We start from the raw sequence: 72,089 nt of genomic DNA on the forward strand, positions 1-72,089 counted from the left end.
GGACGTTTCGAAGTCTATGACACACTTAAAAACCCAAAAATATCGTTACTATTTCAATTTCAGTTGACAAAATATCTAATTATTGTAAACATGTCGTATGAATGCACTATATTTCATATCTGATTTAGGCTCATAATACACTACACTGAGAACTATGTAATATGTGTGGAGACAGCTAGCAATGCTTATGTCTTCACACTCTAGCGAGAAATATGTTGCTACACAGAGGAGCTGTCTCTGTATAGATAAATAAAACACGAATTTTATTACGCGATATGGAAGGCAATTTGATATGAGCTGATAAAAATAAAGTTACATAAAATTGAACAGCTGACTTTCAATTAATTGTTCAATTTTATTCACGTCATGTAAATTTTATGGACTACAATTATGTTAGGTTACTTGTGGGAGTGGGAAATACAGGTAGTGGGGTAGCTACGTTTCCAAAAAATTGCTAGCCAACCAATGTCAGCTATGTTTTATTTCTAGCGTTACTTCATGCTAAAAGCATTTTCCATAGCTCGACAAACAAATTACATATTTCTTGCTGTAGTGTGTTACGGACCTTAATCTAATTTGAATATAATTATATATTTGGGGGAGGGGCTGATAACTTAACTTTAAAAAATAAAATAAGAAATAAAATAGTATAAAAACTGAACCTGTGTGTGATTTCAAACAAGGTCAGTCTGGGACAAAGTAGAAGAAGCGAAAACATAACTATAAACTCTGCAATATCTGATCTGGTTCATCATTTCTGGGATGCAAGGTGGCAAATAGGGGAGCTCCAGATGGCTGGGCATTAGCAACCAATCAGGAATACTTGAGCATCTTCAGACTAAAGAAAAGCAATCACGAGATCTCTATGACTGTACAGTACCCTCTGAACATGTGTGGCAGATAGTCCACAAACTATTAGCACCTTGACAGGATGGTGGCAGTGAGGTACAGTGAGCGGGGTGTTAAGATGGAAGCATGTCTGATGGAATGAAGAGCAGATACAAGAATTCACTGAATATTCCTAAACTGGAACATTTAAGATGAGCCTTTAATTATATCTATCGCAGTTTTAATATAACTCATTCTGATTCTCAATGTTAATAAATGACTACTACCAAATTTATTAAAAATGTTATTTAAATATCAAAATACTGAAAGATATATCTTAATTGGTATTTAAAACTCATAATCATCTCCTTCATATACCTTCAGGATGTTGTTAAAATTAATAATATACAAACTTGTCTTAGAAAAGGTTCTCGGATTAAAAACATTGTGCACTGCATTATATCTAAATATAACAGAAATTGAAGTATACTTAAATATTTCAAAACCTAAAGTAAAATTAATTGTATGCCCAAATGAATTCCCCTACAACCTCGCTTTTAATTGAGAAGTTCCACATAATTTGCGGGAAAGAGGCCAAATGTCCCATCTGGACCAAGTCCCTGCCACCAGCCCTCGTCGATCTGATCTATGTGCGTAATAATATCTCCTGGGTCGAATGTGATCTCGGTCGCATCCGCTGTAACAAGAGACAAGTAACATTATATAATGATATGCAACTGAGTAAAAGCATATTAAAAGTGATAAGACTTGGTTTAGCTAAGGTAAAACAAAATATCATATACTGTATACGTGAACACTCCGCACCATTGAATAATCAGCGCACCCTAATTTTAAAAAGAAAAAAAATTGCTGTAATTTGTGTTTTATTTACAAGAAATTAATCCTACATAATGATGTACTCCAAAACTAAATAAAATATCAGTCTGTTTTAAGAAACGCGTCATAATCTTCACATGCTGTTGTAGAAGCATCTGGAACTCTACTTACAATAGTAAATTACGAAAAAAATATCTTGGATAACTGTTTGTGTCAGAGAGTTGAATCAACTTATGATTTCTGAACATGTATGAGGTTATATTGAAATTCCATTAGGAAAATGATAGAAAAAATTTATTTACGATATATTAAACTGAAGCCTTACCAGCCTGATAATCATATAGAGCACGTGCTTGTAATCCCAAATCACCATTGCTGTATCCTGTAACATCATCCTCCTCTTCTGCTGGCTGCAAATAGTTTCTGTCAACGTCATTCCCTGTACAAAAAAAAAAAAAAAAGGAGTACATTTGTTAGTTTCACAGAAATTGTGCAAGTAATTTTCATCATTCATTTCAACACATTTACGCAAGCATGCATTAAAAAGGAGAAGGCGATAAGTTTATATTTGAAGTGGCGTTGCAAACGTAACAGACATAAGGTACCAGTTACAGGAGTTACAATAAAATAATACAAAGATTCAAGTAGGAATATAAAATGCAGATGATTAAATAATGAAGCTATTTTCACACAATAGAACTGTCACTTCTGCATAAAATATTTTAACAGACACTTTATTTTCTCCTTCCCACACTACAATAATGGTCTTTTTGTGTCTTGGTTCTCTATACATTGTAGTGTACTAGCTTACAGTGTCTAACTTACTTTTTTTATTTCTTTTTTTTTTCAGAGTTCGCCATACTTGGATTCCATAGTTTTCATTATATAGAACGATCACAATTCAGGGCGACAACATTTACACATCCTGTAATTGCTAAATTTAGACAAATCTCTTTAGTGCTAGTTGAATCAACTTGAATTATTTTTACTATTATTTCATGCCGTACATGGAAGGCAAGGGAAGCATTGCTTCCCCTATTCATAAAGCGAAAAAGAAGAAATTTATTACATAAATTATATTTTAATAGTGAGAACTACAAATTCTCTGAACTCTCTAATCTTAAATTGTGACAAAATTCTTTATCTGAGCGTCTGTCCTGGTTGAGGCGGATTCGTTATTAATATTCTATAGAGAAGAAATTACTGGAAACCATTCACACTAATGAGGACTCATATGCCCAGGTCATGCTGCTAAAGAGAAGAGAATTGCTTTGGTATTCAAATTGCATTTAGGTGAGTTGGCTGCTATCAGTTTTGTACTATACATATAAAAATTTGTATTATTGCTTCCCTCACATATAATTGCACTGTATGCCACTGCATAATAAACGTCATGACCACTAGGGCTCCAAAATTTTTGTGTTGCAATTTATATTTACTCCTAAACATTTCTCTGCATTTAATTTGTTATCCACAAAAAACTATTCTGCCATACGCCTTAATAAATCCATTTCATCCTTTGTTCTTCATATATGTGCAATTTTAAAAGCCATATTCTGTATCCATATAAAAAAATCAGTTACAAGTCTGTTCTTTTCTTCAATGAAGTTGTATTTAGTACCTCACAGGTATTGGAGCTTCGAAAGTTTAGGTTATTAGTTTTAAAAATGATACATGAAATATTAAAACTCGCATATCATAATTATTTCGATTCACTCTACTTATTATAATATGTGATCGTATATTACTATTTCAGCATGGGATATTATCTACCTTTCAATGCAAATATTTGGTTTATTTTGTTGAATTGTTAATATCACAAAATTTCCCATTCCTTATGCCACACACCATTGTAAATGTTACATAAGTAGATTACTGCAGTTTAATATTAGATATTACTATTGATTAGCATGATTTATTTTCAATTTATGCAAAACTTAGCGCAAAACAAAAATGAATGTGATGAAGCTAAAATATAAAGAACAGAACTTCTTGGTTATTCTTTTGTTATTTCTGTTTAAATTGTTCTACCAGAACTAATTTCATTTCTTGTTTCTCTTTCGAATTTTTAAATTTTGGAACTATTATTTTTTCCATACCAGTATTAATTTTCAGATCATATTTCTTCCCAACTTCTGTTAAAAATTTTACAGCCTGACATACTTCTTCTGTCTACACTGATATTGAATTTGGTTACCGGTGAGTGAAAAATAAGCAAATAAAATTCGTGCTTTATACCCATATACTCACGTTCCCAACTTTTATCCTCTTCAGTTGCAACAGCTATCTGGTTATGATTGTCCACAGCCACAATGGGAGGGGTCTCTTCAATCTGCAAAAAAAAGTTGATTGGTATTACAAATCCAGCAGCAGAGAGAAAATTGTCACTATACAATTGGAATATTACTTACTCAGCAGAAGGAAGGAAATGCTTATTTTAAAGATAAGCAGTATCTTACGATTTTTACGAGTAAGTGTTCTGTTAATGTGTTAACATGAGAAGTGTCATGTAATGGTATAATTAGTTACATGTTAAATAAGAACAGTCTGAACAATGGAAAAACAGACGTAAAGAAGAATCGGTTTGGGCATATATGTTCAGAATTTTGCTCTTTGTTTGCTTTACAAAGTAATTTCTACGAAATAATATTATTACTCAGTGCCAGTGACATCTATAATATCACGACTCTTCTCCACAAAAGATGCATTCAAAGTCAAAATATGATATGGTAACATTGGAAACTGTAGGTTGGACGGTGCTCAGAAGCTTGTCAAAGCCAAACTACTTCCCATTTGAAAGATTATACAATTTTTTTCATAAGATAGGAGAAACTCAAACACAGAAACTACAGTATGATATACTAACCTGCTTTTCGATTTTAACTTCATTGCTTTTTTCAGTCTCTGAAGGTGTAGATGAAATTCTCATTTGATTTTCACCTAAAACAGATTAATAATAATAATAATAATAATAATAATAATAATAATAATAATAATAATAATAATAATAATAATAATAATAATAATTTATTTGATTTATTTATTTATTTAGAATATTAACGTGCAAAAACAACAGCACAAGGCCAATTACAGTTTTGCACGATACAAAACAGAACAAAACAACAAATGATGATGAGAATGAATAATAGAAAATGGCAATGAGATGAAATACAAACAATATAATGGTCTACATCAATCATTGATCAAATAATAATAGTAATAATAATAATAATAATAATAATAATAATAATAATAATGGTCGGCTTTCCACGCTGTTAACCAGAGTTCGAATTCTGGAAGATTACCTTATTTTTTTTTATTTTTTATTATTATTAATATTTGTGTGTGCTGAACAACAGCCAGAGGCCAATTATAGTTCAGCACAATACACAAACAGAAGATACAAAGGTGCAAAACAAAAATAAATAATATCTTAAATAACAAAAACATACATGAATACAATTGAGTACAAACAGTAAAAACTAATAATCAAAACGAAACTAAACCTTAAAAGGATCTAAATTGTGCCCATGCAAATTGGCATATTTTATGCATCTACAGACTGGAGAAAGTGATTTTGAATTTCGGTTATAAAAAATTTTTTGAAATCTTAAACCTTTTGTAGGAATACGAAGGCTGATATTGTTTATGATAGACTCACAATCAATATCATCCTTGATAACTTTGCAAAAAAATTGATAATCAAGATTTAGACGTCTAGCATAAAGGCTACAACAGTTAAAATATTTACAGGTAATATCATAGTTAAAGTCAGTGGAATTGGGTATATATCGAAAAGCACATATGGAAATAAATTTTCTTTGAATATTTTCCAATTTAACCGAATCGGTTGAAGTAATGGAATTCCAGGCTACAGATGCATATTCAAGTTTAGAGCGAACCAAAGTAAAGTATAGAATTAATAGTGACTCAGGAGTAGAAAAAGAATAGGTTATAGACCTTATTAAACCAAGCATTCTTATTGAATGATTATAAATATATTGAACATGATCGTGAAAGTATAATTTAGAATCGAGTAGTACACCAAGATCTTTTATAGAATTTTTCCTAATAATACTAATAATAATAATAATAATAATAATAATAATAATAATAAAATCCCTATTACAATAAGAAATAAATGTAAAGAGTTAAGTTATTGCAAGTACGAGGCAGCAGTCAACAGAGTTTGGCCAAAAATAAGGCAGAGGACAGATATTATTAGTCGCCACAGTGGTCTAGTGGCTAAAGTGCTGGACTTATAATCCTGTGGACCTGGGATTCGATTCCTGGTGTGCTCCTGATTTATAACTTGTGTTGGGCAAGTCTATGGTCCATGGTAACACAGAGGTTTTCTCCGGGAGCTCCGGTTCCCCTGTGGCAACCCAATAAATCTCCATCATTATCTCATATCATTGCAGGTGTAGCGTAGACAAGACTTCTGTGGCGCACCCTGGGCAACGACTCTATTGGTTAATTGGTCTACACAACAGGGTTCATATGGGTGAATGATTAAGTACCCACAACTATAAAAAAAAATAGATATGTATAAATAGCCTGCTCATTTTCTTCCTTGGAAATTAACTCGCAAATTTTTAGACACAAATGTAACAAATAGCAACAGGGGACATAAGAAAAGATATTAACAAAAAACAAAAGTAAAGAAAGGTACAAGAATGATAAAATGAGACAAGGACAGGAAGGCAAAAGAGTTTTTTTTTTACACCAATTATGCCATCAGGAAGAATATTCTCATATTCTATTTTATTAAGTAGATATAGATTTGAAAATGTTTACTTATCAATGATAAAATGTAGATTAAATTAGATCTTTATTAACCGATAGAATTACAAGCATTCATGGCATTCCATAATTAATGCAATCCCCGATTCAGATGTATTGTAGTCGTGGATTAGAGTTCCCAGCTGCTCTTGATTCAACAGGATTATATGAGAAATGTCTAATTTGTTCTATTTTTTTTTTTAGTTGGTTATTTAACGACGCTGTATCAACTACTAGGTTATTTAGCGTCGATGAGATTGGTGATAGCGAGATGATATTTGGCGAGATGAGGCCGAGGATTCGCCATAGATTACCTTGCATTCACATTAAGGTTGGGGAAAACCTCGGAAAAAACCCAACCAGGTAATCAGCCCAAGCGGGGATCGAACCCGCGCCCGAACGCAACTTCAGACCGGCAGGCAAGCGCCTTAACCGACTGAGCCACGCTGGTGGCTAATTTGTTCTATGTTCCATCCTATTTATCCCAGGACGCTACTTTGTCCTACTAGAATATGTTGTAGAATCAGCAGAAACAGAGCTGTCATTTGGTGAAAAGCACCCTGGGATAAAGAAAACTGGAAGTCCTCCTACCCATCTTTTCTCCTATTAGCCATTTACCTCGACTTTGTAATTTAAACGAAATTTACACACTAATTTTTCTGCAGCATATATCTTCAAAAATAGTAGAAGGAAAAAATAATTCACTATAATATGAGTATGACTTATCAAACAAAAACAATCTTTCGAAAGCATAATGACAAGCCTATGTAGTGGTCCTTCATAATGATGATGGTTTATAAATAATGAAAAGTTCCAGGTTCTATTTTGTGCTATGAAATTTGAAAATAATTAGTCTGTTACAATATGAAATTTTTATATACAATGACATGAAAGTTACAGTCCCATTTCCACATGGAGTTAATGCTGCCAAATTAGGTATTTACTCATTAACTTAAATTAGACATTGACAACAGCAGCGTTATTATATCTCGCTTGAATAATATGTTTTGGTGCACTATACTGCATATCAAATTTATTAAACATGCTCTTCTTGCACTTCTAACAGCATATCCCATCTAAGATTCGAAGAGATAATATATATGATGGGCATCTGCAATAATTTTTCCATAGGAATTGAGGGACAAGTAAAGTACATGACTATCAAATAGAATACATAATCATTATCATTGAAGATCGTGGTATCATCACCGTTAAGGCTTAATGCTACAAAGCCGGAAGGTCGCGAGTTCGATTCCCGATGGGGTGATGGATTTTTCCATTGGTCTAATCCTTCCAGCTAAAAATAACGTGATAAAGATACAAGATAGTGAAAAGGAGTTGTTTATGTTGATATTTGAACCAGGGAAATTTGACTGTAAATAATCCTTCCAGCTGCACTATGGCCTTGGAGTCTACTCAACATTACCAGAGGCATTTCCTTGGGGGTAAAGGTGGTGGGCACGTAGGATTGACACCCCTACTGCCAATAACTTTCCAATTGTCTGTATAGGTGGGAGCCTTAATCTCTCACCCCACCCTCCGGGCTGTCCTGGTCTGTCATGGGGTTGTCTTTTCCTTTTACCTATTATTATCATTACACCATAATATATTCACTATTGGCAAGAAAAAATGGAGTAAGCTAATTAAGGCTCATCATCATTGTATAACAACATGATCAGAAATATATTATCCTAAAAGAGATTAGTTACTTCGAAGTAAACTGTCTTCATTATCTAGTTTGCTTATAGTAATTCTCAAAACAAACCACAATTTTGAATGGTGTATAAAAATTCTCAAAAGCCAGTGATTTAATGTTCGCTCTTCCTTCATTTAATAGCTACCCTCTACTGACACAGTATGTCAGTTTTCGTCTGTTTCTCGTGCTATACTTACTTGTATTACGTTCCTCCCAGCTGTTGATGACCTGTTGGGAAGTCTCAGTAGATGAGGCTGGTGGCCACACAGGAAGAGAAGCTTTCCTGCTGGTTAATGTTGATGGAGGTGGAGACTGCTCCATGGAGGAAGACTGATAACTGTTTGTAATGAGAGATGAGCGACGAGGGTGGTGCATCTGTCCTGCTGACGTGTTCTGTTCAAACACTGCACGTGCATCAATTGTCCGCTTCGAAATTACTGCCTGTGCCTCCTGTATGAACGAGATATATTGGTCTCATGTAATCAGAGCACTTCACAATTCCTGATTGTACTTTTAACATTTTAGTCTGCAGGCCATGATTGTTTGGCCAAACACCTGCATAGAATTGGAATGTATCAGTCCCCTAACTGCCCATTATGCAACTCAAATCAAGAAATGGATTCGGAACTCCTCAAAATCTGTGCTTCAGTGGCTGACCATGATAATATCTTTGAAAAATATCGGAGTGCAAGAGGTCAAATGACTTTATTGTCAAATGCCTGGCATTAGAAAACAACAACAACAACATTTTAGTCTGCGAGGTCAAGGTGTTTGACTACAAACAGAAGCGATAGGGTGAACTTTTATTTTGTCTATTTAAGCGCTTTCTACCTATTTTAAGAATAAGCACCTATTTGCGCCTTATTTCTAATTTTAAAATGAACTGAAAGTTTATCGATTTATTTACTACTTCAAGTTATCTTAACCAACAATTTAATAGCCTTCAATTTATCCTTCACATGAAGGGTCCACGGAAAGAACAAGCTAAGTCACTTTTTGTTTTCATAAAGTGAACTATTTTTCTAGTAAATCAAAATGGCAAAAGTCTGCATTGTAATATGGTAACTTAAACTAAACGAGATGCAAACTAATGATGTCTTATCAGTGTATTAAAGTTAAGAAATGCTCTCCTGTAAAATTTACGAAAAGTGACTTAGCATGTTCTTTCCATGAATCCTTCGTGCAAGTTTAATATTGACTGTCCCCCCAGTTGTTAACACTTCATAGAAGTTATTTTATTATATAAACAGAATTACCAATACTAGTACATTTAAAAATCTTCTCTCACCCAAATACCATTAGTGAAAAGTGCAAATGTGTAGTCTTTAAATGCTGATTTACAAGAAATAAAACAAATCTGTCAAATAATGAATGGTGATACTACAGTTGTGGTAGACACACAGTCTAGCATATAGTCACGAAGCTCAATACGTAGTAAATATGCATCCATAGATAGTTGCTAACCACTAGGCTCGCTACTATCGTCTCATTACAGACAATGTGAAATAGTCCCTGCACAGTCTATTGTTCCTAGTACCCTCATAAACTCAAGCTTCGTGACTATATATACTAGATTGTGGTAGACAGAAGTCTGTATTCATGGCTTGCTTCATACACGCCAAAGTTACGTCAATTGATGTAGAACGAACTTTCTCTGTGACTATGCACTTTTAATACGTCATACTACTTTTGACCAATAAAATGGTACGAAAAGACGTCTTTCAACCAATCATGGCTTCTTATCGCACAATTTTATCACTTTCCTAGCATTTGTTTCTTTTTTTTTGCCAACATTTCAAACTGAAAATTCTTTATGATACCACAGTCTAGTATATACAGTCACGAAGCTTGAGTTGTGAGGGTACTAGTAACAATAGATTGTGCCGGTACTATTTCACATTGTCTGTGATGAGGCAGTAGTAGCGATCCTAGTGGTTAGCAACTATCTCTGGATGCATATTTCCTACGTATTGAGCTTCGTGACTGTATATACTAGACTGTGACGATACTGTAACACATGCTTAGTGATCGTCATTTGTTTACGGCATAGACAGTCAACTGAAAATGGCAGCTCTGTTCAAACGTTTTAGTGAAGCTAACATTAGTGAAATAGAATTTTTGCAAGTCAATTAATATTTTATTGTATTAGAGTACATTACTTCTTCTAATCGTGTAATAGTAAATTAAATCTCACTCGAGTTTTGATTTTCTCTAGATAAATCAAATCCTCTAGTGAGATTACTGTTGATAAAACTGTTCTATTCAATAGACATCGAGTTTAATATCAGAAATTGTTGGGTTACTTTTAAAACCGCGTAACTGCATTTGAGGAAATTATACAGGAAAGCAAAATAACTTCTTATTCTTTTCATACCCCAGTTAACAACTGTTACGCATTATTTTGTTATTTATAAAATAGAGAAACATTTGCAGACTAATGATGTGTTATCAGCAATTGCAATTTGAAAATATACACAGAGTTCGACATTCGATAAAAACTTGACTTGTGGGGGTTTAAAAGTAAGCCGACAAAATCTAAAAATGTAACATGGGATAATATGTACTGTAACTAATAACAAGGTGTTTTACATGAATATAATATAAATTAGCTGATAAAAATATTACGACTTTTTAAAATTTGCAGAATCTTTTTCATGCTTTTAATTGCCTTTTTAAATATACAGTGCCCTTTTCACATGCCTATTTTAAGTATTATACATAGGTAGGCCTACCTAAATATATGGACTCTATTGATCACATTTAGGATTGTAACATAACAAATGAATGGAAATAAAATAAAACTGACATATATTAGTTAATATAAAAAATAACTGAGTTATGAATTTGTAGTGAACAGCTATGGATAAACTGGTGCAAGACATGACACCTACACTGAATATAAAGATAAATATACTACGAAATAATATACAAATCTGAACAAATCTTACATGAAATTAATGAACATTATACATCTTGATTACACAACTTTTAACACTATACCGGTTATCACTTTGGAAAACGTATTATATATCTTTCACGTGTTAAATTTTTATGTTACCTTGTTAACATGTTTCGACCTGTTATTGGTCATCTTCAGAACTGGTCGTTGCTGGTCTTGGCGCCTTTTGTTTTGTTTCCTGTGAGGGTGTGTTTGTGTAGTGTGATGTGGAGTCAAAGAGTGTATGTGTTTTGAAATTTAATTGTGTGTTGAGAATTTCGTTTGGATGTGTTTTTGCACAATACGAAATATGCAGACACACAAAAACACATCCAAACGAAATTCTCAACACACAACTCAATTTCAGAACACACACTCGTTGACTCCACATTACACTACACAAACGCACCCCCATAGGAAACAAAACGAAAGGCACCAAGACCAGCAACGACCAGTTCTGAAGATAACCAATAACAGGTCGAAACATGTTAACAATGTAACATAAAAATTTAACACGTGAAAGATATATAATACGTTTTCCATAATGAACATTATTTACGTGCAAAAATGAAGAATAACTAACTTGACTGCGTTGTCTCCTAAGAACATCACTCCGGGTCCTGCGTTCTTCCTCTTCCTTTTCCCTATCCTCTATCTCGTCTCCTTTCTGACTCTCTTTCATCCTTTCTTCTGCATTTCGCTCGGCTTCTCGCAGCTGGCTAATACTCTTGGTTCTCTCTTTGATTCTTTCTTCTCTCAATGCAGCTTCTCTGAGCTTCAACACAGAATACATATAGCAGTGAAAGCAGTATATTAAAGACAGTTTCTTTATGCAGAGTGATCTACGAGTTTTTCAACCCATATAACAAATTATGCATTTCACAATGTTGCAACCTTTCATAGTCACTGCACTTACACTGGTTTCATATACATTCAAGTGAACGTGAATTCTTCGTATAGAACTTTTTTTAGATAGTCCTAAAGATGAAAGTCCAATGTGAATTTTCAGAAAAAAAAAATCTTCACAAACAGGGTTTCATAAAACACTGTTACAAAAGGATTAAATTGACAAACTCAAATATATTGATTATATTATACAACTGAACGATTATTACATTAAACAAAAAATTATTCTTTAAGATACACTGTTAGGACATTCAAGGCTCCTTAAACCTTAATGACGATTAAGTAAAGTCATTCCCATTACAGGATGTGGAGACTCACAGAATAGCAGAAGGTTAAGACTTTCACTTATACAATCGGCACTATATGGCAGCAGGGATGTCAGTCCTACATACCCTCCGCTTTCATAACAAGAAAATACTTCTAGCACTCATTTCTATTAAGAGACTGAGTAAACGCCAGGACTATATTGCGGCTGGAAGGATTAGGTCAATGGAGAAAATTTAGACCCCATTAAGAACCGAAACTGAAACTTCGCAGCTTGCAACATTATGTCTTAACCGCGATGCTAGCATTCCCCTTAAGGAAAATATGAACAACTTAAATTACATTTTGAATCTTGCGTACACTACTTTTAACACTTGAATATAATTAATTGATTAACTAGTGGACTTACTCGTGTTAATTATGCAAGATTTGTGCGGCTTACAGCTGTTTCAGTGCTTCATGCACCATCCTCAGAGCCTACTAGATCACGGCGTCATCTCGAACTTCTCTGCCTGTTATGTGGATGTGTTTGATTGTTGAAAGGTGTTGAAGAGTGGAGTCAAATAGTGTGTGTGTGTGTGTGTCTGTGTCTGTGTATGTGTGTACTGAAATTGATCTGTGTGTTGAGAATTTGATCGGGGTGTAAGCCGCACAAATCTTACATAATTAACACGAGTAAGTCCACTAGTTAATCAATTAACTTAAATTACCCCCTACTTCTGAAAACTCTAGGTACAATTAAAAATCTCACTGACCTCTCTTTGTTTTCGCTCGTTTTCCAATTTCTTCTGCTCTTCCTCCTTTCGTTTCCGTTCTTCTGCTTGTCTCTGTTTCTCCTCTTGCTCCTCCTTCTCCCAGAACTTATCCCTCTCCTTGGAGTTAATTTCTTGTCGAGGAATCACACGTTTATATGTTGTGCCCTGTACAATTTCAGTTAGTTACTTCGGTATCATCATAAAGTCTTAGAAAGAAATGGGAAGTTCGCAGATTTACCTAACCCATACACACTGACCACAACCGGAGTAAATATTGATTCGCTTTGCATGTTTGTGTCTTGTCTTGTCACTGGCAGACATGCTTATACTATTGATATTATGTGTGCAATTCTATTTCAGATAAAAACGTAAATAAAATTTTTAAAATATGAAATGCACATTAAGAACGTAACATGAACTACTACTAATCTAATATTAACTGAATTATTATTGCACAGCATTAATTTCATATAAAATTTAATAGTGTTTCAATTATTGTTTAAAATAAATAAAGAACACTTTCCTGTGCATTTATAAATAAATAAATAAATGGATGGATGGATGAATAAGTAAATAGGTGAATGAATGAATGAATGAATGAATGAATGAATGAATGAATGAGTAAAAAATGAGTGAATAAGTAATAAATGAATGAATAAATAATTAAATGAATAACTAATAAATAAATGAATAAGTGGGTAATGGAATAAATAAATAAATAAATAAATAAACAAAGTGCAGTTAATTTTCATGGCATGCTGAAGTGACACATGTGACTGTTGACCATATTATTGTATCTGTGGTACAAAATGGCATACTTTGTTACTTCGTGTCAGCAGAAGTGACACATGTGACTGTTGATCATATTATTGAATTTGTGGTACGAAATGGCATACTTTATTACTTCGTGTCAGCAGAAGTGGCACATGTGACTGCTGATCAAAGAAAAAAAAGACTAGCAAAAGAAAACAAAATTAACTCAGAAAATGTACTAAAACCTTTCATTACTTTTAACAGTTCAATAAACAAGTCTGAATTACTAACACATAAAAAAGCAACAGAATGACCTTAAAAAGGTGACTAATGTATGCTAAAGTAAGGTTATGCTAGGCGCTTGAAATATATATGATAAACAATAAAGATTGTGCACTATCTTTACTCTACACCCACACAAAAACTGAAGGCTCATACTGTAAACCTGTTTGTGAGAGTAATGCAAATTGGAATAAACCTCAAACTTACTATTAGTATATTCATCTACTAAAAGTAAAAAGTTCGCCTAGTGAAATATTAAGTTAGTTTCTGGAAATTGTCGATTAAAAAATGCTGACTTACAACTGGACCCATTTCATTTCCTTGATCACCACGCTCCTTAAAACTGTATGCAGAACCTGTAGACTTGGCAACCTTTTCTATAATAAGCTGTGTATCAACTTCTTCCTCATTTCGGGCATTCAGAGTGACATGTGCTCCCTTGAAGAAGTTGGCAACATCTCGTAAATGGTTTGCACAAGTCCCTTTCCGAACAAGTGGGGCACCTTCACCTTGCTGTCAGAAGATGTAATGTGTCAATGAATATAAACTCATAGTTTAATATCAATAATATAAAAACTGATCAAGTATAGAATGTATAAATTAATTGGGACGATTGTATTTTTAAAGAAAATATTTTCTTTTACACAGTGATTTTGTTGGACCAGAATGCACCGAAACATCATTCTGGAAAATATGGAATATGAGGACGTCAAACTGAAACCTAGAACGAGTTTATTTGGTACCGGTAATTGAAAAATTGACAAGGAGAGTCCCTGTAAATTATTTTTTCGACTAAATTACTGCTTGTAGTTTATGAACAACTGCATAGTAAGTCAGTAGGCACCTGGAATATTGTTACCGGTATCTGTTGCTGTAGTGAATAGTTGCAAATACAATGAAAGCCAGCTAATTCAAACTTCACTAATTTGGATAGTTTTTTTTACACAAAGCACTTGATCAATATTCCATATAATGAAGGTACACGTGACTGCAAAGAATAAAAAAAATGTGATATATTCAAATTATCCAACATAAGATTCATTTAGATAGATCTACATTAATTGAATTTGCGGACTGTAATCCCAACTATCAGAAATTTTGTCTTACCTTAAAAGAAATGCGCCATGATATAAATAAAGAACAACACCACAAATAGATGAAGACAACGTTTATTTACCTCTTATTTAAATCACAGGCCGAAAATTCCAAAGCTAGTACTTCCTGTGCCATAATTAACTTGGACTAAAGAACTTCAAACTCATTCTTTTTTAATTTATTTATTGTATCCCACATATTTATGAAAGCTACTTACAATATGTACTTTCTATGAAGTAATTGACTTGAACTAAAGAACTTTAAACACATTCTTTTTTTGAATCAATGTTTTGTTTTTCATATACATTTGTAAAATAGAATGATTAAACACAAAGTTAGTAATTAAATAACTGTAGGCTACATCATAACTTTTTTCCATTGTAGAAATAATAATAATAATGTTTTATTTATTCTGGCAGAGTTAAGGCCGTGAGGCCTTCTCTTCCACTCAACCAGAGGATAAAAAGAAAATACATGATAATATAATGATAATACAAAAGAAAGTTATAGGTATAGTATACTAAGACAAAATCGAAACAGAAAAATATGCGTAAGTCAGAAGATTATCGAACTTAAATACTTACTTAAACTAGATGGCATATTAAGTTACATGATTACTTAATAAACTAATTACAATTGTGAATTATAATATATATCCTGAGACACTATGTGTTCTAAAATAAGAAGTTTCACTATGGATTTGAAAGTGTTTAAGGTCAGAAGCTCCTACCATTTGCAGGTAATGAATTCCAAGAATGGATAGTGTCTACAGAACGGATATAACCTTGTTCCAGTAAATTTTCTGTAAGTCGGACTTTCACTAATTAAGACTATATTTCCCACCAATTAGTCCGAATTAGTGAGGTTCTACTGTATGGCAAGATTGTGTCAATGTACTACCGGTACCAACATTAGAAGCAGAATTTCTAAATGGGAAGTTTACAACTTTACTGTAAAGCAATTTGATAAAGGATGTGAAGAAGTGAAAAATGTGTGGGGGGGGGGGAGGGGAATGAAGAAGTGGAAAGAAATATGCTCTAAATGAATTTTGTGTTGGAATGTGTCAAACAATCATGAAGAAGAAGAAGAAGAAGAAGAAGAAGAAGAAGAAGAAGAAGAAGAAGAAGAAGAAGAAGAATATAAAATTCAGTCGCTGTAAGGATCAACTTTAAATCCAGTTATTTTCTGCAAATGTGTGGTATATTTTGGATGTGCAATGGTAGCCATAGGTCATCTACTAACATTTATTAGTCTGTTCATAAACAACAAGTAACCAAATGGACATTTATCTTTTCATAAATGTAGTAAAGGAAAACATGCCTTTAATCTGCTGAAATATTGGAAATATGGTTGGATTGTAAATAGAGTGCAAGCGTTTAAACAAACAGGAAATGCAGCTTATGCAATTTGTAATTGCACACATTTTATTTAATTTACAAATTATTTGACAAGCAGTACTGAAATATTACAATAGAATAATAAGAAAACAATAGTGATGATGATACATACCCAGTTTATAAGGACACATTTTGGTAGGCTGGTTTTGGGGTCAATCACCTTACAAAATGCATACATTATCTTCCCACTATTCAAGTCCTCAGTCATCTCTTCAATTCCACCCGCTGCACAATAAAAAAATAATTAAAACTGAAATACATATATCAATTAATTATATTTTACTGAATCTTGTTGAGAATTGCACTCAAAAACTTTCCCAGAAGAATAGTATACTTCTGTAATGCACATCAGTGCCAAAAATTTTCAAGTTAAATAATTTATATCCTTCCAAGCCATAAAGAAAAGATCGAGTTTCTAAAAACTCAAAATCTATTAAAGATTACACTGGATCCTTTATAGAGGCTTCATTGTTAACATTTTTATCTTTTTATTTATTTATTGATTTTGTTGCTCTATTAGTAAATGTTTGGTGCTGGTGTGTAATGATTCTATAATGAAATATGGATCAATAATGAATTCAAATACTATTATAGTCACAATCATGCCATGGTATGAAAGAAAAATTACACAACCTCGAGCGGAAATCGAACCTGCGACTTAATATGGATTAATATTTTGGGGCAACTAAACTGAAGCAAAACATATTTTTGTTTTGCAAAATAATAGTGAAAGGTGTGTATTAAAGGATATCATGTAAAAATATTTTCCAAAATTTAGAAATCTTGACCTTATCTTGTAAGTAGGCCTACATTCTTTCCTAATTATGTTTTAAGTTAAAAATAAGATACATTTAGTACTAATCAAAAAATGCGTAATTTTATATACATATTGATTACACAACTTTTAACACTATTACATCACTTGAATACAATATATAACAAAACTTCTCCTTCACTGTTCTATATACACTTTTGTAATCAATGATTAACTTCACAACTTCTTTACTGTGTTAACTTTTTCAGAAATTACCTGGCTGACTAGTTTCGAAATGTCCAAAGCCCAGTTATCTTTTTACTTACGGTATTAATTTACACATTATTTGACAAGCACAAGAGCAATGCAGGACATACATAATATCAACAAGCTCTCGCTCAACACAGCCATCAAGCTCTTCAAAACAAAAATCAACCCCATAATTACATACGGTCTGGAGATCATCTGGGAAGATCTAAATAGAAGCAATCTTAACCAAATAGAAAAAGTCAAGGCAACATACCTGAAAAGGATACTCTGCATCTCCAAATTTTCCCCATCGCGCCTAGCTTATGAGCTCGCCAGAGAGACCTTTTACATAGAGGACCTGCGCCACCAACTGCTACTACCGGCAACAGAACAATATGTGACACTACGATCGGAGCTAAGAAGCAAGAAAAACCAGATCTGGGACGATTTCTACACCACACATGCGATGACATCACACGACTGGAAGAGGGCATCCTACGATCTCAGGCATGTGACCACACGCCTGGCAATACATGGCTTCCACTTCAAGCTATGCAAAACCAAAAGCTACCATGATCCAAACCCCATGTGTATATGTGATCTTTGCGAGTGTTTCTGTGACAGATACCATGTACTTATGTGCAAACAAAGGAAAGAATCACTGACACAATTCTGTAGTGAGTGAACGGCAAGACCAATGTGTCAGATTAAGTAATTTGTGCTACAGTGACATCTATGCACATTTGTGCGCAATTCTCTCTTTATTATTTATTATTAATTTTATTACTATACTAGTAAATGTTTGATGCTGATGCGTTTAAGTTAAATATAAGTTAAAGATAATTAGGCTTTAGACAATGAAGGATAACACTTCGAAACTAGTAGTCAGCCAGGTATTTCCTAAAAAGTTAACAAATTAATGAAGTTGTGAAGTTAATCAGTGAAAACTTCTCCATACTCATAACTTCTACTAAACTGATGAACTGTTTATGCTTGTAAATTTAATTAATTTAATCTGATTTTTTTTTAAATAACACTTCTGCCACATTTACAATCTGTCTACAATAGACAATAAGTAAATATTATAAAGGAATATGACATGAGTGGAGATGTTATCCCATGATAACACCCCAAAAGAGAAAAATAACAATGTTTTAAATAGTTGTAATAAAAATGAATGGAAGGTCAAGAGCATTGGTCCTTTTAAGTCTTCTTATTGTTTGACCATTATCCAGCAAATTTAATGCATGATGATTCGGATGTGTATTTTAATCGGTGCAGGTATTTTTTGCTGAACTTAGAGATCTCTTCTTTTACAGTTGAAATGTTTAGATCATGATGAATGACATCATTACGTACATACCATGGTGCAGTGACAATGGAACGTAAAGTTTTGGACTGATACCTCTGCAGTATTTCAATGTTTGAGTTGCTAGCAGTTCCCCACAGTTGGATTCCGTATGTCCAGATTGGTTTTAGTATGACTTTATAAACAAGAAGTTTATTTTCTAATGACAGTTTTGATTTAGGTCCCAATAACCAATAGATTTTTGATGTTTTAAAATTTAATTCTTTACGTTTAGTTCCAATATGTTTTTGCCATGTTAAGCGGTGATCTAAGTGCATACCTAAATATTTAACATTGTCTGCTTCAGGAAGTTCTTTGTTGTACAGTGTTACAGGAGGACAATCTGATTATTATGCATAATATATTTGTGTATACTCTTTTACTTGTTCAACATCTCAAAGCTACAATTCTCATTTAAGATCTCTGGAAATAAAATACCGTAAATGAAATGAAATGTAAAAGTCGACATCTAAGATTAGTAATGATTTCATTACCATTAAGAACAAGATGTCCTCAGGATAAAACTAAATACAAAGTCGGTTCTGTGTCAAATTTTCGTAAACATTACAGAAAATTGCCACTGTTCCCATTCAATGGTTCAGTCTTGAGAAGGGGATGGCTCTCTTGTAAATAAAATACGGCAATCCACTTCAGTTTCAAATGAACTCACATCATGAAACAGTGACTATAAACAAGTGTGAAATTCCCAACAGCTACTGTGAATTCAGCATTTTGCTTATGGATGATTCCAACTGTGGTAGAGTGATGAACATTTTTGAAGTAGTAGGCTACTCTCTTTCCGCCCCTCTAAGATTGTTCATAACTATGACAGAACTTAATCTTCTGCTCATTTTTTTAGTATGAATTACTTTGCATATCTATATATATAATTTTAACTGGTAATGGAAATTACGGGAAAACGGCTGAATGGATTTTAATAAATGGCCCCTCATTTTGAAGCTTGGAACCCAAAGTTTTTCGGAAAAATAGTAGTTTTCAGTGAAATGTCAATTTTCCTACATAATTTTCCTATTTTCCAAAATCCATCTGTCGTCAGTTTTGAGAACTAGCTAATTGCATTCAGGAGAAGAGAAGTGAGCATCAAGTCGGCCGTGTTGCATTTCAGAATAAAACAAAACACACACTACAGTAAACAACATTAGACGAAGGCCATGATCTGCAAGAATGCTGACATATTTAGAGCTCAAATTAAATTGGTTATTAAAAACTTAATTTACTAAAAATAATTTACAGGTTCGATTCTGTGGTGTGTAATTTTCTGGGTACAGCTGTGTATTGGATATTAAAAACTACAAAACTTGAGGTGGTTTGATGACATTATTACTATTAGAAATGAAATATTATTGTAGTTAATGCCATGATGTGACTATTTCCCATTAATTACTTATACATATTAATGCTATATTGATGATATGAAAGTGAAACGTTTTGGGGTTATATAAGTAGATGTAGAGAATAACTTAAATTAGATACTGATTTCTATATTTTACTGAGTGGCGGCTATATAGTATATATAGTATATGTTACTGAAAGCTATAAAACTTACGTAAGATAATAATATTATTAAAAATCAAATATTTTTATAGTTATTAATCAAGTGGGGTTGGGTCTTTTTCATATATTTAATGGCGGTGTGGTGTAGATATCAGGGGTGTATTTTGCGGGCTACCGGCGGTAGCCCAAGGAAATTACAAAAGAAAAAGTTTATAATATAACATAATGTAATAATTCTGTATTATTAGTTTTACCATAGTAATTAAAATTAAAGTAATTGTTAGATATATTTTGTGTAATAATAGGGTCAGCGGTAGCCCAAACCCTTTAACCAGTATACGCCACTGGTAGATATTTATATGCGTGGTTCTCTTCAGTATTGGCTCGAGATGGAATATCTTTCATTATTATGGAAGCAAATAACTTTCAGAATGCCTGGTATTCTTCATTGAAAATAAATCTGAAAAATGTTTATTTGAACGTCTAATGAACTTAGTTTGCAGCATTTGCTGCACAAGCAACTAGTTTTTCTTATAACAGTTTAATTTTCCATCGCATTATCGCAACCCATTCTTAATATTCTTCTTCTCTTCGACTCTTCATCTCATTTGATGACAAGACATCAATCTTTGGCGCTCAAATTCAGGACTATTCTTGAAGAGACTTTGAAGTTAAGAACCTTAATGCGCACTAACTCCTTTATATATATACCGGTACTGTAGTGCAAGACATTGTGGTAAGGAACATTAACTATAATCATAAAGAAGAGTAATGTGGTGAAAATATTTCTCTAGAATGTTGTAAAATGTGATATTGAGGATCAAAAGTAGCGTTGATATTTTGTCATTATTTTCGAGTTTGTTACAGAAATAAATATATAAATTGAATTTATTGTTTTCTTACTTCTGCCCGCGCATGTGCATGTATGTGTAATAATGTTTTTTTGTAATTGTTATTCAATTTTCACATTAAACAGTTATCTATACCGATATAGCTTGCGCAAGGAACGATTACCGAAAAGCAGTGATGGCGTTACTGTCTGTTTTGACGTGTGTATGTAGGCAGGCCAAGGGGGCGAGAAGTGCGGGCTAATGGAAGTACTGTCTCTTCCAAGAAGATGAACAAATGAGGACATTGCTATGGAAATAAAGAACGTAGCAAGAGAAAAATTCGAAGCTAATTAAACGCGCAACATATGTTACGAATGAAATAATATCGTGCAATACAAGACACGTATTCATATGCAAAAGAACAAACTAAAGTCGTAATGTAACTACCACAACGCAAGACTGATTCTATCGATGTCATTTCTCTTCCGACTGTACTCTTGAATATCATTCAAGCTATCTCGTGACCTTTCCTGTCGCCCGCTCTTCCTTATCGCATTGTTTGATTCGCATTCCTTCCGTTAGTATTCCCTGCTTGAGAGACCTATAATAAAAATGTCTCCAATAATTTGATTTCATTACATATCTACATGGTATGGTGCATTAAGGAATGCGACAAACTGATGTATCAGGGGTAATTCCTGGGAACAACATTAATGTATTTGGCGTCTTGAGACTTCCAAGAAGAAGAGGACATGCTTTCGAAAGCACATATTTTTGTGGTACGGTATTGCAACGTTTTCGACGGAAGCTGATGATGTAAAACCGAGCAAAGCCAAATTATATAACATTCAAAGGTTATTAGTTATTAACAACAAAAGATGTGATCTGTTACATCTCCATGTCACTGTGTAAACTCAGCAGTTTAGTGTGTAAAACTGAGATTGTAGACTTCGAGAGTTGTCTATTTACTATTTTTTTATTCATTGCGGTATTTCCTTTCTTGCTTCTTATTATGTTGCTATTCGTCAATGAAATTTATTTATGAATGTGTTCGTTTATTTAAAATAATATAAGGGAAGATGTATTGTTTCTTTCCTTAAAACAGTGTTCTTACCGTCCATGATACTTGCCTTAACAGTAGGCCTATACTTCCTCTGTATTTACATTTCTTTCTAGCTCATGGAACCTTCAACCACTTAATAGACAGTTTTCCTCTGCAGAGGAGAATATTTGTGTTACTATACAACGATTAGCTCCAAGTAGACTTTGTAAAAAAAGTGCCAAGATCTTCGCACATTAAAGATGATTTGAGATGCCTAGTTTCCACAATCTCGGATTCACGAAATGCGGTTTCTCATTTGATAAAAGCAAACATTTTGTTTCCAAGTTAAAATATCGTAAGTTTAAAGTCGCGAAATTTTGTATATACGCGAAATTGCCGCTTTTAGCATGAATTTATCCGAAATTAGTGTATTTTAAAAAATTTTTTACGATATTTAAATTTAAAGTACCCAAAGATTTATATTTATGTACAAAAATTTGAATTTAATATTCAAACCTATTTCAGTACAGAATTATTTTGTATCTAATCAAACTGGATTAAGAGTGATTTTATTTTTAAAAATAAAGCAAGAAATAGCCTGAATGTTTTGTGGTGCCTATCAGTTTATACATAGGATGGGAGACTGTAACACAAATTTCTCTACAGAACATGTAAGTGTCGATACATAATTGGAAGCATTGTTAAAATATATAAAGAACACCAACATTCACTTGATAAAACTGATCTCAAGTCTTTGTAGGAATATAGGCCGAGAGTAAGCAAACGTATTTTGCATGACGGAGTGTCAGAAAGTTTTATTTTTTAAATGTAAAATAACACTGAAATTAAGCAAATTTTTATACTGAAATTGAATATTATTTCATTCACCATAAAATAGGATTCTTAGTGATAACAGATTACCAGTTAATCAGTGAAAGGTGATTTCCAATACCAGTACGTGAATGATGATTAGACAGTATTGCTCGCAATAAGGCACGTCCATAAATAACAGTAATAAATGAAAATATAGAACAATATGTTAATAAAGTGTCTGTAAAAAAAAAAGAGTAAATTATAAGGGCCTCGAACTCAGGACCTCTGCATTACCAATCTCCCACCTTACCACAGAGCTAACATTGCCACCTGATGAAGGCAAGTTAAAATGTAATACATATTAGCTAAGAAGATTACAGACCGCAAATTTTCCCATTAATAATACGAAAGTGTTGTATAAATTATTAGCTTTGCCTTAGTTTGTTTTAAATTAATTTTCATCTCCAACTGTATCATCAAAATGAATGCTTCCACAAGCATGTCATCTCCTTATCAGCTTTCAGTTCTCATGATTTTAATATACTTATACTTTTTTGTCAGTAATATTAGTCTTGAATCTTTTTCCCGCAGAAAATATTTTTGACACATGCTGAGAGGTTGTGAGGAAAGGCAGTGAGAGAATCTGTCAAAATAATCTCTGGAATGAAAGATGTACGTTACTTTTGGGAAAATCATCTATCAGACCCTGAACAACAAATTTTCAAGTATGATAATTATAGGCTTTATACGCGTACGTGTATCACAAAGAAAAAGAGCCTGAGCTAAAGGAACTTTCCAAAATTTTCAGTTCATTGTTCAGGTAATCGTTTTTGTTAATAGGCTATCGTGAAAAATTTTTTTCCATGTTTCATGGCGATTTATTATTACAGTTCCTATATACGAAAGAAACAAAATCACATACGAACCACATATAAGACAAGCCTGCCATAAATCTCATGAAAATGCGGGATACTTTTACTCAGTTATCGCCTTTTTTTTCGTAAGGAAATTGAAGTTAAAAGTTAGTGCAAAACATTAAAAAAAGATTTAAATAAGGGAGTTAATCAAAACACTATTGCCCTAAACAATGTCTATTCTTGCTAATTTATTTACGTCACGTGACAGTAACTTTGCACTTATCTTTTTGTCTGACAGTAGCCTACTTTTCATAGACTTAGTTATTTCACGTTTGCTGATTTAGAAATCATACATTTATACAAATAAAAACAATAATTTCAATATTAACTTATGAAATTGATTTTCCTATTATGAAATAAAATTTGATTAAAATACGGGACTTCCGCGCGTCTCGACAAAAAGGGACTGTCCCGTTTTTTATTGGACGTATGATAAGCTTAATATAAGAACAAAATTCCATTAAAGTATTTTGAAAGGGGTGGAACTGCATTATCAGTTCTCAAATGTCTGCAACACACTGCCAACAGTGAGATTAGGCCTACTTTCATGTACGTAGGCTGTATAGAGAACAGGGAAGAAAGTAAAATTATGTTGTTGTTGTTTTCTAATGCCAGGCATTTGACAATAGTCATTTGACCTCTTGCACTCCAATATTTTTCAAAGATATTATCATGGTCAGCCACTGAAGTAAAATTATGTTGCATGCGTCATAAAACTATTGTATGGCCCACATTTAGGGCCTAACACAGCACACTTTATTCCTGATTTTTGTATGTGTATATTGATGTTACTCCTAACGACGATTTCAGTGTGATTTTAGATGTCAGTGAATGGTCACTAAATCACAAGAAACGAAAGTACGGTAGGCCTAATTGAAGTAAAGGTTTTGACGTACAACATTGCATCACAGCTCGGAAAATTAATCTCATACCCGTATTAATAAACTACAAGTAGAACTCTCCTTTCTCGTGACATTGGAATTGTCATTTATCAGTTAAGCTTCGTATGTCTTGATAATGTTGATTTAATGATTACTAAAGTAATCTTATTGATCTCATTTGCATTTCATATAAAGTCTACATTTCTTTAACAATCAAAATGAAATACATTGTAAATTCGGCAACATAATAAAAAGTGCCTTACCCCCTTTACTGACAACTTTCAGGTCATTGGTCTGGCCTTCATATCCAAATAACGCCCTGGAACAACATGATATAGTAATAATACATCGAAGATCAGCTGAATAGGCGTTATCTTACAAACTGCAATGGATATTTAATACACAATTAAATCTTTAATTGAATTTAAATATTACCAGTCTGTCAATGACTTATCGTCGACTACATCTTTCCAGGCTGCTTGTAGCGAATCCTTGTATTTCATAAGATTTATTGCCATATTTGCTTTATCATGCTACACAAGTATTATGGATATAAGATTTGTTAGTATTAGTTGTAATAAACAATCGCTTTATGCCATTTATCTCATAAACTACATAATACCACGGAAATAACTCAATACTTAGTGTGCCGGCAAGTAACAACCAGCCATTACACAAAAGCACAAAATTACATCGCTCAACAATGAAATCGATTTGTAGATTTCGACTATCGATAGTAATGTCGTCTGCTTGAAGCAAGCTGTCAGAATAAATGAAAAGAATGGCAATACTGTTGGCAACATTGGAATGTATAAATTGATAGGGGCGTTACACAGAAAATTAATAATTCTGGAAATTTGATTTATTGTCTCACGAAAAAAAATCAAGTGACATAAAGGCATTTAGCAAAATTTGTAATCATACACAATCTTGAAACACGTGATATTACTGAATTATATGATAAAAAAAGGTCAGGTTCGGCCGATCATATGTGTAATGAGTGAAAGTGAACTACAATAATAATAACAGATCGCGGAAGACAACCGATATCATCAGATCGCTATAAGTTACATTTGGTATTTCAAGTCTGTTAAAATTTACAGTAAAGTAGTTTTTAGATTATTAGATGTTATTTTAACGTTTAATTATTGCAGTGACACAAATTTACATTCGGTTTTTCTGTAAGAGTAATGTATACTGTATTTTCTACTCAGAACTTCAGTTTGTTATAAATAACTAAAAATGCGCTCAATGTGGATCCAAGTTATTTTATTGGTGATATACTTTGTGTTGGTGTTTTTAATATCCCGAATTTTGGATCTGGTATTGTGGTATCAGCATGGAATATCTTCAACTCAGATTGTAGATCCACTATTACTCAGTGTTCGACAATTAAAACACCTTCTGGAAAATAGAGGTGTAAGCTATGCAGGTTATGTTGAAAAGAAAGAGTTGGCACAGTTGGTTGAAGCTTCAGGTATGTATACACACATTTTAATGTATGCATACGTCATGTTGTCTATAGTATATGCATTTGATATTTTGTTCATGTTTACTTATGTATGCCTTTCAGCTGTAGTGGTTCAAGGCGAAGTTGAAGAACTGGGCCATGTACGTAGTGGGACAGAAGCAGAAAAATCTGCAAGGGAACGCCTTCCATCGCCACCACCTTCATCTCGTTTTACAGGTGGACCTCATTTCTACGAGGAAGTGGAAGATACGAAGGATAGTGTGTGGTTAGTTCAGGTTGTACCAGCCGGTGGACCACATGAAGAACCATTACTTGATGATTATAATTGGCGTATTGTATGCAGTCAAGTTGCACCTTTTGCCATTCGAACTGGTGTATTTGATTGCAAGCTTGATAGACGGTAAAATATAGGCCTAATTACTGTAATCTTATTTTCATTTACACAAATTGTTCTGTATAATTCGTTGCTAAAGACGGGACTTTTCTTGTTCTGTTACAGACTTTGTAGCAGCAAAGGCTGGCATTACCCACTTTTGTTGTTGGCTTTACCTAAAGGAACTAGAGCCAAAGATAGGGTTGTACTTAAAACTTTCACATCCACACGACCTCAGGTAAGCCCGATTTTCTTTGGAACCATAGTAAATTCGTAACATTTTTTCTTCCTGACATGTATCGTTTCAGCCTTTATTATAAAGCGTGCGTCAGAAAGAACGGATGGATTTCAAACTATCGATACGCAACGAGGAGAGAGATATAGTGAGGGGGACCACGACTGTTGGGTCAGCCATAGAATGCAGTTTCAGTTGAGAACATGGTGTTGGTCTGGTATACAACGTGCTTTCATCGTAGAGACATTTTTGAAAAATGAAGAGTCTGTGATCGCCACTCAGGACTCATTTCGACATCGGATGTCACGCTAGGATTCCAACTCGGAATACAATTTTGCGGTGGGTGGCTTCATTTCGTATCACAGGTTCAACATTAAAGAAGAAATCACCTGGACGAAATTCTATTGCACTGAGATTGTCCGAGGCTACGGTAAGATCTCGCGTCCTGCGACTTCTTTCTTTGGGACCATTTGAAGGCGTAAGTTTGCAAACATCGACCACATACACTGGACGAACTGAAGACAGCGATTCGTGAAGAAATCGTGGCAATTGCACCAGCTATGACTGTGAAAGTGATGGCGAACATCAGAAAACGCCTCGATGCCTGTATTGAAAGCCAAGGACATCATATGGATAATGTTGTTTTCCATAAATAAACTGCATGTATTGGTGAATATGTTGATAACAATAAATTTTTGATTTGATGAATCTTTACAATTTTCTTGCCATGTGAAATCCATCCGTTCTTTCTGACGCACCCTGTATATTACATAATTATTTGTCATGTAGAAGCAGTTAATTTTATATTTAAAGTAACAATATAACGTTTAATGTAGTATAGCTTTTTAATACAGTAACTTAAATTATTAAATTATTTTAATTCTTTCGTACTGTAAAGCTTAGTGAATGCTTTATGTGTACATAGTTTATAATATATATATTTGCAGGTCTGAAAGTTGATTAACATTTTATTGAAATCTTCAATTATTAGAAATAAATTCAAAATCTTAACTAAGCTTACTTGGATTCCATATACCGTACTATAACCTCACTTTGTTACAAAGGTACATTTTCACCAGGTGCTCAAATTAATTTTGTGCAATGATTAAAACTCATGCTTTCATATAACTATTTTATCATTAATCTTGGTTAAGGTAGAAGTATTTTTATGTTAGCGATTGTTAATTGTTTTTTCTTTCAGTTACTAAATTTTAGCTAACTTTAATATTACCATGTCATTTTTAGCAATAACTCTTCAACAAAATGACTTATAATTTCCAGAAATAGATTTTTTCTTTGCTAATTGTATGTGCTTATTGTGCACTATCTAAACTACTTCCAAAAGTAGGAAATATAAAAGAGTCTCTGTTAGCCCCTGCGAAGCATGACAACCTTTTTTTGCAATTACAATTGTCACATATGCCTAGCTCATATTATGACTTTCAGCTGTTTTGTTTGTGGTATACACTTGCTATATTGCTGACTGCAGATCTGTGCCCAATCTCCAAATTTACTGGTTTAGGTATTTTCCTTGTTATCTTCTTCGTGCTTAATTTCGTGATGTATGTGTGTACTATTTTTATGTACATGCCTGTCCTCACTCATTTCCAACACACGACAGAACCATTTCAATTGTTGTCTTTTTTTTTTCCTTCCACAGAATTGTCTTCCGCATTTTTACTTATTATTACTTCCTCATGTTATTATCTTATCATATTTAAATGTAGGAAATTTCTCGTTAGGAAATGGAATAACTTGTTACCACAGCAGTTTGTTTTATTTCCTCGTTTTACATAGGCCTAGGTATAAACTATGAAAAATGTATGTATATATAAGCTATTGCACTGGAAGGAATGGTGAACGGGAGAAGAGTTCTGGACAGAAGAAGATATCAGTTGATAGATGACATTAATATATATGGATCATATGCGGAGACAGAGGAAGGCAGAAAATAGGAAAGACTGAGAATGCTGGGTTTGCAGTGAAAGACCTACTCTTGGGCTGAAAATTATGAATGACTGAATATAATATGCTATATATATTTTTTTGGTGTTTTGATATGCCTACCAAAAAACGTATAATATGCAAAGCGAACCAAAAACTGAACAAACCAAACCTAACTTGTCACTGATCCAACGTTCAATTTGGCACAGAAGAAAATTGGATAATTACTCTTTTTTTACTAATGGCAGGTACTTGACTTTTCATCATTCACCTGTAACTTATTAAGCCAATTGTATAGACCAATTTATCGACAGAGTCATTGCCCAGGGTGCATCATGGCAGGTGGGGCCATGCTAAACCTGTGATGAGATGATGATGATGATGATGATGATGATGATGATTTGTTGGGATGCCATAGGGAAACCGGAACTCCCAGAGAAAATTCCTTTGTTACCTGGACCATGGACTTGCCCAACACAAATTATAAATTGGGGATCAAACCCGGGTCCACAGGTTTATAAATTCAGCATTCTAGTCCCCAGAGCACCGTGGCAGCTTAGAAACAGTATTGTAATGTTTGTAAAAATATATTATGGGATTTTCACGAAAATTCACGTTTTCAGCATCTCTCTTACTGACAAAGTCAGTATCATCTTCCAGCCCAGTAGTGTTGCCAGGTGTCCTGTATTTGAGGTCTGAAAAACTTGTCCCACATGGGACACCAATGTGGGACACCAAATGTCCCGCATTTACGGACATTATCTCATAGACAACCAATGATTTTTAATTTTTCTTTTATTCCTTTTCCTTACACACGCACGCACACAGTTTCCTGAACTGCGGTACTAGACAAGAATTAAATATTACATATGCCACGAAAAAGTTGAGATGTACAAGTATTAACTAAGCCGAGTGAAAACATTACAGAAATGATGCACAGGAAAATTAATAACTACTAATAGAAAATATTAACGAGTTTTTATTTGAAAAGGAAATACAAAATAGTTATTTACTCAAAATCTCTTCAGAGTTTATTCATGATTTTGTTCCTTATATGGGCTCATGTAATAAGTGGAATGATACTTATCTTAAAAACGTTTTTGTCAGAGAAATTGATTATTTACTTAATTATAGCTGTATTTGAAAATAGACAAACATTGTAGAGTAAGTGCCATGGTAGCTCAGTGATAAAGTGCTGGACTTAGGGATGTGATTTAAATTTCACTCTACCCTAGATTTATAACATGTGTTGGGCAAGCTTGTGATCCAGGCAACAAAGGGTTTTCTCTAGGTATTCCGGTTCCCTTGTGACATCCCAACAATTCACCATCATCATCATTCAGATATTCAAAGTTTAACTGTGATTGGTTAAATGTTTATGCTGTTAAACTTAATATCACAATTGCAGCCTTTAGTAGTTACAGAAACAGTTATTCATGCATACCACAAGGTAGATTAAGATAAGATGTGATTAAAATAAGAAGCATAATTCTTGTGATATTGTGGGATAGTCACATCTGACTTGAAATCCTTCAAATATGCTGTGAGTAACTATATTTACTTCCCTTCATAAATAATTAAAAATTCAGGAATATTTAATTTATTTATGAAGATTATTGAAAGTTGCTCTGTACTGTCACGCCATTTCAGTGACTGTAATACACTGTTGTTTAGAAAGATGGAAAGATTCAGAATTGCCTTATATTCTGGACTTTCTTTTATGTATTTTTCTTATAGGAAATATGAGAATCTCGTTATAAACCACTAAAACTTTTAAACTTTTATAATTTTTTAAAATAATTTATTTAATGGCTTTATATCAGTTGCGACGAAGTTACCTAATGTCGTCTGAATTGGTGGGATAAATCTGAGAATATGTCATGAATGTCTTGCAGTTGGGGAGACCTTGGAAGAAACTCAAACCAGCCCAAGGGGAATTTGAATTCATGAAAAGTATGTGAGTCACAATCCTGGAGATGCTACATTACTTCCACTAACGAGACAATATTAAACTACACTAACCAGATTAAAAACGAGCCACATAAGTTCTATGAAAAATATCAATGCAATGAAAACTTTCCTGACATGCAGGAACTGCAAACAGGAAGCCAGCCCCTAACATAATTTTTCTATTGCCTGAATTTGACTAAAGGTTCATTTGACTCTTCAACTCCTGGAAATAGAAAGCTGGAAGAAGCAGATTTTATTGAGCTGATGTAAATTGATGTATACTGAGTTAAGAAACAACAGTAGTAAACTTATAGTCACAGAATTTGAACTCGTATTGAAGAACCAACCAAATATACAGTGTGTTAATTGTACCTTTAATGTTATTGGTTGAACAGGGTCTGGCAGTGGCAGAACATCACATAAAATACACTGTAGCTATATAGGTAATGTTTGTTTTGCGATTCTGTTACACCGAAAAAGTATTGTGACATGTTTGTTTTTCTGAGACATGAGTGTTTTGCCAGATTCGGAGTGGGTAATATTCATGGCTCTAGGAGATTCTAAGTTCAGTCCTTCAAGATTGCTGTCTTAACTGGAAAGAATGGCTTGTTAAGAAACAAAGGTATACATAATTACCTGATTCAACATTGAGTGTGGGTTCGATATTCACTTGAACCGATTACCTGATTGAGCTTTTTTTGAAGTTTTCCCCAACTGTAAGACCAATGTCAGGTAATTGTATGGCGAATTCTCGGCCTATCTCGCCAAATACCATCTCGCTATCACCAATTCTAGCAATGTTAAGTACTGTTCTCCAACCAGGAGCTCAACCATGAAAGGAATGTGCTTACTATTGCGTCATCTATTGGAGCGAAGTAGATAGATAATATTATCGTTATAACGTCAGTTTAAAAGCCATGCGCTCTCCTGTGTATGTTATTTCCTATATGGCGGGATTAAAAGACCAGGAGATTAACAGTGATCTAATTTTGTAACTAGGGTAGTATAAATAAGTGTGTAACAATGTTATTGTTTGTGCTGTGAGAGCGAGCCAATAGAGATACAAGTACCCACGTGTGTGACCTTATGACATCTTATGACATCAACATTCATTCGCACCATTACCCCGCTCCGTTTCATTTCGCAAAGACTTTCTCGTGGTTGGAGCACAGTAATATAGTAGTTGATACGGTGTTGTTAAATAACTAACGAAAGAACATTATTACACAACATTAATATTTCTTTTATAAAGAAAATTAGCATTATAAAATCACTGTCCGTTTCTCATAACTTCAGAATCATTGGGCCAGTTTTGATAAAACTTTTTGAGGTGTGTACCTTTAGAGTTCACTTAACTATTATAATTCATTGTCTTCGACTAATCAGTTTGTTCACACTTTTAAGATTGTTGTGAAAATTTTAAAAATTCAACACAGCATCATAAATAGTCGCATGATGAAATGTCTAAATCACGTAAAATGATGACTCCATAATCTGAAAGAATGGGTAGGTTATTTATGTAATACTGTTGCGCTCACTGAGTTATGAATTGGTATATTTTATGTTTATTTTAAATTTACGTTTATTTTATTTTTTATTGCTGTAATTATTGTAAATTTTATTAATATAATTATTGTAATGTTATTATTGTATTTTATAATATATCACTGCCATTGGGTGTATATGCAGTTGTAGTGTTAATACATACATACATACATACATGCATAAAGATCGTATTTGTGTAAACAGTACCAGAAGCCCTTAAATGCATTCTGCCATATATTTTATTTACGTAGTCTCTTACACAATGAGAAGCAATGAAACATCGATGGAATATGTACTCTTTTACTCCACCATTACATATTTTTCATTTCACTCTGTACCGGTACCGCATGCAACGTGAAAATAGGCTCTGAGAAGTAGAAAGCAATGTAATTGTTCCTTGATTATCCTAATTGACATTATTAATGTGCAGTATTCATTCTGACTTTTACCAGCAGAAGTCGTTATCCTTCACTGACTCATTTCCTGAATTTTTGTTATATAAATAACACATTTGTACATCGACCTTTGCTTCATTGTAAACATGGACTTTATTCTTATCTTGTTTTTAAAATACAATTGGGTCATATGTCAAAAGACATTGGTGATTTGAATTTTGCTCCCATATTAATGTTTTTACAGTGTGCTAAAATAGCGTCTTTTAGTTTTGTTTCATTTATTTTTTAAAATTAAGATCTAAATTGTGAGATAGCCGGCTTTACATATGTATGTGTCTGGTAAAAAGTGAACCGTTTTTAATGTTGGTGCTGTTGAGAAATAATAATAATAATAATAATAATAATAATAATAATAATAATAATAATAATAATAATAATAATATTTGTCAGAAACCAATAGGCCTATACAAAGTCTGAATATGACATCAGATTAGATAATACAGTATATGCACGCACACATACACTCACACATGCACAAACAAATCAATATAGAGCCACTAAATGAGCTAATTAGTTTGTCACTAATATGACAACTCATTCTGCCCTTCGTGTTCCGTGGCACAAAGACAAATGCCAGAATAAGGCCTAAAACAGATGAGCCATAAACCTATTTCTTTCCTTCAAAATTGTACTCATTTTCATTAGAATTTTATTTTATAAATGAAACAGATGATGTCAGACTGAACCCTTCGGGGACTTGGGCCTAGCATTGTCGACAAATGGCCTCCAGCATGATGATTCCTCTACATGGCCGAAGATAAAGTAACATTTACAAAATGATAAACACAACATACTGTTAAATTTAAACAAAATATTAAATTGGCAACAAAAAATAAAGGGGATATTAATAATAATAAATTTAGCTTCCCTTACGAAAAGGTTGCCAGATTTGACAAAGCGTATTACATATAATTTGGAAACACACATAAAAGGTAAAATGATTTACATTTGAAATGGTTAGGGAATCAAATATACAAAACGTCAGAAAAATTTACACCTAAGTAGCATTTGTGCTCATTTACAGTTAAGAAAGGGAGGGGAAAAAATATCATCAGATAGGTTAGAATGATTTGAATGCCATATACTGCGAGAAAAATAATAGTACGGATTTGTTGGCATTGAGATCTAAACCAATCAACAGCCATCGGTTAAGATAACTTGAAATTTCCATTATCATGGCCATACAAATGATTTCTCAATATCTGAACCGATCCTTTGAGGGCACTAATGGCTATTTCCTTCACAATGCTGTGTGTTAGCCTCAGGTTTTTACATTTGTTGGCAAAGAAGGAGGGTATGATACCTCGTGCTCCCACCATCAGACCTATTACATCAGTGTGGGACAGGCTATATTTATCTTTATAGAACGGGATTGTTGGTTCATAGATCCGTTTCTTTTGACTAGAAGGGTCCAGGGGAAAAACCTGTTAAGTCACACTTCAATGTTGTTACAGGAGAACAAGTTAAAAGTTTCAAGGTCCATTAAATTCTATTGTCTCTGAGTTATCATTCTTCAAATATATCTGGCTTAATCAGGTTTTTAATCTGTACAATTAAATCACAGAAATCTGTACTACCTGAGGTATTACATGACATCCAAAACAGAAAGTTTTGGACTTAACAGGTTTTTCCCTGGACCATGTATGTTTGTGTGTGTGTGTGTGTTTCGTAGGCTATCTGTCTTTCAGTTAATTGAATTAAATGCTAATTTCTTTCTTGTCATTCCCTACTTTTTCTACTCTTGGTCTCTTCGACAACTCTCTCTTCTTGCTGTTCTTGAACAGATTCCAACTTGGACCAAATCATCTCTTCAGAAGATGCTCAGATTATTGTTAAAGTAATTGATGTTTTGTTTGGAGAAGCCAATTCCAAACATGTGCTATTTGCTCAGCTTCAATCCTACACATTTTCACAACTCCATCTTGTTGCTCCATTAGGAAGAGAAAATTAGACCCTTACTGTACATGTTTGTTTAAATTTTGTGCAATTGAAGGACTGTTATTGAAAGTAGTAGGTTGCCATGACTTGAAGTAATCCTTGCACTTGAAAGATTAAGCTACTTTCTTGTGTCTGTGTTTTGTGTATGTATGTGCGTGCACAAGTTACAATTATTGTAATTATGGAATAAAACTTGCTTGCTTGTGAAGAATATTTTGACTTTTTCAACTGTGTGTTGAGATTAGGTTTTTATGTAAATAATAGAATTTCTCAGGGTTAAATCATGCAATTATCACCTTTACTTTTTAACTTTGCTCTAGAATATGCCATTAGGAAAGTTCAGGATAACAGACAGGGTTTGGAATTGAACGGGTTACATCAGCTCATTGTCCATGCGGATGACGTGAATATGTTAGGAGAAAATCCACAAACAATTAGGGAAAACACGGAAATTTTACTTGAAGCAAGTAAAGCGATAGGTTTGGGAGTAAAGCCCAAAAAGGCAAAGTATATGATTATGTCTCGTGACCTGAATTTTGTACGAAATGGAACTATAAAAATTGGAGATTTATCCTTTGAAGAGGTGGAAAAATTCAAATATCTTGGAGCAACAGTAACAAATATAAATGACACTTGGGAGGAAATTAAACTCAGAATAAATATGGGAAATGCCTGTTATTATTCGGTTGAGAAGCTTTTATTATCTAGTCTGCTGTCAAAAAATCTGAAAGTTAGAATTTATAAAACAGTTATATTACCGGTTGTTCTGTATGGTTGTGAAACTTGGACTCTCACTCTGAGAGAGGAACATAGGTTAAGGGTGTTTGAGAATAAGGTGCTTAGGAAAATATTTGGGGCTAAGAGGGATGAAGTTACAGGAGAATGGAGAAAGTTACACAACGCAGAACTGCACACATTGTATTCTTCACCTGACATAATTTGGAACATTAAATCCAGACGTTTGCGATGGGCAGGGCATGTAGCACGTATGGGCGAATCCAGGAATGCATATAGATTGTTAGTCGGGAGACTGGAGGGAAAAAGACCTTTGGGGAGGCCGAGACGTAGATGGGAGGATAATATTAAAATGGATTTGAGGGAGGTGGGATATGATGATAGAGACCGGATTAATCTTGCACAGGATAGGGACCGATGCCAAGCTTATGTGAGGGCGGCAGTGAACCTACGGGTTCCTTAAAAGCCATTTGTGAGTAAGTAAGTAATTCATGCAAAACCTGAAAGAGTTACTAAACATTATGGATTCAGCAGAGTAGGCAACCGTTAAGGATCTGCAACTCAGAGATTAGGGCTTGAAAGCCATTTCAAAATGTTGAAGGAATCAAATTTCAACACGTGGTTGAAACTCCAAAATATTATTCACAACTCATCTCTTGCAAAGCCTGAAATCTCATAACCACTCACTTGTTAAAAAAAAGCTCTAAAACTTACTATGTACTGTATGACACAAGAGAAGTATTCAACATGTTTTTTCCATTGTACGAAATAAATCGTTTAATTTTAATTGATTGAAATTGAGTTATTTCTTTTTCAGCCAATTGTGGAGTGGGTACGAGATCAGCTGTCAGTCCATGTTAAACATATCCATGACATCGATGAGCTGAGTAAGGATTGGCTCCAGGAAGATAATGCCACGTCAGCCTCAGAGAAGAGCAGTCGGGATGTCAAAGTTCTGCTGTTAACACACTTGTTACATCCACCTCTATTCTTAGCTGCTCTCAGCATTAAGTTTACAGGTCGCATCAAGTTTGGAATGTTTTCTGTTAAAAAGGAAGATGCCGAATCTGTACAGAAGAAGCTTAAAGTACTTGATCATCGGATTCCCACGTACATAATCATAACACCAGAACAGAAGATTATTTATGGTCGGCGGAGATTTGAACATTTTAATTTTGGATCAATGAATTTATTCCTTCGGGCTGTACAACCAGAGATGAATGACGTATTTCTCTGCAGTTTGGTGCTTGTCAACATGCTTGTTAGCTTACAGATGTTCCAGGTAAGTAGAACCTAACGTTTTGTTATTCATAATCACCTTTGTTCACTTGTTTTATTTCTTACAAAGAGAGAGGATATGCGTTTAGGATCATCAGTTCTGATTATGCTGTTTGGAATTGAAGTTAACGAAGCATAGTACAGAGAGAGGCAGCAAAAAGTTACCGCACTATGCAGGGAACGTCAGGGTACAGATTGCCCGCAATTCATTGCTCAGCTCACTGGTAAGTGTAGCAGTGTGGGCGGGTGTTCAGTTTCATTATGGTAGGCCTGAATTATTAGTGAAGAGTTACCGAATGAATGAATGAAATTGACAACTGATGTAGATCTTACCTTTCGTCAAAGCAGCTGTTGAAAATGATGTCCAGCATTCTCGATACAAATGTTGCATTGTGTTAAAAAATTCCGAAACACTCGTTGTATCTCTGCCTCTGAAATTTCAGATATCGCTCGTCTGATTTAATTCACCAGGGCACATATCGTTCCGAGTTAATGGTATCATACAAAAATAGGGTCATTGATTCTGTTTGCAGTAATGCCACACCAAACATCGACTTTCTGATCATGAAGAGGAGTTTCATGCACTACATGAGGATTGTTAGTGTCCCAGTACCTTGAATTCTGAGAATTCACATACCCACTTAAATGGATATAAGCTTTGTCTGTCTTAATTAAAAGAGAAGGATCGACAGTACCATCATGGACGGATTGCAGCATCCACTGAAAGTGCCACCGGCATAACTCAGTGGGTAAGGTGCTTGCCTGCCGATCCGGAGTTGCATTCGGGCGCGGGTTCGATTCCCGCTTGGGCTAATTACCTGGTGGGGTTTTTTCTGAGGTTTTCCCCAACCATAAGCCAAATGTCAGGTAATCTATGGCGAATCCTTGGCCTGATCTCGCCAAATATCATCTCGCTATCACCAATCCCATCGATGCTAAATAACTTTCGTAGTTGTTACAGCGTCGTTAAATAACGAAGTAAAATAAAAAATAAAAAATCCTTCAACAGAAATTTATGCAGGCAGCTGGATTCCGTTGTGTTAACTGAAGAACCACTGACACTTTGTAAGAATGGAAGTGTAGCATTTTCAGTCCCCATAATGCCGATCTTTGTGAAATACCTCACTCCTGCGCCAATCGGCGTGAAGATTTCCTTGGGCTGGTTTCAATTCTTACTTGAATATCTGCAAACATCTCCTCTGTTAATATCCTCTTCTGTGGTTCTCTCTTTTTGTTTAAAACAGATTCTATTTCTCGTCATTTTCTGAATAACTTGGTTATGTATTGTCTTGAAGGCATTGCAGCATCACGGAATTGACATAGAAACTAGCGAACGGTACTGTCATACGATTTCTTTTTTTAGGAGATATGTCTCAACTAGAAATATCTGTTGTGCAATACTATACGTCACCATACTGATAGCAAACACAAATAACACAAATAATGTTCAATACCAAGTGTAGTAATGCAACATTACGTAACAACTCTCTATGCTTCCTGCTGTCCGCACACTCCATCCCTACCACTCGAGAATGAAACTGAATAAATAAATCCATGGTGCTTCAGCTCGTGAAAGGCCTAGACCGACCAGCCGGCTGCTGGCCTCACACCCACATGCCGAAGCAGAGATGGACGATCAGAATGGAGGTATCGTGTGGTTAGCACGATAACCCCCCCAGCTGTTATAGCTGGCTTTCGCAACCGGATTTCGCTACCTATCGTAGCTCCCCAAGTGCATTACGATGCTGGGTGGGCACCGGTCCCATACACTGGCCGAAATTTCATGAGAAAATTTCTTCCCCCATGAGGACTCGAACCAGCATGCATTCCGTAACGTGAGTCCTAGGCAGGATGCCTTAGACCACTATGCCACGGCGCGAGACTGAATGAAACTAAATGCTCTGTAGTAACTTTTTGCTGCGTCTCTCTGTAGAGCCAAATTATGCAATGCCCAAAGGTTGCCAAGTTATTCACAGCGAAAATTTTAGTAGCTTAGTGAGTAGACATGAAGTTCCAAGTTCGAATCCTAATTAATTTGTCCTTTTCTTTCCTTCTTTTGTTCTACATTTAGAATTGTAACAGTAATTAATGTATGCATGTGTTAATTTTGTGTTTAAATTTATAGACTGGGAGGTACTGCTTATTTCGTTAGTATACTGCCTTGCACCAATTGGTTCTTTTGTTTCTTTTTCTTCCTTACTTCTTTCCTTCTTTACTTGGTGCGAGGACATCAATTATCCAATCTCTTCCTATTTTTTCCTTGTCTTTAATTTTTTCTCTCTCCTCTGTCACCTCTAATTATAATGCGCATATCAAAAAGATAAATAATGTTATTTCACCTAAGAGCTATCATTAAACATTTCAAATTAAAAAATAATATCGTTTCCTTGTGAATAATGTCATATAATAAGCCCCCTGGATAGGTTACATTTCCCCCCAAGGTTCGTAGACCAACAATTGGTGACCACTGTATTAGGTCAAAGAACTATCTGACGGAGGTTACACTTTTTTAGTGAGAAATGCCCATGTTACATGTGAACATTAGTACATTTCATTTCAGGTTTCTGTGCGACTGTGGTGGAAGCATGTTGCCCGGTGCCTTTGGACAGCTGTGAGTTACAATTTCTGGCTTTTCTCAGTGTGGCTGTTAATACTAGCAACATACAGGTTCTCGTTTGTGAGTTACCTAGCTGACAAAGGACTTGTGTTAGTACGGTATGTCAGCCTAACAGAATTTGGTGCTCTTCTACGATCAGATTGGCAAATTTTAACGCAACATCCTTACCTGCTATTTTGCACCTTCTTTGCATATGGGTTTGTAGCAACATGGCTTCTGCGACGGCATTATACTGATGAAATGGGAACCGAGAGGGAATCAGATCATCCATGGTGGGAAGTCTTGCCTGTGGATTCTTACTGGATTAATTGCTTATTTCGTCCAATGGCCACTCTCACTAGACCTCTTCCCCCAAGTGAATTGGAATTAGAAGAAGGAATTGAAATGTTGATTGAACGTCTTGCTGTTCCAAATTTGTGGTTGCAACCTGTTATCCCAAATGAATATATAAAGGATTTGCCTGTTTGGAAATTTAGAGGCTGGGAACCTCCGACTTCAAAAACTGAGGGAAATCATCTTAACAAGACTGAAGATTCACCTAAAGTTGTCGAAAGAATGATGGACGGAGAAGATCCTTACGAAATTCCATGTGAGGACTGTGCAGTTCGTTGTTGCAGTTGTCCTTCTGAAAGGAAGAACTACAACCATCTTGAAACGAGCCCTTGTAGTCGAAAGAAGAGAGGCAGCTGTTTCGCAAAGCATTACCAGAGGAATGTCAAGCTGACACAAAGCGGCTGTTCTTCCGGTTTAAGTTGCACTAATGTTCCTGCAGACGTGTGCAGTGCGTTAGACAGATGTCACTCTTGTGAAGGTGGAAACAGACAACCTGACAGTAATGTTCAAATGAGGACTCCTTGTTCATTGTGTGTTAATAATGGAAGGCTTCCTGGTGACGTAACAGCATCGGATTCTGATACTTCAGTTTCTAGCAAATGGGATTTTGGGCACGTGAAGGATAATCTGTCACATTCCGAGGAGAGTGGAGATGAGATCAATTATCCACCAGCTGGGATGCTTCCAACAACAGAATGCGCCGTCTGTCTTGAAACATATCGACGAGGAGCGCTCCTGTGTGGCTTGCCGTGTGGTCACAACTATCACCAGTGTTGTATTATGGTATGGCTCGGTAGAGACAATCACCATTGTCCTGTTTGTCGGTGGCCAGCTTATAAATCTAAACACAGTTTCTCTCACCTACACAGAGAATAATGTACCATACTGTTCCTTCATTAGCCTTTCTTGGTTTTTAACACGGTTGCACAGGGCTGCATCTCACAGCTATTTAGGAGTTCAGTATACAGGTCGTATAAAAGAAACTACTTGTTTGTAGACTAAGTAGTTCGGGAGATATACACCACTGTGCCATATTTGAAAACGGTTCAAAGTATAAAAAAGAGCTCATAGCTCTGTTTAGCAACCTAACACTGCTATTTAAAGTTACTTTTTGAACTTGCCACAACTTTAATATGTAGAAGTACTGTAAAATATGTGTAAAAAGTATGCAAAAACCCTGTTACATTGTATATAGCGAATATAAATACTGCTTTATTGAAAAGAGGGGATATCTTCTGATCTTCTGGAAGTAGCTTATATTCACGTCCTATGAACTATTTTGTTACATCTTGCTACAAATGTAAGCTATTATTTTTCACATCCATTTATCAGTGTGTGTTTATTTCTCACTTTGAACAACCTCTAGGGTACTGTTCATTAAAAATGCTTATGTAATCCTTCTGATAAGTAAGATTTAAAACGGAGTTTCAACATTTTATTGAATAAGGTAGATTGGCAGCTGAATTCCATTTTCTATGCTTACTGTTTATTGTAACATAATTATGCGTGAAAATTATTAATATGAACAATGCTAATATCACTATAATGCTTTGGAAGGCAAAGAAAAAAGTTATAACCATGAAATTATTATCAGACAATATAAGATGATTAAATAATATATCTCGCACTATTACACATTGTACTGAACTGACAGAATTGAGTATCATAAACATGCAAGTGTGCTCTATGACGCAAAACATGAATCTGGTTCACATTATGACAGGTATGGAAATGTTTAACAGATAATTCAAAACCATACAAAGTTTATTTTTATTCAGTATATAAACAATAAATCTTTCAGTAAATATTCTGACATAAAAAAAAATGTTACATATATTATTATTTTTAGTAAAGAATTTTGTGCTGGAAATAATTAATGAAAATGAATAGGTTTTCCGGGAGCTTTACCTGAAAGACTAGATTTGCACAATAGGTTTTCCTTTTCGTTACAAGATCATTAGAACGTAATAATTGCAAGAGACAACTTTTATTGCTGGAACTACAATAGATATTTGCATCTTACTGAATGGAAGAGACAATAGTAAATTTTATCTATGTATATTATCAACTCTTGTCATCTCTGAATTTTTATGTTTATACAAAATTCATATTGATGACCACGAAACATTAAACTTATTCAGTTTGTTACACTACTTAATATCTCATAGTCAAAACGTAGTTCTCTTACCGGTACTTTAGGTTTGCATACTGTACATCTCTGTATTATTTTGTGCTTCTTTTTAATGCTCTCAGCCTATCTTCCTTAAAAATACTAAAACCTATATGAGAGCTTTTCTGATTCAGACCAATTTTCATCAAACAAATCTCTTCTTTCTTGAATAATATAGAAAAGTTTATTTTATTATCTTCTTATGAGGATCATTGAGATTTCCAGTGGCCTGTTAAGGAAACAAGCAATGAGAACAAAATATTTTATTCTATAAAAAGTACCTATAAGGCTATTTATCAATATAGTCACACCCTGAATTGAGACACTTATTTTTATTGAAGTACGAGCTTTTGTTTGCCTGTGCCAAAGAATTTTGCCGCCTGAGAGATCAAATAAAGATACTTTTGTTCAGTGAATACATGGACATTCTATGTTATTTACTGTCCCATTAAGACATTAAGATGTCTCATTTCACATTCAGATGTTGTTGGCAGATTCTGACTAAGTTACCACTTTGCTATTAATGCACCTATTGTCGGTTTTGGAACAGAATACTCGCCATTTTATGTTCTATTGTATCCTAAATTCTGAAATCCCACAAGCCCCTCTCTGAAGGAAAAAAGGTGGACTAGTCCAAGTTCGAACAAAATATCTAGGGGTGAAGATTCTGGAAATTGATTTTCACTAATATTTTGATAATAATGCATTAAAAGTAGCAAAAATGATAGATACTATGTTTACTTAAAAATAACTTTAAAATTGCAAAATATGCCTTATTCTAGAAAAATAGCAAAACATGCAAAAATAAATGGTCTATAAAAATGGTTTACTTTCATTCAAAATGTTACTATGAGTCACGTTTATTGTCAACACAGCATCGCTCTTGTATCATAGAAGATGCAAAGTTATTGAAATCCGGGCCCTAATAATGTGCAATTATGGAGTTCAGTATTTTTAGATAAAAGCTTTTGTAGTTTTGAATGTTGTTTTGTTGAAATTAATTTATCATGAAAGTTTCTCTAAAAGATTAATACAAGTGACTAAAACGCATGAAACTATTAGAAAACTGTTGAATTTTTAAGTATCAAACATAAATTTGTTAACTCAATGAGTTTAGTCATCAAGAAACTTTCCCTTCTACTACCGTTCAGAATTATAGTTTCACATAACTGTTTCGCAGACTGTAGGCCATGATCCACATGTCGTCTTTTACTTTTGATGATGATGATATAATAGCAAATAAATCAATAATAAATTATTTTTTTAAATAAATAATGAAGCAGAGTAGTGTAAATCTTTATGATTCTATCGAACGTGTATGTTAAAGACTTTATGCCACACTCAGTTGTCCTTGTAGACATGCATTTTAAGAAGAGATTTGTTGGTCTGCAACTTTGATTAGGAAGCTGCAAAATTCGGGAATGAAATTACAGTAAAACCTCGATAAGACGCGCCTACTTATTACGCTATCCCGTGTAATATGCCTTTTTTGTCCGGTCCCTGCACATTTCATATATAAAACGCCTTTATAAAATACCCCATTTGTTGCGCTCAAGTCCTGCATAATACGCTTTTTTTGTGGAATATTTTCGATGTAATTTTCAGCAATGTACTGTAACAGCAATGAAACATCCTTGTCGTTGAACTCACTGAAAAGAATTGGTATTCGACCCTTTACCTGCGCATTTAAACCTTCATACTTCATACTTTAGTATCCCCACCCTCTTGTTATGCTCTCTTATTCGACTCCTTACCTGTGCGCTTAAAGCCTACATACAGTTACAATACCCTACCCTCTTGCTAAGCCTCTCTCTCAAACAGCATTCCTCACTCAGTCGTAATAAAATTCTGGAAATTTTTGCTGGGCAGTTTGTTCTCTCTTAGTGGATTGAAGTGTCTGTGAATGTAATTGCAATGAGTGTTAAACGAAAAGCCCTTTCTGTGTCGGAAAAATTGGAAATCTTACGAAAGTATGATGAGAACAGTACTCTTACTCAGAAACAACTCTCTGATTCATTAGGAATCCCATCATCGACATTAAGGATGATAATAAAAAATCACGACTCAATCACTACAGCTGCGACATCGGGAGGATGTAATCGCAGAAACTGAAGTTCCTGGTAAACATGAGGACTTGGAGAACACACACATGGCAAACAACTATAAATGACTCTTTTTTCCGATAGAATTAAGTACAGTACATATTGTAAATGTCTTTGACGTACAGTACAGTAATTACATATTGGAGTGATACTGTATTATCTTCCATGAATCATGTATTTCAGTAAAGAAATATGCTAATAGATACTGTATATAAGTCAAAATTAGCATACCCGCCTAATACGCGGTCCCAGTTAATGCACGGTTTACACCCGGTCCCTTGAACAGTGTCTTATCAGGGTTTTACAGTATTCTGACAAAAAGATGTATGAACGAAGTTTGAATACTTTCTTGTCATTTTCATGTTAATGACATTAAAGTCTCACAACTAGTCGTCTACTGGAAGCGTTTTTTCAAGCATGCATCTTTAATTCTTTTAAAGTTCTGTCAGTACAGGCATACCCACATCTTGACTTAACTTAACCCTGGATATCGTTCTTCCCTGTAGTGATGTGCAACACTACCGGTACTATATTAGTTTCTTGACTTCATTTTAATAATTATTTATACATTTAAAAAGAACTAAAATATTTGTATTATTTAAAGAGGACATGTAACTTTATTTTACGAAAAAATTGACATTCTTGTCAAGCATAAACATGTGGCTGAGGGTTTTGAATTGTTTAGTATTGTCATACATTATCACCATTGTATCTTGATTTATGATATGAATAGATTATCAGTATATTGTACTTCATGAACAGATTACTGCTGATTTCCAATGATCAGCCATTTAGCAATGAAGCTGCCAGCCTTTTTGCAGTTCATTGTTTTTCAGCATGTCTTTACTGTTAGGTAGGGAATCATAGACAGTCAAAAGTGTTTATCCTTTATTTTACCCTGTTCTTAAAGAATATAAAAAGGAAGGATGCCATAGGTGTTCGAACGGAACAGATAAATGTATATAAACACATTCCATTTCATGACACAGAATGAAACTTCAGCATACCGGTATTAATGAATAATGAAGTTTGTAGATTGAAGATGATTATAGTGAGGAGAAAATAAAATTAAATATAAAACACATTTATCATATATTTTTGTTGATTTTTCTTAAGTTGAGATCAGGTTATGTTACTGTCTTCTCTGGAGATTTGATATTTTAAATGATTGGTTGATTGGCAAACTTACTCGTGTTAAATTACATAAGCAACTGTGGCTTACAGCTGTTTCGGTGCTTTCACACCATCCTCAGAGCCTACTAGATCTCGGCGTCATCTCGAACTTCGCTGCCTGTTGTGGGGGGTGCGTTTGCGTGTTGAAAAGTGGAGTCAAATAGTGTGTGTTCTGATCTAGTAGGCTCTGAGGATGGTGTGAAAGCACCGAAACAGCTGTAAGCCACAATTGTTTATGTAATTTAACAGAACACACACACTATTTGACTCCACATTTCAACACTTTTCAACATGCAAAACGCACCCCCACAACAGGCAGCGAAGTTCGAGATGACGCCGAGATCTAGTAGGCTCTGAGGATGGTGTGAAAGCACCGAAACAGCTGTAAGCCACAGTTGCTTATGTAATTTAACACGAGTAAGTTTGCCAATCAACCAATGATTTATATTTAAGTGTTAAAAGTAGTCTATGCAAGATTCAAGATGGGTGATATTTTAAGTTTTTTTTCCTTTGAGTAAGAATGAAGCAATTTTATTCATAGTTTTGACTGATCAATAGGTTGTAAACTGATTAGAGTGATATACAGTACTATCGAGATTCTACACTATCTCTGTGTGATTGATTTTCTCTTTCTATTGGCCATGTATTTTGATAAGGTCATAATTTCTGCGAGTAGTGGTAACTCTTTATTGTATTTATTTCGTACTACAACGTACATATCAAATTTCTTATTTAGCTATAACTGTTTTACAACTTTTCTTGCTGAATTTATTTTTTTAGATGTGAACTGAAACTCAATGGCCTTGTCAACTTAATCATTACTTCAACATCACTTGTTTAATAGCATACTTTAAATTTGACGTGCAGATGATAATAATTTCTTATCTATGATTTCAAGTGATTGTTATAAAACATAATTTTTTGTTAAAGTTAACCGTAAAATATTTTGATTTCTCTTTTTTTGGTGGGGAGGGAGTTAATTGATGCTTTGGTTCTTTTATCTTTGGTTGGTCGATTCTCTTGACTCAGCTTATGTGACTTTGACAAATCATTTATTTTATTTTTTAAAGCGTATTAAATAATGTTATTTCGCTTCAGATGATATACCTAAAAATTTATGAAATGTGAAAAATGAAAGGCAATTCAATTTTTTGTGGATATCTTGTAATTGTATGTACACGCCATGAAATGCTAGTTAATTTTGAAATAAGCTTTTAGCTGCTTTGTTGCTTTCTCTTACATAAGTTACATGATTGTCTATGTTTCACATATATTTCATTCATATCTGTCCAGATCTTTAACACGAATAGTTTGCTGTATTTCTAAATTTAAAAGATTGGTTAAACTGTTAATATTTAGTATAGTTACAGCTAGAAAATCTTAATATGATTAAAGACACAAATGCTATTGTATAAATTGTAACATTATTACATATGCATTTCTTACGTAAGTGTAATGTATTTCGTATTTTACTCTACTTATCAGTTAATGTATACTTGATATATAATAGAATTAAAATGTACCGAACTTGATTAATGTAATGTACTTTAACAAGACAAGGATTAGCGCAGAAATTATTTTTGAATACATTGTTTAAAGAAATTTTGTATAAGGTTATTAAAGGATAGGCCTAAAAAAATGTACAGATGTATATAAAAATTGTCTGCGGTATGAGATTGTATTAGTCGTCTTTTCTGAAGTCTGAGTATATTCTAATTTTCATTTTGACTGGTTGTAAGAAAGTTTTGAATTAATAATTCGAGCATATATTTTGTGAAAGAATAAAACATTAAATACATTAACTTAAACAAGTATGCAATGCCCTTCAATTTAAGATGTTTTTTGTACCATTTACATATCTCTAAATTAGTGCAGGAGGTCCTGATCCTTATGTCTATTGTAAGTTGCATAATTTTTGGTAATAAGCGATTGAAAGTTAAATTCCTAAGTGCTGTATATTGATGAAAAATACATACTGTCCTCAGAATATTAACATAGCAATATCATAGTCAATAACTTCACAGTTTAAGGGGGTATGTACACCTTTCGCTGGTATAAATTCAGTAAAATTAAACATTTAATTTCTAGATTCATTCATTCATAGAGTTGTGTCCAAGGGCAAGTCTTTCACTACAAACCCAACATTCTCCAACCTTTCCTATTTTCTGCCTTCCTCTTTGTCTCCGCATATTATCCATATATCTTAATGTCGTCTATCATCATCTGATATCTTCTTCTGCCTTTCACCATTCTTTCCAGTGTATCCTTCAGAAGGCAGTTTCTTCTCAACCAGTGACCCAACCAGTTCCTTCTCCTCTTCCTGATCAGTTTCATCATCATTCTCTCTTCACCCACTCTTTTCAACACAGCTTCTTCTTTCTTTCTTTTCTTTTTTTCTTTCTAGATATCCTGAATTAATTTTCAGCTGGAATTTGGTATAGTTATTCTGCTGGAAGTGTAGACAGTACTTCTAGAATATTAATAAATCATTTTAAAAATCCAAAAAACTTCTATTCTTAAGGGTAATTATATTTTTAAATTGAGGGGTGCAATTTGTGTAGGGAAAGTTGATATTGTACAGATCCAGGAACAAAAATTGGGACACCTAAATTTTATTTCTGGGTCTGTACAATTTTGAATATTTTTCAATGCGTTCTCCTCTGTTTTATTGGTTTTCTCCTCTGCCCTTATTGAATATATAAATAAGAAAATATTTTTTGTGAATTGTAAAATTTATTTTTCATTCTTTTTTTTACATAAACGTTATTGATGAAGAAAATAACTTGAAATTACAAAACAGTGCTAAAGGCAGGAGGGTTTGTTCTCGAGTATGAAATAACACATTTGCAAAATTCATAAATTTATCTAAAAAAATGTGGAAGTTGTGAGGGAAATGGAGTTGGAAAATTTAAATTAAGGAAAATGAACAAGAAACTTACTGAAGGCGAGAAGTTCTGTCCATATTTACAGTAAATGATCAAGTCAATTGACCGTTTCATGTTTTAGGTCATAACTCGAAAAGTATTAAAGATATTTAATTTTTTTTCATCATACTATTGAGGAAAGTCCAATGAAGAAAAAAAAAAACATCACTTTTTCGACTTTCGAAGGTGTATATGTCCCCTTAAGTCTCTTGTCGACATATTTCATCTTTAGAATTCCAAACATAGTAATATAGTAATGTGCAAAAGGTGTTAATATCTAAACATGCAAAAGATGTAATCTCTGCCGCTTTTGCACAGGATGTAGAGGCTTTATTTATTTTTTGTTTGGAAAAACTATTCCTTACGAAACGTGTGCAGATAACATTGATATGTGTCAGGCATGGTGAGGACCCCTGTGCTTTTAATTGCAGATTACGTAATCATATAATTTTCTGAATTGAAAGACATTATACAGCATAATTAACTGAAAGAAGCTCTCAAATTTTAATGCAACTCATATTAGTTTTATTAATTTAATATATATATTTTTTTGTATTCGTAATACTACCTTCATTTATGAAAATTGAATATAGACTTATTTGCTATCTTGTAATTTGAAAATATAAGTCCCCACGAGACTAAAATGGCATATATCCAATACTTACAAATGTCATATTATATAATTCTTAAGTATTTTTATTATATCTTGTGCGTACTATGAGTACCAGTTTAGATACTATTATTTGTGATAATATATACCTAAAGATTGAACTCGGAAATTTTTGTTCCATGAATTAATATTGTATTCATTTAAAGTGGTGTTGTAACATGGATCGTAAGTCTACAAAATGTTCCATACTTGTTAATGTACCATTATTTTCTATAACATATTGTTGAATTTTGTTATTGTTGAAAAAATTGTAATGCCACTATGTTAAAATTGTATATAATTCTATGCAGATTCCTTTGCCATGATTGTGTTTAATGTTAACCATATTTTTACAGAAAACTGAAATGCAGAGAATGACAAATTTTTCTTACACTGTGTTCATAATGTAAATTAGTTTCATGTGTACCTAAGTTAGCATGGAGCACATTATGCCATTGGTATCTGCTTCACCTTAGGGTCCAAAAATATTCCATATTAGAAACTGTGATTAAATAAAGGTGATTTCTTATTGAAATCTTGATACATTTAAAAAGAATTTCCCTTGCACGAATTTCTCATGAAATGTGGTGTGTTAAATTGAAAGCTACTGCATAGGATGCATTATTTCTCATGGGTGCTGGCAGAATAATAGGAACCTTAAATTTTTATTTAAATATATCAATACAGTAAAACCTCGATAAGATGCCCCCTCTTATTATGCTATCCCGTGTAATACGCTTTTTTTGCCCGGTCCCTACACATTTTATATATAACGCCTTTATAAAATACGTTTGTTGCGCTCAAGTCCCGCATAATACACTGTTTTTGTGGAATATTTTCGATGTAATTTTCAGCAATGTACTGTAACAGCAATGAAACATCTTGGTCATTGAACTCACTGGTGCCATTAACCTGAAAAGTATTGGTATTCGACCCTTTACCTGCGCATTTAAACCTTCATACTTCTTACCTTAGTACACCCACCTTCTTGTTACTCTCTCTTATTCGACTCCTTACCTGCGTGATTGAAGCCTACATATAGTTACCAGTGGCGGCTCGTGTGTATTGAATTAAGGGGGGCTGCATACAAAAATAAACCAAGCAACTTATTTTATTTAAAGATTAGTTCCATGTGCCTTGTCTTGTAGGTTGCAAACTTTTGAATCATCTTCTTATTAAAATCCGGTATGTCGTTTAACATAATCTTTACAATGGAAAACATAGCTAATGCGGTCACTTCTCTCATCGTATTTCTAATATAGGATTTTACTCTCTTCAAACACGAAAAGCAACGTTCTGGTTCGGAAGTTGTCATTGGTATGGTGATAGCTATGCATAATAGTTTCACAACTTCTGAAAATGAGGCTTGCAAGTTCTCAGATGGAAGAAACTGCAAGAGCTTGACTGCGTCACTGATATTTCTGAATTCTTGTCTCTGATACAACACAGTGAGTTCCGTTTTTAGCTTTTCTTTATCGAACATTGGAAAAAGCTTCACACATACATTTAAGTCATTTTCAGGGAATGAGCTTTTGTAGCATTCAAATTTTTCTTGGCACAGAAGAGAAGATAATATCAGATGATCTATGAACTGGAATCAGGTGTTAGCTTGTGTGATAATGAGGTTACACACTTCCTTGGCTGCCGCAACCCTTGTCTGAATCCCTTCGACCTTACGACGCTGTTTAGGGTTTTCATTTTCACAGATCTCGCTGCTCAACTGTGCACTGTTCCGTGCTTGCCTCATTTATTGTGATGTTGTTAGATGTTTCAGATTCCACTATGGTTTGAAAACATTCTAGCAATGGCTCCTTCTTCTCATGAACATTTACTGTTCTTATTTTAAAACTCTATCTTGTTGCCCCAGCTGATGGAATTGTCTTTGAAACACATTAATCTAAAACAGACTGTGAGGAGATCGAGAGAAGAAAGCTGGGATACTGGATAAACTAGCAAAAAATATGCGAGCCTTTGTATTTTGTTTAGCGGCTCTTTCCATTATGAGATTCAACCGATGGGCACTTAATTTCACATTTCTCCTGAATTGTTGAGGTACTGAACTGAATAGACTGTAAATATTGTACAGAATTAAACATTGTTGCTCTTGTTATACTCACAACATTAAAGAAAATGTATTTAAGACTGTGCGCTACTGACAAACTGCTGCGAATTTTGCAGCGCCTGGAAACTCTGGATTCGCGGCGAGGGGCAGCAGAGGGAGGGAAAAAACTAACGCGCAAAGCATCCGAGACGAGACTGGCAGCTCCAGGGGAGGAAGTGGCTTCATCCTATAGTCCTTGTCTGGTTTCGCTCTGGCACCAGGGGAGGAAGTGACTTCACTAACGATTGCTTGCATGTCAATGAGAGCGAAATTTTATAAAAAAAATTCGAGCTGCTAAATAGAGATTGTATAATAAATGTATTTCACGACATAAAAAGAGACAAGAGCCAAAAATGTCTGGGGGTGCTGCAGCTCCGCAGCCCCCCTTCGAAAGCCGCCCCTGACAGTTACAATACTCCACCCTCTTGATAACCCTCTCTCTCAAACATTCCTCACTTGGTCGTAATAAAATTCTGGAAATTTTTGCTGGGCAGTTTGTTGTCCTTCAGTATATTGAAGTGTCTGTGAATATAATGAGTGTTAAGCGAAAAGCATTTTCTGTGTCGGAAAAACTGGAAATCTTACGAAAGTATGATGAGAACAGTACTCTTAATCAGAAACAACTCTCTGATTCATTAGGAATCCCATCATTGATATTAAGAACGATAATAAAAAATCGCGGCTCAATCACTACAGCTGCGACATCGGGAGATTGTAATAGCAGGAAACTGAAGTGTGGTAAACATGAGGACTTGGAGAACATGCACACGGCAAACAACAATAAATGACTTTTTTTTTTCGAAAAAGTTAAGAACAATACATATTGTAAATGTCTTTGACGTACAGTACAGTAATTACATAAAGGAGTAATATTATGTTACCTTTCATGAATCATGTATTTCAATGAAGAAAAATGCTAATAGATACTGTATATAAGTCAAAATTAGTATACCCACCCAATACACGGTCCCGGTTAGTATGCGGTTTACACCCGGTCCCTTGAACAGCATTTTATCGGGGTTTTACTGTATTTAGTATTAAGCTGTGTTTTTTTAAATGAGACAACACAGCTGTATTTTAATGTAAGTTGGTTTTTATTCTTTTATCGAAAAGAGGCATTATTGCCATTTACTGATGCAAAAGAAGAAAATTAGGTTTTGAAAATTACAACCTCCAAATGACGTCCATTTTTTCTAATGAATTCCTGGACTTTGAAGTTCAGCACTACCCTGCCTACCATGTCCTGTGGTATTGCATATCCTTGGCCTTCCTGTTGATTTAAGTTTTGATGCTGAAGAAGTCGTGAAATTGTTTACCCACCATAAAAATGTGTTACGGCTGGGAACTTGCTCATGTTGACCCATACTGAAATGTTGTCGGAACCTATATTGTGTAAGAAGTACTAAATTATATGTTTTGAAAAAAAACATTTCCATGGCAAACACCCATGCATGCATTCCACAGATCCATTGCAACTGAAATGTCATTCATTCCCACCGCTGAGCGATTGTCTTAGGGTAAAAACATGTTGGAGTTGTTCATCTCGCCACGCATCTCGCCGTGTGGTGATTAGGAAACAAACCAACGATGTATAATGGGTAAAAACATGCTGGAGTAGTTCATCTCGCTATGCATCTCGCCGTTCAGCGGGAATCAAACTGATTTGATTTTCAAAATGCAGGTGCCTGAAACTAGCGTTTTGATTGGTCAGTTATCGCAACGGAACGTCATGATTCTCTCCAACCGTCCTCTCAATGTAAATGCAAAGTTGTGATACTGCTGGCCGTGTACATTGTTATTTATTAATAACAAATATTGCCGTGTAGATTTACAGCCATGGATAAGGAGGAATTAATAAGGAAATAAGTCGTACCAAAACTTGACAACTGTTAATGTAAATGAGATAAATAAAGACTTTCAGTGGCAGTAATTAGTTCATTTTCTGGTCATTTGTTGGGCAGTTTCTTTTCTTATTATTTTTTAATCTTGCAGTTCTTAATTGCTTATTATATTACAGTATGTTCATTTTTAAAGCCATTATTATTATTATTATTATTATTATTATTATTATTATTATAATTATTCATTTCGTTTTCAGAACAAACTTTTGTACAATATTTTGAAAGAATATGTGTTTATTATTGTGATTGACAGTGAAAGATTTTTGCTAATAATAAGTAATAAATTTTGATAATAGTAAATTATTATATACTGTATAATTATTAATTACCTGAGAGTCAATACCAACCTCTCTTCAGCACTGATTGCTTGTTTATGTATGTTAGTGTACACTTTTTGGATTTCAGGTTCTATTAGCATCAAGATGTAATTGAACGTTGACTGAGACATTCTTAAATATTCGTAAAATCTATCTGGAAATGCCTTAAGCTGCTGATATAATTGATAGAATTCACCAACTTTAGTGCGTTCCTTATTGATTGGATGCACGCTGTATTTTCTTCTTCTGTTGGAAAGTAACCACCACTTCATTGCAGTGCTATCACCGTCAGAATTTGTAAACATTTTTTTAAGTACTAATAGGTACGACTAATAAATTTATTAATTTACCAGGTTGTGTTCATAGAGAATCTCACATCTGTACTCATTGTCCTCGTAACGGCGAGAATCATGGTGAGGTGAATTCTGCTGAGGCGAGATGCACGGCGAGTGAATGGCGATGTGCGCTACTCGGAGAGGTGAAATGAACAACTCTCCAACATGTTTTTACACTTAGTCATAGTTACTGCCAACCTAAAAATGTCAGATTTCTTTGCCGGACCCTATATTTCAAAGTATGTCAATTTGTAATATCTTTGGTTCTGACTTATCCCGAGTTAGAAAGTTCACTTAAACTGTGAAAAAGTTGTAGGTCAGATGTCTTTCAATGCCAGTGTACCTAAAGTAATATTTTTGAAACTTAAAAATCCGAGGTCTACTTATGGCAACCCTAAATTAAGGGCAACTACCCTCATGAGTTTCTTTTACTTCCCTTATGGCTATTTTTAGCTCTATTTTATTTTGCTCATGGCTTATGTTCTTCTGGTTTATTTTGCTTGGCAAATATTTCTTATGAGCGTTTAGGTAGACGGTGTTTATTATTTAGAATTATTAAAAGGTGATTTTGAAATAGAAATTATTTCCTTTCTCATAATTTTTAATATATCGACATTACAAAATTATTAAAAATATATTTTTTTATTAATTATGAAACAAAATATAAAAAAGAAAGAAAAATAATAGTTAAAATTAAATTAGAATGTAATCCAATCACATTTCAGATATCTTTCAGAATTCATTTTGACTCCACAGTTTCTTGGAGTCCTTGAAACATGATATAAAAATGCATTGGGATTTCTGATGAACGCTGGTGACTTTGATATGCCTTTCTTTATAGCATCCGAAAAGACCTTTGTGACTTACCCTACTTTGAGTTCCTTAGGTAAGACTTCTCAGCCACAGAGAATGTGTTTTATTATGTCTATTCTCATCAGGTACAATTGACATATATCCTTGGTCTTGCCCATCTTTTTTAAGATGAATCTCAGAGCTATGACCCGTAAGACGTGTAACTATCCATAACTCCTACTAATAGTAAGGTACTTATTATGTTATTAGTCGTTCACTGCAGAAAATTATGAACTTTTCCACTTGTCTGTGTTCATAACATTTTAATACAAGGATTTTTTTTCTCTCTCAGGCTTTGACTTCATTTTTTGAAATGGCTCTGAGTGAGTCCACAAAAGGGTTCAGAGTCCATAAAAAGTGTCTGCACCCTCTTCAGCAAGGCAGTCAGTACACACATCACTTTTCACAAGCCAGTTCCATTTAAATGGTAGGAGAACTGAGCACTATTATGTGTACTGAATTTGATCAAACTGGTTTTATCCAGTGGCGTATACTGGTTAAAGGGTTTGGGCTACCACTGACCCTATTATTACACAAAATATATTTTAAAATCCCTATAATAAAATTCCTTATATATTTATGTGAATTCCAGACGTCTTGATTGGGACGAAAATACGTTGATGACTTCGTCCTTGAAATTACAGTTGGGCCACTTGCAAAGTTTCTGTAGAAATGACTTTTCAATGGATATTAGTGCCAAGCCGGATAAACGTTCTTGTGTATGAGTTGATCTACAGTAGGATTTTATTCTCTTCAACGCAGAAAATGTTCTTTCTACCGATGCTGACGTAGCTGGTATTGTCACAATTAATGTTGCCAATTTAAGGATTTCAGGAATAACTTGGTTCAGCTGGTTTTCATATATGGCAGATAATATTTCATGGATAGGTTTGTTCGAAAAATCAAAGACTTCTGCTGAATATATTACACTTAATTCATTTTTCAAACGTACTTGATCAAAGTGACTGTTATAGGACTGAAATAATTTGTTTAATGCCTCATTCGGGAAGGTTTCTCTATAAGCAGAAAATTTTTGAGAATCTAGAAGATGTGTGAACTGAAGCTTTCCATAATAAGAAAATCTGTCAGTAATTTCCATGTGCATACGATCTAGTATGCTATAGTACAGCTGCCTGTATTTCAATTCATCATCTCCTTTTCTTCGCTTTAATGGTGGTTCCATTGTATTGGCTGAAGAATTTTCATTTTCCATATTACTCCATATGGACGGAAACCCACTACGTCTGAACTCGGATATAGTATTTTTTTTTTTTTTTTTTTTAACTTTGATACCTCTTGCGAGTAGTATGCTATGTCTAGACTTTTTGTCTGAAGAATATTGTAGAGCACATCTGTATGTGCGACCACACTAGCATAGACTTCAAGAAGAAATATATTCTGAAACTGTGTGAAAAAATTCAAATATCCTTGAGCCTGCACATTTACAGCATCATCCCAGTTTTCTTCAGAGTCGTTACAAATGATATTTTTAAAGAAAGCAGTCAGTTTTTCTCTGTATTCCTTTACTGTATTTACAAGCCGAGATGTAAAATTCAATCTAGTTGGTGCTACTTTTGGGAGTTTCTTGTTCATAAATTCCTTGAGTTTTCTGATCTTTTAGGAGATGATGAGAAAAATGCAGCTAAACCCGACAGTGTTTTGAAAAAAATGCGGCATTCTGGAATGGATGAAGTAGTTTGTTGCAAAACTAAATTGAGAACATGGCTGTAACAATGGACAAATAGTGCTTGAGGATACTTTCCTTGAACTTTTGTTTTTAAGCCATTAATATTTCCCGCCATAACTGAAGCACCATCGTATGTCTGTGCAATTAACTTATTGCCGACATTGTATTCTGCTATAACGCCTTCCACATGCTGAAACAAAGCAGCAGCAGTTTTGTCTGAACTGACATTTGTGAATCCTATAAACCGTTCTTGAACATTGGCAGTACTGTCGACGTATCTTAAAACAGTGGACAATTGACTCTGATTAGAGCAGTAACTTGTTTCATCAACAACAATGGCCACAAAAGGTTTTATGTTCTTTATCATAACCCCACTAATAGCAAATATTAAGTCATTCTGAATTGCGAGAGAAGTACCACGAAATACTGTTGAACTCTCAAGATGATTGGCCAGTAAATGGTCAAATTCACTTAAGGAACTTATATATTCAATATAATTTCCTATATTGTCTGATTCCACACTCTCATTATGACCCCGAAAAGCCAATTCTTGTTTTCCTTGAAAGCAGACTGCGTTAATAAGATGCAGTAAAATCTCCCGATTTTTTTTCTCACAAGAGCATTGTGTTGGTTGATGTGTAGAGCTTTTTGCTTATCTAGCTGTAAATCAATTCTTGTCTTCCCAAAGTTTGCAAAGTTCATGCTACTACAAATATGAGCTTTTGATTTGTCGTATTCTAGGACTGCCGTTTGAAGGGAGTTCATATTAGAAAACCCCTCTTTGAACCACACATTAGTTTCGCGGCTAAATAACAAACATGGCCAGCAAAATAGTTTAGACAGTTTAGAAGTACCACACAACCAATTCCACTTACCATATGATGTTGAAGTGAAATGGCATGTGTACTCTCGCTGTTTTTCTTTTACGTCCATGGACAAATTTAACTCAGGAGTTGGTCTTTCCATTTTCACAATTTCAACTTTCTCGTTGTTATGTACGACGGTTAAAAGGCACTTTCAATAAACCTTCTATTACACAGTCATTTTCAACACAAACCTCTCCAGAAACTTGTTCTGCCATATTTTTCACAATATCACTTAATTGGGAAATTAAAAACTTAATAATTCACAATTAATATAACTCTTAGACACTAGAACAAATCACAGATTTAAAATAATGCACTGCAAGAACACAATCACATTCATGAGCTAGCGTACTAAGCGTAGTGCTGCTTCGCGCCTGCGAAGAAACCGATCACGAGAGCGGCAACTCGCCCAGCCTACATTGCACGATGGAAACAGAAGGGTGAGGGGGGGGGGGGACGGGCAGTTGTGCCACAGAACAGCGTGCGCGGTACGGTCACAGGCTACCTCACGTAGCAAGCGGTTTCTCCAGCGATGCCGCCTTCACAACTTGTTTCTTTTCGAGAGCAGAGAGCGCATATAAATGTAACAATTACTTTAATTTTAATTACTATGGTAAAACTAATAATACAAAATTATTTCATTATGTTATATTATAAACTTTTTCTTTTGCAATTTCCTTGGGCTACCGCCGGTAGCCCCGGTAGTCTGCAAAATACGCCCCTGGTTTTATCAATATTAAATGCTAGTTTACTTTCTCTAAACCATTAATTCATTATATTTAACACTGTATTAGAAGTGTGTATAAAGTGATTGTATTGTTTGCTTGAGATAATCACACTTTTTATCATCTGCAAATAAGATTACCTACATTAAGTATGATCACAAATGTTAAAGCATGAAAAAAAATCTAAACTCTCGGTAACTTTGCGACTATTTCGTACGGTAATTTCAATTTTTTGTTTCCTATTTGATAAAAAAATTTATACATCTTGATTACACAACTTTTAACACTATATCACTTTGGAAAACGTATTATATGACTTTCACGTGTTAAATTTTATGTTACCTTGTTAACATGTTTTGGCCTGCTATCGGCCATCATCAGAACTGGTTGTTGCTGATCTTGGCGCCTTTTGTTTTGTTTCCTGTGAGGGTGTGTTTGTGTAGTGTAATGTGGAGTAAATTTAAAAAGAGAGGGGGGCCTTTTCTACATTGAAGTAAAATGCAGATTTGTAGTCTATTTAAATTTTACCAGGTGCATTTCTATTTCTGCATCAGGTATGTGGGGGTCAGAAGCAAAGGGGTATAAGTGCACTTAAGTTATTTGTGAGAAAATGTTGTTGAAAGTACTTAAGATTTCGTAAATTCCGTGACATTTCTTATTTCAATTTTAGTGTGTGGTGTGGTTAAAAGGTGTATTCCTTTGCCACTAAAATTTTAAGGGTGCTATTTATAGACATTTCGCAGCACGCACTACGAGTGTGCTAAACTAGCCCCGGCCATCCACTGGTTACTTGTACATAATTCAAATCATATCATATCCCTAACACTGGTTTATGAATACGAAAAACGCTGATCATCCACCGGAAGCCCACGCTAAGAATGTCTATAAATACGGCCCTTAATGTTTTAACTTGCCCTGCACTTAACTCATGTTCTTAGAAATGTCACGTGTACCCCTTTACTTCTGACTCCCTATGTCTTTTACAAGGCGCATTTCTATTTCTATATCAGAAGTGACTGATGTTAGTAATTATAAAACTGCTTTTGTACAGTATAGCAGTTAGCAGGAAGAGATGTGCAGAAATGTAAAATAATGATTGAATAAGTCTACTCGAGGGAATTTTAAATTATTATTTTGCATGTATATTTAAATATCTGGATCCCTTATTTAAAAGTTATCTTCCTATAAGAGTGTGTGCAAATATGCTGAGTGAGAAAAGTTGAAACCTTTTTAAGCTCTTAACAAGATGTGATCATTGACACAGTCTCAAAGTAACAAGTAGGCCTCATGATCTGAGACTGCTCTCTAGCATGGCTTCGAATTCTGCTTGGGCTTGTTTCCTGATAGTCTTTTCCAAGGGTCCTTCCCCATCTGTAAGGCAGCAAATGTCAGGTAATCCCATTGAGTCCTCAAGCACTCCTCTGTAACATACCTTGCGTTGGTGGGTGGGTTGCAGTGAATTGGGTACAAGTTACAATTTATCGAATAAAAGTTTACCTAATCTTCATAAGCATGCCAATTTAATACAACAGGCCTACCATCTTATTTCACAACTGCCTATGATAGGATGTTAACTTGTGTTGATCACACTGATATTGCCTGGTAAAAAAAAAAAAGCTTACAAGTCTATGAACTGAAACTATCACATTCAAAGCAATATCACTGCGAAACCAGATGTGATACAGTAACCAAATTCATAAATGTGTATACATCAATAATAAATTTACCAAATTCATATATATATATGTGTGTGTGTGTGTGTGTACATCACACTTGCAAATCTAGTCTTTCAGGTGAAGCTCCCTGTAAAGCAGATTTGAATAATTTCAAGGGAAAAAATTGTTCTGGGGCCGGGTATTGATCCCGGGACCTCTGGTTTAACATACCAGCGCTCTGCCAACTGAGCTACCCGGGAACTCCACCCCACACGGTCACATCACACTTGTTTATAATAAATTTAGTAATATATCACTAATAGTTTGGAATTTATAAACATTGGGTAATTTGGGTATATAGCTTAATCTATAACTAACCTATCTTTCTATTCCACAGGCATACATTGGACAAGTATCTGAAATGTTCTCCACCCCTGATTTTCATGAGGAATATTTTAAATTTACAAAATAAGCCTTATCAAGAACATAAATATTGGCCGATTTTTCTGTTATCTTGTTCATTAAACTTTTTTAAATACCTACCTGTCCAAATTGGATGGGACAAAGGTAAACTTAGGGTTATTATGACAAGAAAAGGTGAACATACTGGGTGGGGGGAGGGGGAGTGGGGAAAAAAAACACACCACCTGAGATACGTCCATTATTATGAAATGTTTTGCTGTTTATATAAATCCACTCAAATGTCGTACTCTGAATTTTTAGCAGTGATATACATGTAAGATGAACCTCATGAAGGTTTTAAAATAATAATAATAAAAAAAAATCGTACGTAGGAACACAATACATTATGTTTCGTGTGAAGGACAAAAGGAATTATAAAATAACTATTGCTGAAGGAACTTCAAGCATTTAAATAAAACAAGTTTTTATTCAGATGTAATTACGTACATAAAATCACATTTGTATTGTTCTTTAGTATGATACTGACATGTAAAAACTGAATGCACCTAAAATCTATCACCTTATTATTATAGTGCTTTTAAAACAGAGAATTATATAAATTTCTCTATTATAATGCATACGTTCACAGTTCTCAAAAAGTTTTTATTCTTCAAGATTTTTAGTTTCAATTCTACAACACACTGAATTTGTGTGATACTTGATGTAGCAGTTATATGGTTAATTCTTAAACGACTTTTTGAAGGTATTCATCAAAGAGGAAAAGTGCCAGACTAGTTTGCTTGTTCTCGCTCAGAAGACGTTTCAGGTCATTAGTATGACCAGCCAAATCTCGCACCACTTCTGCGTGACGATGCATGAAATGCTCCTCCAGGTATGAAGATACCTGTGAACATTAGCACAAGAATACTTAAAATGGATATTTCTGAAGTAAGGATGATGAATGGGGGAACTCTGCAACTTTTTTGTTTCATTATAAGAAAAAAAAAACTTTTTTTATAGAAAATTTGTTCTCTTTATAGTTACATAAAATTGCGGGAAACTTCACTTTTAGTATTTATTATAATTTAGTGAGAGTAAATTCTTGTTCCATTTCACTTTTATATTATGCATCAATTTCTATGCTTTCTGTAAGAAATAGATTTTCCACATTGAAAAATATATATTTGCAAATCTATTTTCAGTTTTGTAAAACATTTCCTAAACAGGACAATGACTAACATTAACTTGTCATATTCTATATTGCAGTAATCAAATAAAAAATATCGGAGCATTGTAAAATTACTTTGCTAAAAAGTCTGGAAAATGGTTATTAAATATTTTGCTCTAAAAATAAATACAGTGATATCTGTGTGTAAAATGAGCACTGGTCCTAAAATTATAAATCAATCCAAAATTCATTATACTGACCTCTGGGTCATGGTAGCCCTCACGGCGTCTGGTTGCTTCACCATGGATGAAGAGTGCTTCTTCAGCAAGTTTCTTCTGTGTATCAAGGCCATGAGCCAAAGCGCCAAGCTCATACAGTTCAAGAGTTTTGTCCTCAGGCTAAAACAATGTGCCACATTAAAATATACAATATTTTGTGACATACAAATATTACGTGCCACATTAACACCAAATATTTTGTGACCTACAAAGTGAATATATATTTATAAATTATAAACTTCTTTTTAACGAATTACAAAAACCGAAATAATAATGTAACTTACTTCATCTTCTTGGGCTTTGCGTGCTGAAAAGTTCATGACTCCCCCACGTTTGGTGATATATTTGATCAGATCAATTGCATCATCCCATGTTGTGTCTGACAACTTCCGAAACAACTTCTCAAAACCTTCACGGCTCTTTTCATAGTTCCCAAAGTGAGTTGACTAAAATAAACAACATTAAGAATTACAAATGCAATCAACACAAAATTCCACACTTAAGTTAATTATAATACTGTAACTGGGACTTAATCAGTTGCACTTGTTCCTACTTTTAGCAATACTAACAAAGAACATGAGCATAATTTTTTATTAGAAAGCTAGAATTCTTTAATTTTCAAATCAAGCGGAAATGAGTACCAGTACACAAACGAGACAAAGTGACATTTTTTCAATCTATGCTAAAAACTAAGCATATATTTTTATTACAAAACGAATTTTCTTACAATCAATAATCAGAAGGATTGGCGACAATGCTGTCACCATTTTATTGTCTGAAAAACCTTGAAATATCCAGTGTCACACAGTACCTACTACTGTATTTACCCATGTAATAGACGCACTTTTTTTTCCCCCCTTTTTAGATTTTATAACAAAAAACACGCACCCCGCGTGTTTCATGCGAGAGAAAAAAAAACCGTATTAAAGGCGTATCAGCTTGAATAATCGATAGAATAGGCCTACATTAACGATATATGGGCTACGACTAATTTATATATCAATTGCGTCGCACTTAAGATGATCGATAGTTTGCAGCAGTTGTATAAACAGATAACTTGTAACAATGAATACAGCGACAATAAGACAAGACACTTTATTGTTATTATTAACACTAGCTTTACCTCATTCACTATCAGGTTCAGCATCACTGCTATTATTTGTCACAGATTCACATTCCTCTATGCGTCTATTTTTTTTAAGTAGGTTATTTTACGACGTTGTATCAACATCTTAGGTTATATAGCGTCTCAATGAGGTGAAGGTGATAATGCCGGTGAAATGAGTCCAGGGTCCAGCACAGAAAGTTACCCAGAATTTGCTCAAATTGGGTTGAGGTAAAACCTCGGAAAAAACATCAACCAGGTAACTTGCCCTGACCGGGATTCGAACCCAGGCCATCTGGTTTCGCAGCCAGACGCGCTAACCATTACTCCACAGGTGTGGCCTCTATGAGTCTATTACACAGGGAATTTCTTTATTCTAATTTTAAAATTGGGGTGCGTCCATTATGCAGGTCAGTAAGGTATTCAGATCACATGCTGTGTTTCAGATAATCTCCTGGTCAGGATTGTAATAAAATAATAATTCTATATATAGCCCATATGTATTATATAGCAAAAAATAAGCCAGCATCTACGTACTTTATTAACTGGTTCTCAGAAAATTTTAATCTATCACGAGAATTTTATGAAATTGCGAAAATTCGGACAAGAATATAAATTACTGTAGTTAGCGAGGGGCTGTTGGTCTTTTACAAGGTATGTGACAAGGTTAGTGGGCTAGTTTAGGGATATCTAATTGACGTGAGACCAAGAAATTAAGATCATTTAAATTTTTTACATATTCCTCGGCCTCACATCACTTAGATATTCCCTCAACTAACCCACTAACCTTGTCACATACCTTGTAAAAGACTTGCAGTCCCTTGCTAATTATCTAAATTACTTACCATTAGAAGATAATCAAAGCTTCGCCCAATGTGAGCATTTACATAGCTTTGTAAATCAAACATAACTTCATGGGCCGCTCCATACTTGGCATGGCAGTTTTTCAAGTCAACACCTGAAACATAAATATCTTTATATGGTCTAGATTTTGTAATTAGCATCATCACAAAGATATTAAGCTATTCCATGTTACTTTATTTAAGTTGCTGCAATGCATGTAAGTAGAGTTTAAATTTCGGCAAATATTGTCGTTGCCATACATAGTCTAAGACAATATCCAAATATGTCTACAGTCCCGATTATCCGACCTTCCGTGTTATCCAAATAGCTTTTTTAAAATTAACATTACAGCACTTAGTGTACATATATACAGTACAGAACAAACAGAGCTTGTTAAAACTAATTATATATTGTACTGTATTATGAATAACTCGTTTATTATGCACATGTGAGTAATGTCTTTCTACATTACTGGGGTCAGACCTTTGTCCCTTTACGATTATATGATCAGGAATTTATAAATTGGAGAGGCCATAGCCCTATATGGAATTTTAAGGCTATTGCTATTATTATTATTATTATTATTGCTCATCAATTGAGCAAAATTTTCGGCATTTCTATTCACTTGTAGCTAGACAGCATGATCGAATTTCAGAAACGCAATTACAAAATCATAATTTTTTTTTCACTCCTCAAAAACGAGAAAAACAGTACTTACTTTTTAAAGCCCTGACAATTACCGTCTCCCACAACGATAACTTCTCAATTGTAGAAACGAAAAATTAGTTCTGGGATTAATTTCTAGGTATATTTATAATTCTCAACAGAAAAATTCAGATTTACAAAATACTTAAGTGCTTTACAAAATGTGTAATTCACCTTTGAGATTTGTTGCCCTAACAGTGAATTATTGATAGTGGTGGCAGATATTTCAAATTAAGACAATTAAGTTATGTAATAAGCATCGGTCAGGTTATCTTCCCGCAACAGAAGTCAAGGACACACTTTCCAGTATTTAGTGTATAGAGGCTGACAAAATGCTAACCATAAGAAAACTTTGAAAATTAAATAAATAAATATATATATATATGGTAATGTATGTGCTCCGGACCTCTATGGCAAGTCGGTGCTTACTTCATAATTACCCAAATTATAGCCTAGCACCCAACAACAAAACAAATTCTGAAATGGAGAATTTCTTTACTATAACCAGTATTTCAATATTTTACTACCTCACGTAAGTATATGACTCACGTATAAATTTCTCCTTAAGTTATATTAATAAGCTTATTATTTTAATAACTACATACCTTTCGAACCACAGCTCCCTACAACGTCATTGTAACAGTATTCACCAGCAGCAACAACAGCCAACAGGCAAGAGAAAGCAACCAAGAATTTCATGATGAACCTACAAAAGTAACCATGCATTAGTATCGAATCGTGTCATATGCATAATAATATTTTGTTAAATGAAAGAAAATATCATTACCAACAATAAGTAGGCCTTCAACCTGATTTATTGCAGATCACCACGAATCACCAACAAACCTCAAACACCAAAGACAATCTTCACACTGAGCTGGTCTAGTGCGACGTTTCTTACATACCTCCTAACCAATCCGAATGATGTTGCGCCATCACTCGATAAAACAAATCACGTGCACAGTGCGCACGCAGCTCGAAACTGCGCATTGGTGGAAAGAGCAGATTGATACTTAAGTAAAATTTCGGAGCAGATGACTTCGTAGCCATTATCTAGCATTTGGTTGATTGAGTCGCCTTCTACGCCAGTGTGTGTAAAGGTTGACAAAAGAACAAGTGGTGGATCTTATATTATTAGAATAATATCATTTCGTCGTATTTGTACATTTTTATTGTTTCGAAAGGTCTGTGGTTTATACTGAAGTAACTTTACCAAAGCAGTGTCATATTTGCGCAGTAACTCATTTGAAAGAAAGTGATACATTTTCGAATACAGAAATGAAATCAATGCAAGTAATTGTTTTCGTCGTAGCTGTGGTCTGCGCCCATTCTGTGTCTGCGAAATTGCAATGTGAGTATAATCTACATACAGGTGGTACAGAAATTTTATTAGAATTACTTGCTGTTGCATTCTGTGGTTATGGTTGGCAGAAAAAAATGGACACAATTACGCACATTAAATTTATATGGACCAATAGAATCGGGTGATAGAGTAAATTGAATAGGCTTATTAATGCCAACTTTTGACTACTGTTGGGTGGTGGTCCTAAATTATGGCATCGACTTTAGGTTAGGTTCATGTACGGTACATTGAATTTTCAAGACTTGTGTGGGTGCCTTTTATTTATCTGTTAGAATAAGTTGTGGTCACTGCCTCTGGTCTTACGACTTTCTCATAACAGAGAAGAAGGACATGTTAATTTTTTAAGAAAACTCACAAGTTCCATGAAAACGGTGTGTTCAAATACCACAACTGCCATGACATCATCTGTAATTAAGTTAGGTTAGACTTAGTTTGTTTTTCTGTATAATTGAAGTTCTTTGGTGGGCCTATATTTGGGAGGGGAGGGTACTGTAGAAATTTATTTTGAGTGCCTGCAAAAAGTGTATGGCTTTGCTTGTTGCCAGAATGTTGATTAATTTTATGGCTCTGGCTGGAGTTTAATACGGCTCAAAATGTTTTTTTCTAGTTGTGCGGTTATTTTATGCATTTATAGTTATCATTGCTTTAGCATAAATTGAAAACAAAGACCTTGAACTTTTATTTTTTTCTGTTTGATCTTGGCATGTTCTGGTTTGATTCTTGGCAGTCATGTTGGCAGTTGAGGTTGCAAATCAATTTATTACCAGTTACATTAGAAATTCCCCCCCCCCCCCCTTTCACGAAGAACAAACGCATTGAATCTTGAATTGGGAATGAGATGGCATTAGGTCAAGATAAGACACATTTTTAAGCTTTCAACTTTTAATGGTTTTCTGGATTGTGCAAAAGGGAATTTGCTGTTTTCAGTCGAATATTGGCCAAACATTGATTATAGAGATGCAGTAATGCTGGAATTTCCTAACCAATCTAAGTTAATAAAAAGTTTCTTTACTTAATCATGGTTAGTTAGAAAAAACAGTATTATTTTTAATTGTAATATGAGAAGGAAATAAACATTTTAACAGGTTTGTGGCAGTCTCACAAGGATACTGAGCAAGTGTTCTTTCAGGTATAGTTCGACCTATATCTAACAGTGACATTTGTTCTCGTGAGGCGTAACTTGGCTTTTTCCATTGCTGATATTAAATATAGGAATTCATTACATTTCGAAAATTGATTCAAGTGAACAAGAAAAGAGCTGATTAGGAGAAATATTGGGGTTGTTACAAACTGCTAAATCCACTTGATAACGTTACTGGATATAGTAATTTGTAATTACTTCCAATGACTAAGAATCCTTATTTCCACCCCTTTTCGTTTACGTGAAGAGGAAAGTAATCAACTTTGGAAATGTTGTGCATATCTATATCTGCTTTGACATGAACTATTAATAATGGAATTTCACGAGTGTCAATATTAGGCCCTCTACTTATAGTGTTCATAAATAATCTTGCCGCCCCCTCCCCCAATAAAAGATGTAGATGTCATCCCATATTATTTGCAGATGACGCAGTACTTAAAGTAATTACAGCCAGTGACTCCAACACATTCCAATCTTCAACAAAGCAATTCTCCTTAAAATATGTGATTGGTTCTCAGCTAATAAATTAGTATTAAACTGTAACAAAACTAACCTAATCCAATTTAAATTCTGCCCAAGTTCAAGCTCGCAAATTTCAAGAAAAATAATAATTAACATCAGGCCTCTAATAGAAACAGCAACAACCAAATTTCTTGGCTTACAAATCGATAATACATTAAATTGAAAAAATCATAAAAAATAACCCCCAAACTAAATGCAGCATGTTTTGTTATCACGAGTAGATCAATGCTAGAGATAGTAAACATCAATATACTTTTAAAACAATATACACTGCATATTTCCACTCTATAATTAGTTTTGGAATAATATTCTGGGAAAATCCTACAGTTAGTAACAGTATATTCCTACTACAAGAAATAGTAATTAGGATAATAGTAGGTGCCAAATTCAGAGAATCGTGTAGGACCATTAAAAAGAACTACATACAATGTCCATGGCTTGTCAGTATATATTTTTTTCGTTAATAAACGTCCTTGTATGTAATCGTGAAAACTTAATTCAACTGTTCATAGTATAAATACTCGTCAAAAAATGACTTTCATATGCCATCGGCAAGCCTATGGTGCTATCAAAAAGAAATGTTACATGGCAGTAAACATTTTTAATAGACTTCCTGTGGATATAAAAAATGTAACCCAAAAGGTAAGATTATTTAGAGCCAAATTAAAGAAATAGGCTACCCAATTCCTCACACCTTCTATTCTGTAGATGAATTTGACATTTAACAATTCTGAATGAATATTTCTGTTTCTTATTGAGTATCAATACTAACCCCTTGCATTGACTACAATATAGTAGCCTATAATGTAAGACCCTTCTGTATACATTTCAACTAGACTGTGACTGTGAAATAAGGTTGTAGTACAGTACTATTAAGATTTTTTGACGTTTTCCACATTCTAGCTGTGAAGCTATATACAAATACCATGGAATGTAAATAAATACAATAGAATAACACCATCAATGAAATAAGTCCAAGTTACAACCTCTTCTAAATAATTTTCTTTCCTATTTGCAATAGTATTTTTCCTTGATAAAGTAGTAGGAAGTCTTGAAATATCTTCTTTGATTTATTTTATTTATTTATTTTTGTCTATAGCCTAACAGGGCGAAGCCCCAATTACAATAGACAGTACAGAATGAATGACATATGTTGCTACCTCGCGTATTTTCTTCCTTAAGCGTTTTCATTTGAATTAAATTATATATATATATATATATATATATATATATATATATATATATATATATATATATATATAGCGTATTTCCTCCTTCCAGTTACGTCCATTTAAAGGACACTGACATTTTCGTTCAATTAGTTTATGGTGGCAAGTTTCCTGTTTTGTATCACTGCCAATTGGAAGTATGTTTCGAACACAGACACCCTCGGCTCTTCACTGCGCATGCGCAGTCTTCTTCAAGGCATGTGGCAAGGTTAGTGGGTTAGTTTAGTTGAGGGGATACCTAAGTGACTTGAAGCTGAGGATCTTACTTAAATCATTGAAATCTTTTCACATATCCCTCAGCCTCACGTCTCTTAGGTATCCCCTCAACTAACCCACTAACCTTGTCACATAACTTATAAAGAGACCGCGCATGCGCAATGAAGAGAAGAGCACAGATCACACACAGAGGAACTGAGGGTGAGATTTATCCACTTTTGTGTCGTTCGATAGTTACTTCCGATTGGACACAAAAATCTTCCTGCAATGAGACGTAGCCTACGTCAAATGTCAGCGAATTCACTTCTAACAATAGACGTTTACCAGCTCAGTCTAATCTTTCATGAAATAAATTAAAGTGAAGTTCAGCTCGTTTGGTTGTCTCAGTACATTAATGTTAATGAAAAAGAGTGGGGCTGTAGTAGATGTTTTTACAGTTTGTGTAGGTACCTCTTGTTTATTTGTTAACTCAATCTAAAGGATTGAAGCTACCTCACCATCACTAGGTGAGTGCCTACGAGGGTTTATTAAGTATTGATAGTTATAGAGGAAAAGGATAAAGGAAATGATCACTTACGCCTCAAATCAGTACAATAATGTAGTAGGCCTAAATCACATTAACAAAGTACAGAAACTAAACTAATGACTGGTTTATATATCTCCCTCATAAAACACCACTCGGAATCCCCCCCCCCCAGTATGTTTCAGCCAAAAATTTCAGAAAAAAAGAGAAGGAATTACGCGATAATATACCCACGGTAATAAATGCAAACGGGCTTTGGGTGAATGTAGAGTATCCAACACCCACTGAACGAATATTTCACTTTTATCACTGCCAATGTTGCGCTATAATCGTATATGCAAGGTAGGCTATAACAAAAACCTAAACTAACCAAACCTAACCTGTCAAAGAAGCAACAAGTTATACTAAATATGTGTAAAATTGGCCTATGTTTCTATAGTGAGCGGGACATAAGTAACATTGACCAGGCTTTGTGTAGATCATTGAAATATTCATGCTAGTTCATTCACAGGAAAGCTTATTGTAAAAGTCTATCTTTCTATTAATGTTTTATAATCATTACACTTATCGCTTACAATAACAAAACTTACTGCATTGTCTCGAGTGACGCATTCAAGCAGTACTATCGTAAAGTACCATGGTACCATTAACAAAAACAAGTGATCAGTGAGCACGGCATTCTATAGTAATCTATAGAGCCACTGTCATTGTGAGTTAGAAGAGTATGTTGGCTGCTGATTACCATATCGACAAAACTAGCGTTCCATCAAAATACGGTATTCACTCCATCAAAATACGGTATTCACTGTTTGAGTTTCACAGAATTTGTTGGAGCATTTCTGCTGAAGTCCTTTAAGAAACGCAGTTGACTTGATCGTTTGTGTTAAATGAATCGTTATTATAGTGCTAATATTTCTTGTGATACACATTTTTTTTTCAACCAGAAAGAGAAATGTTACAGAACGAATTTTCTCTATAAATGAATTTGTGATTTGACTTTTAAGTACTGTATTATCGACAATTGTCGCTGGTTTTTTACGAGCTAACAACGGTATTTGATAGAAGCTCAACTGTACACAGAAATACGAAGTAAAAAATGTCCTTTCAGGTAAGCTTCCACCAGTGGACATCCCAAAGGACTGGCTCACAATGGTGGAACCTTGCACCAAAAAGATGAGGGAGCAGGTGCAAGAAGAGCTGCGCGCTGCACTCACCTACATGGCAATGGTGAGTGTGACCTTCGTATATCTGTTCGCGATTTTAATGAATTTAATTATTTTTCTTTCTTTATGTTTTAATAATTCATGACCTAGTTTTGTGCTTTCGGTAATGATATCAGAAAGCTTTTTATTCATTTTTATTTGATATTTTTATAATTCTCGTGTCACTTTTACAAGTGGAAAAACTATTGCTAATTATTACTACTGCGGTCACTAAATTGTACTATTGTACTGAGTCAGAATAACGGGTTTCTGTAATTTGGGGATAATTTCGTTCAAGTCAGGATCCAATTTTTCTGTTTCATAAATTTTCGTTAGCAAGTTCAATTATTGCTGTTAAAACAACAGGGATGCATGGATTCGAGGTTATACGTCATGTCATTTAAATTCAGTTGAGTTAAAAATGTACTTAAGGTATCTTTTCAGCTTCTGCTTTGTTGATGTTATGATCTGATGATGGGTAATGTCACTTGGGTTCCATCCCCATCTGGGCAAAGAAGGAACTTGTGGTGGGCAAAGTGGACCATTATCATAATTACTTTACCAATATTCCACAATCACCTTCACTCTGTGAGATTACCTAGCCAGGGCTCCAGAACAAATAAAAAATGACTGAAAGTTGTACATAATGTGTTTAATAAAGACTTAATAATACAGTTGTTTTTAGTAGTTTGTGTGGGATATATACCCTACTTCTTTGCTATTATTATTATTATTATTATTATTATTATTATTATTATTATTATTATTATTATTATTATTATTTTTCGTCTTTGTGATGGTTTCTGTAGACAGTATATCGACAAATTGCTTTCCATCTGGTGCTCACTTATGCCCGTCAGTTTCGGCAGCTAGATAAAGATGTTTCAAGGAAATCAATTCTTGTGAGATGTTAGGCTTTTTCGATTGTATTTAGAAGACAGTTTTCCACAAACTGTTGCAATTAGTGGCAGGTTCGATCATCAGGGTAATATAACTCAATCCCTCAAAGGTAACATATTCTGTTTGAGTTCAATTGTTTGCAGTAGCCAGGGATAACGGACCTCACAGAAGAGACGACAGATCTAGTATTGCATTACCCTGACAGAACCTGAAAGTAGTTGCAAATAATATATGATATGCGAAAAATAATCACTTAGTGATTTAAGATGGCGCTTATTCTGTCGGATCCTGGCCACTTAGTCACTCATAACGAGTGCACCTCTGCACATATGTGGACATTGTGCCACTGTCATACATCTGTGACGCAGTGCATGAGGGTAGGTCACTAGAGGGAACCCAAGAGATGAAACTTCAACTGAGAGGATTCAATTCAACATCGGGAAGAGAATCCAGTGTGGCTTAGTGGATAGAGCGTCAGCATGTAGAGCTGAAAACCCGAGTTCAAATCGTGGTGCCAGAGAGAATTTTTCTCTGTTCCATTCATCCTTCATCATATGATGACGCAGAATTTCTGCACGGAAATATCTTATGTACTTCGGTAGATCGTAATATAATAGTTGCAAAACGTTTGCGTTGTCTCAATACATGGACGCAAAATTCAGAATTCTTCTTATGAATAGCATTGTTGTTTTTGTTGTTGTTGGATATGTGTAAGTAATGCGTTTTTATTTCAGGGTGCCCATTTCTCGAGGGATACAATAAATAGACCTGGATTTGCTAAAATGTTCTTTGAAAGTGCAAGTGAAGAACGTGAACATGCTATCAAAATTATTGGATACTTGTTGATGCGTGGAGAACTTACCTCAGAAGTCAGCAAACTCATCAATAATCCAGTATGTAAAACAAAGAAAATATTATGATCTTTATAATGAAATCATTAGAAGCCTATGTAAGTTCCTGCCACTGCTTTTAAATGCCCTTGTAAAGTTTATACTCTGCAGTGTTGGCTGTCTCGAATAAAAAAATTGATCATGGTGACTGAAGTTAAAAAAAACTCACTTATGTTCATGCATTAAATGTTAGAATAGATTCTGAATGTTTTATTTTATACCTTAGTAGTAAGCTTTAATTGCACTTTCAATTGATGGTCTTTGTTTGTTACTTTTATCAGGCTCCACTTAACGAAAGCTGGGAAACTGGCGTTGATGCCCTTAAAGACGCATTGAAATTAGAAGCCCACGTCACGCGCAAGATCCGTGACATCATCACTGCTTGTGAA

At 34.3% G+C, this 72,089-nt stretch overlaps 4 protein-coding genes across 5 annotated transcripts in view; 2 read left to right on the top strand and 2 right to left on the bottom strand.

Annotated features, from left to right (window-relative positions):
- Window positions 1–1,007: 1,007 nt before the first annotated feature.
- On the bottom strand, window positions 1,008–25,595 carry Abp1 (Actin binding protein 1). The gene is made up of 11 exons (XM_069822157.1): window positions 25,318–25,595; window positions 25,146–25,201; window positions 16,646–16,758; window positions 14,342–14,554; window positions 13,007–13,171; window positions 11,665–11,856; window positions 8,341–8,593; window positions 4,532–4,605; window positions 3,916–3,997; window positions 1,991–2,104; window positions 1,008–1,525 (listed from the first exon to the last, which is right to left on the bottom strand). Exons 1-11 carry the CDS (start codon window positions 25,398–25,400, stop codon window positions 1,386–1,388), a joined length of 1,485 nt encoding a protein of 494 aa, XP_069678258.1. The 5' UTR covers window positions 25,401–25,595; the 3' UTR covers window positions 1,008–1,385.
- A 102-nt stretch (window positions 25,596–25,697) lies between these two features.
- LOC138696767 (E3 ubiquitin-protein ligase RNF103-like) lies at window positions 25,698–40,971 on the top strand. Its single transcript, XM_069822156.1, has 5 exons — window positions 25,698–26,359; window positions 26,456–26,753; window positions 26,853–26,964; window positions 36,346–36,810; window positions 39,367–40,971. The coding sequence occupies exons 1-5, from the start codon at window positions 26,125–26,127 to the stop codon at window positions 40,630–40,632; spliced, it is 2,376 nt and encodes a 791-aa protein (XP_069678257.1). The 5' UTR covers window positions 25,698–26,124; the 3' UTR covers window positions 40,633–40,971.
- Window positions 40,972–60,082: 19,111 nt separating this feature from the next.
- On the bottom strand, window positions 60,083–64,639 carry Fer2LCH (Ferritin 2 light chain homologue). 2 transcript variants are annotated; one of them, XM_069822158.1, is made up of 6 exons: window positions 64,502–64,639; window positions 64,320–64,420; window positions 63,012–63,124; window positions 61,346–61,507; window positions 61,044–61,181; window positions 60,083–60,519 (listed from the first exon to the last, which is right to left on the bottom strand). In XM_069822158.1, exons 2-6 carry the CDS (start codon window positions 64,411–64,413, stop codon window positions 60,361–60,363), a joined length of 666 nt encoding a protein of 221 aa, XP_069678259.1. In that variant the 5' UTR covers window positions 64,414–64,420; window positions 64,502–64,639; the 3' UTR covers window positions 60,083–60,360. The 2 variants fall into 2 exon arrangements, with proteins under 2 accessions (XP_069678259.1, XP_069678260.1); XM_069822159.1 differs by having other exon boundaries at window positions 64,524–64,628.
- Window positions 64,640–64,762: 123 nt separating this feature from the next.
- The window catches only part of Fer1HCH (Ferritin 1 heavy chain homologue), an 8,146-nt gene continuing 819 nt past the window's right edge, over window positions 64,763–72,089 (top strand). Inside the window, exons 1-4 of the mRNA XM_069822160.1 lie at window positions 64,763–65,065; window positions 69,817–69,935; window positions 71,545–71,703; window positions 71,982–72,089. The exon at window positions 71,982–72,089 is cut by the window's right edge and continues 39 nt beyond it. Coding sequence (XP_069678261.1) covers window positions 64,993–65,065; window positions 69,817–69,935; window positions 71,545–71,703; window positions 71,982–72,089 — 459 coding nt within the window. The 5' untranslated portion in view covers window positions 64,763–64,992. The remainder of the gene's footprint in view (window positions 65,066–69,816; window positions 69,936–71,544; window positions 71,704–71,981) is intronic.

Source organism: Periplaneta americana, chromosome 3 (assembly GCF_040183065.1).
Source record: "Periplaneta americana isolate PAMFEO1 chromosome 3, P.americana_PAMFEO1_priV1, whole genome shotgun sequence".
NCBI classification, from domain to species: domain Eukaryota; kingdom Metazoa; phylum Arthropoda; class Insecta; order Blattodea; family Blattidae; genus Periplaneta; species Periplaneta americana.

Bases quoted from the DNA above. Each gene is read 5' to 3' on its own strand.
- Fer2LCH (XM_069822158.1), bottom strand. From the start codon at position 64,413: ATGAAATTCTTGGTTGCTTTCTCTTGCCTGTTGGCTGTTGTTGCTGCT. The intron at 61,182-61,345 runs GTAAGTTACATT...ACATTGTTTTAG, and splicing joins GCAAAGCCCAAGAAGATGAA to CCTGAGGACAAAACTCTTGA. The intron at 60,520-61,043 runs GTCAGTATAATG...TAATGTTCACAG, and splicing joins AGGGCTACCATGACCCAGAG to GTATCTTCATACCTGGAGGA.
- LOC138696767 (XM_069822156.1), top strand. From the start codon at position 26,125: ATGCGCTCAATGTGGATCCAAGTTATTTTATTGGTGATATACTTTGTG. The intron at 26,360-26,455 runs GTATGTATACAC...TATGCCTTTCAG, and splicing joins ACAGTTGGTTGAAGCTTCAG to CTGTAGTGGTTCAAGGCGAA. The intron at 26,754-26,852 runs GTAAAATATAGG...GTTCTGTTACAG, and splicing joins GATTGCAAGCTTGATAGACG to ACTTTGTAGCAGCAAAGGCT.
- Abp1 (XM_069822157.1), bottom strand. From the start codon at position 25,400: ATGGCAATAAATCTTATGAAATACAAGGATTCGCTACAAGCAGCCTGG. The intron at 13,172-14,341 runs GTAAGTCAGCAT...GAAATTGTACAG, and splicing joins GAAATGAAATGGGTCCAGTT to GGCACAACATATAAACGTGT. The intron at 2,105-3,915 runs GTGAGTATATGG...TTTTTTGTACAG, and splicing joins AGAGGATAAAAGTTGGGAAC to GGAATGACGTTGACAGAAAC.